Source organism: Giraffa tippelskirchi, chromosome 3 (genome assembly GCF_054371585.1).
Source record: "Giraffa tippelskirchi isolate mGirTip1 chromosome 3, T2T-mGirTip1v1.2.pri, whole genome shotgun sequence".
In the NCBI taxonomy this organism is placed as follows: Eukaryota; Metazoa; Chordata; class Mammalia; order Artiodactyla; family Giraffidae; genus Giraffa; species Giraffa tippelskirchi.
Window position 1 is genome coordinate 140,659,289 of NC_137277.1, and position 72,089 is coordinate 140,731,377.

At 36.6% G+C, this 72,089-nt stretch overlaps 2 long non-coding RNA genes and 1 other non-coding gene across 3 annotated transcripts; 2 read left to right on the forward strand and 1 right to left on the reverse strand.

Moving 5' to 3' along the window:
• Positions 1–2,202: 2,202 nt before the first annotated feature.
• LOC145540945 (uncharacterized) lies at positions 2,203–8,121 on the reverse strand. The gene is made up of 4 exons (XR_014078654.1): positions 7,047–8,121; positions 5,826–5,964; positions 4,036–4,143; positions 2,203–2,295 (listed from the first exon to the last, which is right to left on the reverse strand). It is a non-coding gene; the product is annotated as an uncharacterized LOC145540945 (long non-coding RNA).
• On the forward strand, positions 3,750–3,821 carry TRNAW-CCA (transfer RNA tryptophan (anticodon CCA)). The gene has a single exon. It is a non-coding gene; the product is annotated as a tRNA-Trp (tRNA).
• A 52-nt stretch (positions 8,122–8,173) lies between the features above and the next one.
• LOC145540944 (uncharacterized) lies at positions 8,174–38,297 on the forward strand. The gene is made up of 2 exons (XR_014078653.1): positions 8,174–8,809; positions 36,225–38,297. It is a non-coding gene; the product is annotated as an uncharacterized LOC145540944 (long non-coding RNA).
• The last annotated feature ends 33,792 nt before the right edge of the window (positions 38,298–72,089 follow it).

The following is a 72,089-nucleotide window of genomic DNA, read 5'->3' on the forward strand; positions in this document are numbered from 1 at the left end:
ATTGAATTAATAATGTTCAGTTACTTCTTGAAGTTTTAATGCTTCCATCTGTCTTTTCAGTTCAGTTCATTTGCTCAGTCCTGTCCAACTCTTGTGACCCCATGTTCCACAGCACATCAGGCCTCTCTGTCCATCACCAACTCCCAGAGTCCACCCAAACCCATGCCCATTGAGTCAGTGATGCCATCCAGCCATCTCATCCTCTATCGTCCCCTTCTCCTCCTGCCCCCAATCCCACCCAGCATTAGGGTCTTTTCCAATGAGTCAACTCTGCATGAGGTGGCCAAGTATTGGAGTTTCAGCTTCAACATCAGTCCTTCCAGTGAACACCCAGGACTGATCTCCTTTAGGATGGACTGGTTGGATCTCCTTGCAGTCCGACAGACTCTCAAGAGTCTTCTCCAACACCACAGTTCAAAAGCATCAATTCTTCAGCTCTCTGCTTTCTTTATGGTCCAACTCTCACATCCATACATGACCACTGGAAAAACCATAGCCTTGATTTGACAGACTTTTGTTGACAAAGTAATGTCTCTGCTTTTTAATATGCTGTCTAGGTTGGTCATAACTTTCCTTCCAAGGAGTAAGCATCTCTTAATTTCATGGCTGCAATCACCATCTTCAGTGATTCTGGAGTTCACTTAAAATAGTTAATATTCTCTTGTTTTTCTCTTATGTCAGTTAAGTCATTTGGGCTAGCCTCTAATGGGTATATGCATCCCTGATAATACAACTAACTATTTGAGTTAAGAGAGGATATGGGTATTGCATCTTTCTTTTAAACTGCTTAATGAAAGGCAGCCCCACTTTTGCCAGGTTAATTTTTGTTTATAAAATTCATTCTCAAGTTTTCCAAGATGGCACAAATAAGGAAATAAATACAATGTTTGTGACAAGCACTTAATTATTCTACTTCAGTAAAGAAAACAAAGCGAAACAAGTCAAATAACTTTTATCATGTATTCATTAGAATTACATATTCTCAAAATAGTCTGTGGATTGGCATCTATTTACAGAATAGAATGATTCTGTCTTCTGGATAAGATTTTCTTATGTTTTTCATATTTTGCTTTACTTGCTTACAGTTACCTGAACCATAGTGCTTACTTGAAAGCTAAGCCTATAAATACCAAATTAAAGAAGTGTTGTACAAAATTTATTTTTGAAACTGTACTTTAATAGAGAAACATGTTAAGGAAGTTAAATAAGAATAATTATAAAATTGAATCTCAACTATGTTTTGATTGCATCAGCACAAATAGAGGGATTATTGTGAAATGAATTAAGGAGTTTTTTCTTTTTTTTTTTTAAGGTGGTGAGAACTTCCAGCTGTAGGAGTGCACTATATGGGGATTTGGCAGTCTGTGTCAGATATCAAAGTGGAGGTTATATGGAAAGTTGCTGACCTGACATCTAAAATACAGACTTTATTGATTGTGAAGAGTGTGAGATGTCTGGCATATTACTCTTTACTATCAAGGGATTCATATTAACAGAGCTGTCATTTTAAGGATAATTACTGATTGAGACACACTGAAGAACAGTCTTGTAAAATATCTAGCCTTTTAAAGAGTTGGACATGACTGAACGACTGAATGGAACTGAGCCTTAAAGTGCACACAAAATATTTAATACACAGTAAGAAAAATAATGACAAAAGTTATACTTAGATCTTAAGCTAAACCAAAATTTTTTTGGTTAAACAGAGAATTCCAGCACCTATGGATGGTCAATTATATGAGTGAAATACATGTGTAGATTATTTTTTTCTTTCTTAAAGATTTTAGTGAACATTTTGTCTTCAAACTCAAAAAGCAAAAGTTTAAACCTAGACAAAATGGACAAATTCTTAAAAAGGTACAATTGCCCAAGACTGAATCAGAAAGAAACAGAAGAAAATATGAACAGACCAGTTATTGGTAATGAAATTGAATTAGTAATTTTAAAATATCAGCATAACAAAAGTCCAAGACCATAGTGCTTCACAGGTAAATTCTGAAACTATTCCAAATAATTGCAGAGGAAGGAACATTTCTGAACTCATTTTATGATGCCACCATTACCCTGATATCAAAACCAGAAAAAAAGATATGACAAAAAAGATTATAGGGCATTATCATGGATGAATATAGATACAAAAATCCTCAATACAATACTAGCAGAATGACTCCAACAATACATTGAAATGATGATACACCATGATCAAGTGGGACATATCCCAGGTATGCAAAGTTTATTGAATATATGCAAATCAATCAGTGTGATCCACCATATTAGCAAATTGAAGAAGAAAATCTGAAAGAAAGAAAATGAAAGTGTTAGTTGCTCAGTCATGTCTGACTCTTTGGAACTCCATGAACTGTAGCCCACCAGGCTCCTCTCTGTCCATGGATTTCCCAGGCAAGAATACTAGAGTGGGTAGCCATTCCCTTCTCCAAGGGATTTTCCTGGCCTTAGAATCAAACCTCGGTCTTCTGTGTTGCAGGCAGATTCTTTACCATCTGAGCCACCAAGGAAGCCATATGATCATCTCAATAGAAGCAGAAAAAGCTTTTGATAACATTGAATATTCTTTTGTGATTAAAAAATGCAAAGAATGGGTATAGGGAAAACCTACATCAACATAATAAAGGCCATCTATGACAACCCTACAGCTAATATTATACTCATTGGTGAAAAAGTGAAAGCATTCCCTCAATGATTAGCAACAAGACAAAGATGCCCACTCTCACCGCTTTTATTCCACAGAGTTTGGAAGTTATAGCCACAGCAATCAGATAAAAAGAAATAAAAGGACTCCAAATTGGAAAATAAAAATCAAAACTGTTGCTGTTTGTAGATAACATGATATTTATACATGGAAGATCCAAAATGGCACCAAAAACTACTAGATCTCATCAATGAATTTGATAAAATTACAGAATAGAAAATTAATATACAGAAGTCTATTTCACTAAAAGTGAAATATCAGAAAGGGAAATTTAGGAAATGACCCCAAACTATCACATCAAAGAGAATAAAATATTTAGGAATATTAGGAATAGTATTAGGAATAAACCTACCTAAGGGAGGAAAAAAAAATATACTCTGAAAACTATAAGATACTGATGTAAAAAATTGAAGACCACACAAATAAATGGAAAGTTATACTCTGTTCTTGATAGGAAGTCTCAATTTTGTTAAAATGACCATAATACCCAAGACAGTCTACAGACTCAAAGAAATCTCTATCAAATTACCAGTGGCATTTTTCACAGAACTAGAACAAAATATTTAAAAATGTGTATGGAAACACAAAAGACCTTGAATAGCTAAAAACAATCTTGAAAAAAAACAGAGCTGTAAATAGTATACTGCCTGATTCCAGACTATACTACAAAGCTACAATCATCAAAACATTATGATACCAGCCCCAAAACAGATTATATAGATCAGTGGATCTGGATATAAAACCCAGAAATAAACACACACTTTTGGTCGATTAATCTATATAGAGGAAGCAAGAATATGCACTAGAGAAAAGACATTCTCTTCAATAAGTGATACTCAGAAAACTAGACAGCTACATGTAAAAGAATGAAGTTAAAACATCCTCTAACACCATATACAAAAATAAACTCAAAATAGATTAAAGACATAAATGTAAGGCCAGATACTATAAAATTCCTAGAGGAAAACCTAGACAGAACACACTTTGACATAAGTCACAGCAATATTTTTTTTTGAATTCATCTCCTAAAGAATCGACTTCCCTGGTGGCTCAGAGGTTAAAGCGTCTGCCTCCAATGCAGGAGACCCAGGTTCGATCCCTGGGTCGGGAAGATCCCCTGGAGAAGGAAATGGCAACCCAATTCTTGCCTGGAGAATCCCATGGACGGAGGAGCCTGGTAGGCTACAATCCATTGGGTCGCAAAGAGTCGGACACGACTGAGCGACTTCACTCACTCACTCCTAAAGAATCTGCCTTCAATGCAATAAACCCAGGTTCAATCCCTGGGTCAAGAAGATACCCTGGAGAAGGAAATGGCAACTCACTTCAGTATTCTTGCCTCGTGAATTCCATGGACAGAGGAGCCTGGTGGGTTACAGTCCATTGTGTCACAAAAGTCAAGCATGGCTTAGCAACTAAATCACCACTACCACCTAGAGTAGTGAAATCAAAAGCAAAAACAAACAAATGGGACCTAATTAAACTTAAAAGCTTTTGAACAACAAAGGATACTACAAACAAAATTTTAAAAGACAACCTACAGAATGGGAGAAAATATTTGTAAACAATGTGATCAACAAGGATTTATTTCCAAAATACAGAAACAACTCATACAGCTCAATATAAAAACAAACAAAAAAGCAACCCTTTCAAAAAATGTATCGAACACCTAAATAGAGATTTACGTAAAGAAGACATACAGATGGCCAATAGGTAGATGAAAAGGTGCTCATCAGTACTAATCATTAGAGAAATGTAAATCAAAATTACAATGATTTAACACCTTTCACAGGTCAGAATGATGATAACGAAAAAATTTCTCCAAGTAATAAATGCTGGAGAGGGTATGCAGAAAAGGGAACTCTCCTATACTGTTGATGGGAATGTAAATTGGTGCAGCTAGTATGGAAAACAGTATGGAGTTTCCTTAAAAATCTAAAAATGGTTATCAAATGCTCCCACAAATCCACTCCAGGGCGTATATATGGAAAAGATGAAAACCCTAATTCAAAAAGATGTATGCACCCTATTGTTCATAGCAGCACTATTACAGTAGTCAAGACCTCGAAGCAATTGAACTGTCCATTAACAGATGAATGGATAAAATTTATATATATACACACATGTATACACACACATATTCCATTACATATGTATATATTTATATATATATGTGTGTGTATGTGTATACATATATATATATGTATATAATGAACATTGGCTATTAAAAAAAATGAAATAATGTCTTCTGCAGCAATATGATTGGACCTAGAGATTATCATACTAAGTGAAGTAAGCCAAATATCATATATCACTTATATATAAAATCTAATGAAAATGATACAAATTAACTTATTTACAAGACAGAAACAGACTCATAGCCTTAGAAAATGAACTTCTGGTTACCAAAGGGGAAAGGTGGGGAGGGTTAAATTAGGAATTTGTGATTAACATGGATGAAGATTAACAACAGGACCTACTGTGTGGCGCAGGGAACTATATTCAATATCTTGCAATAACTTATAAACTGCTAACTGCTAAGTCGCTTCAGTCGTGTCCGACTCTGTGCGGCCCCATAGACGGCAGCCCACCAGGCTCCCCCGTCCCTGGGATTCTCCAGGCAAGAATACTGGAGTGGGTTGCCATTTCCTTCTCCAATGCAGGAAAGTGAAAAGTGAAAGTGAAGTCGCTCAGTCATGTCCAACTCTGCTAAGAACTAAGTAGGTCATTGCTGCTGCTGCTGCTAAGTCGCTTCAGTCGCGTCCGACTCTGTGCGACCCCATAGTCGGCAGCCCACCAGGCTCCGCCATCCCTGGGATTCTCCAGGCAAGAATACTGGAGTGGATTGCCATTTCCTTCTCCAAATAACTTATAAAGGAATCTGAAAAAGTGTATTTGAACTGAATCACTTTGCTATACAACTGAAATGTTATAAATCCACTATTCTTTAAACAAAAATACAAGAAAAAGAACAACACACACACAAAAACCTGTTTAAATTACAATGCCATTTTTGAAGACACATTGCATACAGATAATTCTATTATGGTTATGCTTTCCTTCCAAACATTCCTTTGCTCTATAAAATTATTTTAAAAGCCATTCATAAGTGTACTTCCTTTTCCATGCAGGGAGTTGTGATCCATTTTGGGAACCACTCCATCCATTTGTAGAATAAGCATTACCATAGAAACTGGAAGCCATTGATAAAGTGGTGAAAAAGGGAGAAGAAAGACAGCTAAATCTCCATTTTTCTGTAAAGGGGAAATAAACTTAATATCTTAATCTGATAAACCAAGATTTGAAAATTTAAGTTTATTATTTAAATACATAGAGGCAAATATCAAATTTTTCAGCTAAAAGAAATGAAACTAGTTTCTTCTGGAAGAGAGAGGAATAGGAGATTGTTTTTTACAGTAATGATTATCATATATCTCATTAACCATGTTCTGTGCAATACACCTAAGGTAAACTTAAAATTAAAAAAAAAAAGAAGAATTAAAATAAAACTAAACATTGAATTAAATCTTAGTGACTGAACAAGAATCAAGGCAACATGTGTTTCCACACATGTTTATGAAGACTTTGAAAAATAAAACGAAATTTGAGAAGCTTTCAATAAGGTACCGCTTTTGGTTTTCTGTGATCTTTTAATTAATCTTTTTAGGTAACATTTTACACAAATTAATGTTTCTATTCTGGAAGAAAATTGACTTATTTCTATAATTAATTTATAAACTTATATTTATGTAATAGTGATCTTCAAAAATCATAGAAATATTTCATTGTAAATATTAGTTCATTTTCTTTTTACTTCAATATATGACATTGCACTAGTTTAAAATAATGGGCAATAAAGCTGTACTTCACAATGAATCAGTATATTAATTATGAGAAAAATCAAGCCAGCCAATGTTTCTTCTTCAGTTTCCTTGAAATTTCAATGAATGCAATTTTACTCTAAAATAGAGAACATTTTCAGATATCAGATAATGAATAAATATCCTAATTATGTGTGGTAAATACACTTGATTGAAATTTGAATGTCTACTTTTATCAGTTGCTCTCAAAATGCTTTATGCAATTGAATTGCATATTTCCCATGCAATTAATTACACATTTTTCTTTCTATTAATTTAAAAATAACATATGCAAATGATTAAGGATTATTTGAGGGAAAATATTATGTAAGAACAGACATCAAATATATGGAAAGTCAGCAGAAATATATGCTATAAGTCTGACCTCAGTGATACACATTTCTAAAATCCCTGCTCCTAAAACATTGCCTTTAAATTTCTAGGACTTAAAGGATATATATGCAGATGAAAGAAACTTTCCATTTTACTTGCAATTCATTGACGTTACTCACAGTAAGTAGGTACTAGTATAAAGACTAGAGATGTCTTCAAGAAAATTAGTGATACCAAGGGAATATTTAATGCAAAGATGGGCACAATAAAGGACAGAAATGGAATGGACCTAACAGAAGCAGAAGATATTAAAAAGAGATGGCAAAAATACACAGAAGAACTATACAAAAAAGATCGTCATGACCCAGATAACCATCATGGTATGATCATTCACCTAGAGCCAGACATCCTGGACAGGAAGCATCACTACAAACGAAGCTAGTGGAGGAGATGGAAATCCAGCTGAGCTATTTCAAATTCTAAAAGCTGATGCTGTGAAAAAATGCTGCACTCAATATACCAGCAAATTTGGAAAACTCAGCAGTGGCCACAGGACTGGAAAAGATCAGTTTTCATTCCAATCCCAAAAAAAGGCAATGCCAAAGAATGTTCACTGCAACACAATTGCACTCATCTCACATGCTAGCAAAGTAATCATCAAAATTATCCAAGGTAGGATTCAATAGTATGTGAACCAAGAACTTTCAGATGTTCAAGCTGGATTTAGAAAAAGCAGAGGAACCAGAGATCAAATTGCCAACATCTGTTGGATCATTGAAAAAGAAAGAGAATTCCAGGAAAACATATGCTTCTGCTTTATTGACTACACTAAAGTCTTTGACTGTGGGGATCACAACAAACTCTGGAAAATTCTTAAAGAGATAGGAATACCAGACCACATGACATTCTTCCAGGGAAATCTGTATACAGGTCAAGAAGCAACAGTTAGGACTGGGCATGGAGCAACGGACTGGTTCTGAACTGGGAAAGGAGTACTTAGGCTGTATATCGTTGCCCTGTTTATTTAATTTCTATGCAAAGTACATCATACAAAATGCCAGGCTGGATGAAGCACAAGCGGGAATCAAGATTACCAGGAGAAGTATCAATAACCTCAGATATGCAGATGATACCACCCTTAAGGCAGAAAGTGAAGAGGAACTAAAGAGCCTCGTAATAAAAGTGAAAGAGGAGAGTGAAAAAACAGGCTTAAAACTCAACATTCCAAAATCTAAGATGATGGCATCTGGTTCCATCACTTATGGCAAATAGATGAGGAAACAATGGAAACAGTGACAGACTTTCTTTTCTTTGGCTTCAAAATCACTGCAGATGATGACTACAGCCATGAAATTAAAAGATGCTTGCTCCTTTGAAAAAAAGCTATGACAAACCTAGACAGCGTATTAAAAAGCAGAGACATTACTTTGCTGACAAAGTCTGTCTAGTCAAAGCTATGGTTTTTCCAGCAGTCATGTATGGATATGAGATTTGGACTGTAAAGAAAGCTGAGTGCCAAAGAATTTATACTTTTGAACGTGGTGTTGGAGAAGGCTCTTGAGAATCCCTTGGACTGCAAGGAGATCGACCAGTCAATCCTAAAGGAAATCAGTCCTAAATAGTCATTGGAAGGACAGATACTGAAACTGAAGCTCCAATACTCTGGCAACCTGATTCAAAGAACTGACTCATTGGAAAAGACCCTGATGCTGGGAAAGATTGAAGGCAGGAGGAGAAGGGGACAACAGGGGATGAGATAGATGGCATTGTGAGTTTATGTAAGCTCTGTGAGTTAGTGATGGGCAGGGAGGTCTGGCCTCCTGTAGTCAATGGAGTCGCAAAGAGTCAGACACTTCTGAGCAACTGAACTGAACTGACCTGTAAAGCTGCTGCCAACGCTGAATTGGCAAGTACTAAATCATTGCCATTACAGGAAATGTAGTGTTAAATTCTAAGCCTCTGACCAAAGTATTTAGTCTGTTTACTTTGTTTCATTGTTTCATTTGTTGTTCGCTTTAATGATACCTTGTTTAAGATACATTATCGCTTCATTAATATTGAATTCATGGACAACAGCACAGTTACTCCTGCCTGAACAAATCTTACCTGACACATGTATTTTCTCTATGAGGCACATTGCAGATTTCTTAGCTAGTAGGAACACTAAACAGCACTTCAGCACTATGCGTGGGGGGCATTTTAAACAATGAAATTACCATCAGAAAACACAAAAATGTGAAAAATATTTCACTGAATGGACCATGAAAACTACACTTACTTACATTTTCAGAGTTGAAACAAGAAGGTAAATATTACCCTGTGCCACCTCAGCTAGAAACTTGAGACACAAGACACCCTTTTCCTGCTCTGCCCATGTCCGGGAATGCAAAGTGTGTACTGATTTGGGAGTTGCAAACACATTGTAGTGAGTAGGTGAATTTACAAGTACAGACTCCGTGAAAAGTGATTAACTGTGTTTTTATTCTTAAGTTGTCATCTGTATGCCAGTGACTACAAAACTGCTCAAACCTTGACTGAGTCCTTGGATCCAGATTGTAAATTACTTGAGAATTTCCATTTCAATGTGAATTTTAGAAATAATCCCAACTTTCCCCAAACTGAATTTTTCCTCTTAAAGAGCAAAATCTAATTTTCTATATTCTGAATAGTATTTTAAATTAAAAAAAAAAAATCACAATCAGCTTGAAGTTGTATTCACATTTTATGATTCTATCTTTAATATGAGCCTCTAAGATCTGGCTTCAATCTTTCAATTCTTTTTCCCTTACCCTTTAAATTCCAACCATTAGGATGCATTTAATTTCCTCAATATGCAATGTTATTTCTTGTCTCTGGGTCATTAAGCAACTTCTTTTCTCTGTGTTTGGAACACCTTTTACCCTCAACCTCTTTAATCTAGATAATTGCCATTCTGCCTTTAGGATTTGTTTTACATATCACTTCTTCAGACAGACTGTTCCTGACTTTAAGGTCTGTTTAGATCCCCCTTCTCATATACTAATCATTGACTTTGGCAATGCTTATTATATTTGTAATATTCAGCGGGTTTAATTTTCATTGTTACACACTCAGCTTGGAAAAATATAACTGATTGTATTCAGTTATATAAGATATATTCTGCTTTTCTGCTACAAACCTGATGTCACTCAACTTAATCCTGTCACTCTTCCAATAAGATCAGCTATTTTAAGATTATATGATACTAATTGTATTGATTAAATTTAGTGTGCTAAAGGAGAAGGCAATGGCACCCCACTCCAGTAGTCTTGCCTGGAAAATCCCATGGACAGAGGAGTCTGGTAGGCTGCAGTCCATGGGGTCGCGAAGAGTCAGACTTCACTTTCACTCTTCTCTTTCCTGCATTGGAGAAGGAAATGGAAACCCACTCCAGTGTTCTTGCCTGGAGAATCCCAGAGATGGGGAAGCCTGGTGGGCTGCCATCTATGGGGTCGCACAGAGTCGGACACGACTGAAGCGACTTAGCAGCAGCAGCAGCAGTGTGCTGAAAGAGACTGCAAAATATAGAGAAGCTTTACTCATTCGTAAATTATCTCTCAACAACAGAAGGCTAGACAGTTTAGATTTGTTTTGATGAGGTAATTCTGTGATCCAGTTCCCCTCTATCCTACAGCTAACATTTCTGATCAGATCATCCAGATCATTTGAAGCTGGGTTTCCTCTGTATTTACCTTTTAGCCTATCAGTTAAGTCACTCAGTCATGTTAAACTCTTTGCAACCCCATGAACCACAGCACACTAGGCCTCCTTGTCCATCACCAACTCCCGGAGTTTACCCAAACTCATGTCCATTGAGTCAGTGATGCCATCTAACCATCTCATCCTTTATCATCCCCTTCTCCTCCTGCCTTCAATCTTTCCTAGCAACAGGATCTTTCAGGTCTTTGCATCAGGTGGCCAAAATATTGGAGTTTCAGCTTCAACATCAGTCCTTACAATGAACACCCAGGACTGATCTCCTTTAGGATGGACTGGTTGGATCTCCTTGCAGTCCAAAGGACTCTCAAGAGTCTTCTCCATCACCACAGTTCAAAAGCATCAATTCTTCAGTGCTCAGCTTTGTTTACAGTCCAACACTCACATCCATACATGACCACTGGAAAAACCATAGCCTTGACTAGACAGACCTTTGTTGGCAAAGTAATGCATATGCTTTTTAATATGCTATCTAGGTTGGTCATAACTTTCCTTCCAAGGAGTAAGCGTCTTTTAATTTCATGGCTGCAATCACCATCTGCAGTGATTTTGGAGCCCAGAGAAATAAAGCCAGCCACTGTTTCCCCATCTATTTGCCATGAAGTAATGGGACCAGATGCCATGATCTTAGTTTTCTGAATGTTGAGCTTTAAGCCAACTTTTTCACTCTTCTCTTTCACCTTCATCAAGAAGCTCTTTAGTTCTTCACTTTCTGCCATAAGGGTGGTGTCATCTGCATATCTGAGGTTATTGATATTTCTCCCAGCAATCTTGATTCCAGCTTGTGCTTCCTCCAGCCCAGCTTTTCTCATGATGCACTCTGCATATAAATTAAATAAGCAGGGTGACAATATACAGCCTTCACGTACTCCTTTTCCTATTTGGAACCAGTCTGTTGTTCCACGTCCAGTTCTAACTGTTGCTTCCTGACCTGCATACATGTTTCTCAAGAGGCAGGTGGCAGGTCAGGTATTCCCATCTTTTTCAGAATTTTCCACAGTTCATTTGTGATCCACAGAGTCAAAGGCTTTGGCATAATCAATAAAGAAAAAATAGATGTTTTTCTGGAATTCTCTTGCTTTTTTGATGATCCAACTGATTTTGGCACTTTGATCTCTGGTTCTCTGCCTTTTCTAAAACCAGCTTGAACATCAGGAAGTTCACAGTTCACGTATTGCTGCCGCCTGGCTTGGAAAAATTTGAGCATTACTTTACCAGCTTGTGAAATGAGTGCAATTGTGCGGTAGTTTGAGCATTCTTTGGCATTGCCTTTCTTTGTGATTGGAACGAAAACTGACCTTTTCCAGTCCTGTGGCCACTGCTGAGTTTTCCAAATTTGCTGACATATTGGGTGCAGCACTTTCACAGCATCATCTTTTAGGATTTGAAATAGCTCAACTGGAATTCTATCACCTCCACTAGCTTTGTTCGTAGTGATACTTCCTAAGGCCCACTTATATATATGTGTGTGTGTGTGTGTGTGTGTGTGTGTACATATATATATATATATGTGTACATATATATATGTACGTATATATATATGTATAGTACACACATATATATATGTACGTATATATATATATGTATACATACATATATATATACGTTACACATCTAATAGGGAAATGGCTTATTTATATGGTAACTCTGTGTTTAATGGTCTGAAAAACTTCAAGACTATTCCAAAGTGTCTGTATTATTTCATATTCCCACAGAGCCTAATACTTAATGTCTGAATTATCAGTCTCTCCCATTGTAATTAGCACACTTATTTCTAGTCACATTTCCTTGTGATGTCTTTGGCTTTAGTATTGTGGCAATGGTGAGTTCAGAGAATGAGTTGGGAAGTGTTTTCTCAATTTTTGTTAAGAATATTTTGTAAAGATTTGGTATTAGTTCTTCTTCAAATGCTGGGTAGAAGTGCATCCTGTAAATAAAGCTGGTTCAAGTATTTTGTCTAGTCTGACAATATTTGCATTTGGTCAGACTATTTAACCCATTACTTTTAATGTTGTTGTTGATATAGTTGAATTCATGTATGCCATTTCACTTTTTAAATTTTCTATAGCTTTCATGATTTTTTTGTTCCTCTATTTCTTCTTTACTTTCACGTTAAGTAAATATATTCTAATATAGTAGTTTAATTTACTTAATGATTGTTTTCATTATATATGCTATATTCTAAGTACTGCTTTATGATTTACCATGTACATTTGAATTTATCTAAATCAGCTTCTGATTTATAATAGCTGAATTCTTGTGATATAAAATATTGCTTCTATATAACTCTATTCCCTTTTCCCCTTTTTTGGTATTATAACTGTACTTATTACATCTACTAATATTGTAAAACTAAGAATACATAATTACTACATTTTTATCTGTAGTCATTTCCTTGCTTCCATTCACCCTCTTTGTGCTATTGTTAATAAATATATTAAAAATAAATTATATTTCAATATTTTTATTCTTGGTTTTATATATGTATATAATTTTATGCAATTGCCTGATTTATATATATATATATATATACATATATATGTGTACATATATATGTATATATATATGTATAGATGTAACTTTATTCAGTTGTCTTAAATCAGTGAAGAGAAGGAAGAGGAAAAATATTAATTTCTCAGTCTTGTAAAATTATGTAATTACATTCACTGATTTTTCATTTTCCATGTGGATGAGAATTACCATCTGGTGTCACTTGCTTTCAGCCTGAAGAACTTCCTTTAGTATTTCTTGGAAGGGCAGGTTAGTTGCAACAGATCCTCAGTTTTGTTGTTGTTTGTTTATTTTTGCTTTTCTTAATCTAGAAAAGTTTTTCTTAGCTTTCACTTATGGCGATTTTGCTGGCTATAGAATTTTTATGTGACAGTTTTGTTCTTTGGGCACTTTATTATTCTAGCTTGTGCTTTCTGGAATTCATTGCTTCTACTGAGAAATCATTATTAATCCTGTTGTGGTTTTTTGTAAGTGATGAGTCATTTATCTCTTGCTGCTTTAGAATTTTTTTTTTAATTGAAGTATAGTTGATTTATTTACAATGTTGTTAGTTTTAGGTGTACAGCAAAGTAATATATCATATATATATATATGCACATGTATTTTATATAAACATACATGTATGTACATATATAGAATATGTGGTTATATAAACATAAAGGAATATGTACATACATATATATATATATGTGTGTGTGTGTATATATATATGTATAGGCTTCCTGGGTGACATTTGTGGTAAAGAACCTACCACCAATGCAGGAGATGTAGGAGACTTGGGTTTGATCCCTGAGTTGGGAAGATCCCCTGCAGGAGGAAATGGCAACCCACTCCAGTATTGTTGCCTGGAGAATCTTATGGACAGAGGAGCCTGGCAGGCCACAGTTCATAGGGTCACACAGAGTCAGACATGACTGAAGTGACTTAGCACACATGCATGTATATATATATATAGTGTATATATATAATATATAGTGTATATATATAATATATAGTGTATATATATAATATATAGTGTATATATATAATGTATAGTGTATATATATAATGTATAGTGTATATATATAATGTATAGTGTATATATATAATATATAGTGTATATATATAATATATAGTGTATATATATAATGTATATATACATTCATACACAAATAAATATATGCTTTTTCAGATTTTTTCCATATAAATTATTACAAATATTGACTATAATTCTCTGTGCTATACAGTAGGTCCTTGTTAGTTATCTATTTTACATAGTAGTATGTATATGCTAATCCCAAATTCCTAATTTATTCCTTCCCCCCAACTTTCCCCTTTGGTACCATAAGTGTTTTTTCTATGTCTATTTTTGTTTTGTGTATATAATTTCATTTTTATCATTTTTTTAGATTCCACATATAAGTGATATCATATATTTGTCTTTCTCTCTCTGGCTTACTTCACTTACTATAATGGTCCCTGGGTCCATCCATGTTGCTGAAAATGGCATTTTTTTCATTAATTTTTATGGCTAAATAATATTCCCTTATATTTATGAACCACATCTTCTTTATTCATTAATCTGTTGGCAGATATTCAAGTTGCTTCCATGTCTTGGTGATTGTAAATAATGCTGCAGTTTTAAGTGTGATGTATTTGTAAATTTATTTCTGTTTGTCTTATTTGTAATTCAGTTAGCTTCCAGGATTGTAGATTGTATTTCGTCAAATTAAGGTAGTTTTTTAGGCATTATTTTCTAACACTTTTTATGCTCCTTTCTCTCTTCTCTTTCTGTAGTACTCCCATTACATGTATTTTGGTGTGCTTACAAGTCTCTAACATTTTTCTTAAGCTCTATTTTATTTTTTTCATTTTTTTTAAGCTTACATGATCTCTAGCAATCTCTCTACAACTTAGCTTATTCGTTCTTCTGCCATTTTTAATCATTGAGCCACTCTAGTAAATTTTTTATTTCAATGGATAAACTTTATAACACCATAATTTCCATTTGGTTCTCGTTTATGCTCTCTGTTTATATTATGTTTTGTATGATATTGTCATTTTATCATCATTTTACTTTTTAAATCATGATTTCCTTTAGTTCTATAAACATGTTTATAATGGTTGCTTTAAAATCTTATAAATCAAACACCTGTTTCCCTTACAGGAATTTCTTTTTCTTCTTCTTTTTTTAAAATGTGCATTTATCCTGCTCCTTGCACCATATTTTCCTCTTTCTTTGCATGCCTTATAATTTTTTTTTGTGAGAAACTGGACATTTTAGAGGAGAAGGCAATGGCACCCCACTCCAGTACTCTTGCCTGGAGAATCCCAGGGACGGCGGAGCCCGGTGGGCTGCCGTCTATGGGGTCGGACAAAGTCGGACACGACTGAAGCGACTTAGCAGCAGCAGCAGCAGGACATTTTAGATAATGTTTTGTATCAACATTAGACATCCTGGAATGCAGAGTCAAGTAGGCCTTGAGAAGCATTACTACGAATAAACCTGGTAGAGGTAATGGAATTCCAGCTGAGCTATTTCAAATCCTAAACGCTGATGCTGTTAAACTGATGCACTCAATATGCTGGCAAATTTGGAAAAGTCAGCAGTGGTTACAGGAATGGAAAAAGTCAATTTCCATTCCAAGCCCGAAGAAGGACAATGCCAAAGAATGTTCAAACTACCACAAGATTGTCCTCATTTCACATGCTAGCAAGGTAATGCTCGAAGTCCTTCAAACTAGGCTTCAGTATATGAAGTTCTTCATGTATATGAACTGAGACCTTCCAGCTGCACAACCTGGATTTAGAAAAGACAGAGGAATCAGAGATCAAATTGCCAACATCCTAGATCATAGAAAAAGCAAGGGAATTCCAGAAAAAAAAATACCCACTTCTGCTTCACTGACTATGCTAAAGCCTTTGACTGTGTGGATCACAATAAACTGTGGAAAATTCTTAAAGAGATGGGAATACCAGAACAACTTACCTGCCTCCTGAGAAATCTGTATGCAGGCCAAGAAGCAACAGTGAGAACCGGTCATGGAACAACGAACTGATTCAAAATTGGGAAAGGAGTACATCAAGGCTATATGTTGTCACCTTGCTTATTTAACTTATATGCAGGGTACATCATGGGGCATGCCATACTGGATGAATCATAGTCTGGAATCAAAATTTCTGGGAAAAATATCAATAAACTCAGATATGCAGATGAAACCACACTAATGGCAGAAAGCAAGAGAGAACTTTGCTTCAAGGAAAAGGAAAGAGCCTCTTGATGAAGCTGAAAGAAGGGAGTGAAAAATCTGTCTTAAAACTCAACATTCAAAAAACAAAGATCATGGCATCCATCTCCATCACTTTTCAGCAAATAGATGGGGAAACAATGGAAACAGTGAAAGACTTTATTTTCTTGGACTCCAAAACCACTGTGGGTGTTGACTGCAGCCATGAAATTAAAAGACACTTGCTTCATGGAAGAAAAGCTATGACAAACTTATACAATGTATTAAAAAGCAGAGATATCACTTGCTGACAAAGGTCTATCTAGTCATAGCTATGTTTATTACTACTGGTGTTTCCAGTAGTAATTTATGGATGTGAGAGTTTGACCATAAAGAAGGCTGAGCACTGGAGAATTGATGCTTTTGAACTGTGGTGTTGGAAAAGACTCTTAAGAGTTGCTTGCACAGTGAGGAGATCAAACTATTCAATCCTAGAGGAAATTATCCCTGGATATTCATTGGAAGGACTGGTGCTGAAGCTGAAGCTTCAATACTTTGGCCACCTGTTGGGAAGAGCCAACTCTTTGGAAAAGACTCTGATGCTTGGAAAGGGTAAAGGAGGGAGGAGAAGGGGAAAACAGAGAGTAAAATGAATGGCATCGTCAAGACAATTGACGTGAGTTTGCGCAAACTCCGAGAGAAAGTTAAGGACAGGGAAACCTGGCATGCTGCAGTCCACGGTGTCACAAAGATTTGGACACAACTTAGTGACTGAACAACAATAAGAACTTTGGTTACTTGCTCTCTGATCCCTTTAGGCTTATTATCGTCATTTTTTTTTTTTTTTAATGTTTGAAACTGAAAGTCACTCAGTGGTGTCCAATTCTTTGTGACCCCATGGACTGTAGTCCATGTGATTCTCCAGGCCAGAATGCTGGATTGGGTAGCCTTTCCTTTCTCCAGGGAGTCTTCCCAACCCAGGGATCGAATCCAGGTCTCCCGCATTGCAGGTGGATTCTTTACCAGCTGAGCCACAAGGGAAGCCCAAATGAAAGTGAAAGTGTCTCAGTCCTGTCCGACTCTTTGCAACCCCATGGACTATACAGTCCACGGAGTTCTCCAGGCCAGAATACTGGAGTGGGTAGCTTTTTCCCTTCTCCAGCGGATCTTCCCAACCCAGGAATCAAACCAGGGTCTCCTGCATTGCAAGCAGATCCTTTACCAACTGAGCTATCAGGGAAGCCCTTTTTTATGTTTAGTGACTAATAAATTAGTGGAATATTTAGTGCTGTCTACCTCCTACCCCCCTCAATGTGTATACATACACAAAGACACACATAGTGTTCAGCCTTGAATGGTTTCACTCATGAAATACCAATCATTCAATGATGGCAGTGATTTAGGTAGAAATCTTGTATCTGACCATAAACAACTGTTAAATTGCACTAGCTGATTATTCTGTTGTTTTCAATAATTCCTTGGAGCATAAATTAATCCAATAAATTCTAAAAACTAATCAAATTCTGGATCCTTTAAAAGAATAGTTGAGATTACTTTTTTGTTTATTTGTTTGACTCTAAGAGGACTCTTTTCACCTGTCTTATTCCAAGTTTATAGAAATGTGTGTGAGATCCTCAGTTGTGACTGACTCTTTGTGAACCCATGGCCTGTATCCCACCAGGCTCCTCTGTCCATGGAATTCTCCAGGCACGAATAGTGGAGTGGGTAGACTTTCCCACTTTGGCCACCTGATGTGAAGAACTGACTCTCTGGAAAAGATCCTAATGCTGGGAAAGATTGAAGGCAGGAGGAAAAGGGAATGACAATGGGTGAGATGGTTGGATGGCATCACTAACTCGATGGACATGAGTTTGAGCAAACTCTGGGTTTTGGTGATGGACAGGAAAGCCTGATGTGCTGCAGTCCATGAGTTCACAAAAAGTTGGACATGACTGAGCAACTGAACTGAGCCATTCCCTTCTCCAGGATATCTTCCTGACCCAGAAGTCAAATCTGGGTTTCCTGCTTCCAGACTGTCTCCCTGCATTGCAGGTGGATTCTTTACTGTCTGAGCCACCAGGGTAGCCCCAGATTATAGGAATATCTAGAAACTAATTGGCCTTCAGTTTATTTTATTTTGGATCTCTTCTTAAATTTCTCTCACCACAACCTTAACGGTTCCTGAGAGTGACTTTGGTCTTAAACTTCTTCACTCTTTGTTGCAAGTGAATTCAGTTTCTTTGGGACAAGGTCAAGAGCTATCCGTTTTATGATCCATTTTGCCTTATCTATTACAGGGAAAATTTCTGAGACTGGGCTTTGGGGCTGACAATAAGGACAATACCAAGCCTCTTTGTGAATGGCACCTCTAGGCTAGGGGCTGAGCAGTTGTTGAGTGGGCAGCAGCTTGTAATCCTTTTGACTTCCCTGTCGTGGCATAAAATGGCAGTCTCAGAAGCTAGGAGAGCAGTGATTAGCAGAAGCTAGGAGAGCAGTATTCTCAACATGCCATACTCAAAGTAGACCCTCCATTTCACAAGAGGGGGTTAAGAATAAGAAGGAAATATATACCTCTCTACCCCACTTTCTTAAGCTTTGCTTTAGCAACAGAGAGCTTGGGACAAGATGAGAAATGCTGGAATATTCTTCTTTCCAGTTGAAAGCCTACCATATGGATTCTGAGGATGGGATCCTAGCTTTCTTGAGTTTAGCAACCCAAAGTAAAGTCTCTCCCATGTTGATCTAGAATGAGAAAGAGAAGGGAAATTATTGGTTCAAATAACAGACTCTCACCTTTCTAATTGATTTTTTGTAGACGTGTAGATATTTCTTAATTTGTTATTACCCCTTAGGATCATTTGCAGAAGCTTTAAAATACCTGTGTATAATTTTGTATCAGTTTCACTGGAAAAGAGTCCAGAGAAACTCCTCATACTCTCTTGCTGGAGGTAAATCTGTTGAGTTGAATTGATTGAAAGAGGAATCCTGTCTTAAGTGCCAAATTTTGACTTCTGTTGTCCCATCCAAAGCAATTATTCTGTCTCCTTTTCTTTGTTCCTTACATTAATTTCATTTTAGTATTTAAAATCTAAAGTCAAATGACCACATGCTTTTTCCACAAGTCATTCATATCATTTTTGTTTATAAGGAGCCATATTATACTGGCTCATTCTTTTTTTTTTTTTTCTTTATAAATTTATTCATTTTAGTTGGGGGCTAATTACTTTACAATATTGTAATAGTTTTTGCCATACATTGACATGAATCAGCCATGGGTTTACATGTGTTCCCCTTCCTGGACCCCCCTCCCACCTCCCTCCCTATCCCATCCCTCTGGGTCATCCCATTGCCCCAGCCCTGAGCATTTGTCTCATGCATTGAACCTGGAATGGTGTTCTGTTTCACATATGATAATATACATGTTTCAGTGATATTCTCCCAGAACATCCCACCCTCACCTTCTCCCTCAGAGTCCATAAAATTGTTCTATGCATCTGTGTCTCTTATTCTGTCTCGCATATAGGGTTATCGTTACCATCTTTCAAATTCCATATATATGCATTAGTATACTGTATTGTTGTTTTTCTTTCTGGCTTACTTCACTCTGTATAATGGGCTCCAGTTTCATCCATCTCAGTAGAACCGATTCAAATGTGTTTTTTTTAATGGCTGAGTAATATTCCATTGTGTATATGTACCACAGCTTCCTTATCCATTCGTCTGCTGATGGACATCTAGGTTGCTTCCATGTCCTGGCTATTGTAAACAGTGCTGCGATGAACGTTGGGGTACATGCGTCTCTTTCAATTCTGGTTTCCTCGGTGTATATGCCCAGCAGTGGGATTGCTGGGTCATACTGGCTCATTCTTAAATGGTAAAATGAGTTTAACTTCCTTCTTCATTGTTGTATGAAAACATGGAAACATGTTCAGACTTAAAAAAATAACTGGAAAAATGTGAAAATTATTTTCTCTCATAATTATTATGTTTGAAGGTTATATGATATATTAAATATGCATGACTTAAAACATGAGCAATGTCAGATGATGCACCGCAAGACACTCAAATTTTTAGAAACGTGAGATACCTCCTTAGATAAACGTGTGTCAGACACCAAACACAAAGACTATGATAAGCCCACCTATTTGAACACATGGAAATTGACTTATATGTTGCTGAAATATCACAAAAATTAAAACCTATGTCTCTATGTAGTACTATTAATTCATAGGAAGATTTTAAGAGTGACTTAGACTTATTGCAAAGGTGAAAATGAATAAAAAAAATTATAATAGCTCAAGTCAGTTTACATGCTGCTTTAGAAACACACATTAGTTTTATTTTATATCTTTCTAGAAGACAGATGGTTATTAGCTAAGCTTTAAAATGAAACTTGTATACTAACCAAGTACAAGCAAAATGCTCAATATTACATTGGCATAATTTAACAGCTGCAATTACTGGGCAAGGCAGTCTATGAAATTAATGATCTCTGCATGCAGAACTTCTAAACATATACTGTAATGATTGGGAGAGGTGTGCTAAGCTTAAATCCACAATAATATCTAATAGATTCTGTCCCCAAGTTACTAACTCAATCTCTGGTATAAAATGAGGGTATTATCATTTCAAGAGTTAAGAAAGTTACTAAGTACCTCATTTTCTACTAGTAGATTTTTAATTACAGAGAGAATTAAGCTTGTGAAATAATGGACATACTATTTTCTGCTTCAAAATACAATTATCATATAAACTGTTTAATTCTTAATTGTTGTTAAGCCAGGTAACTGTGGCACTGGTGTTGATTTTAGAAAGTTTTTTAATCAGAAACTGAAATTGGATGGATGTTTACAAGTTTTAGTTATATAAATTATTTTTTGAAAAGTAACTTTTATAGATAAGCACTGTTATAATTGCAAAATAATAAATTGCTATGAAAATAATACTAGTTGGCATTTATCAAGTTATGTATTTCAACTCAGTTTGAAATGGTTTACAATTTTTAATCCTTACCTCATATTTCTTACGCAGCTTGCTATAAAAACTGCTCTAGTTGAAAAAGATAATATCTCTATTTCCATTTTAGTAGATTACCTTAGTAGCGTAGAACTCAGCATCCAAGTAAGAGTCCTGCTTGTCATGCCTAATGAGTGCTGCCTGGAAGCTGATGGCAGAGTATTAGCATTTTTCAAATTTATATGATCAGCCTATCCTATCTAGACTCATTTGCAGTGATAAATAGATTAATAAGACTTCCCTGTACTTGTTTTCTTCTTTATACCTTTTAAAGCAAAATAGCTGAATCTTCTGAAGATTCGAAAGAATGATCTTATAAATTCTTTTGGTTCATTCTGAAATGACACCTCATTCTTAGCTCCCACCAGAAACTGTCAGCATCTTTAGAGTGAAAAACAGAATATAATTTCAAAATCAAATTAGACTTAGAGGAGGGAAAAAATAACTGGATAAGACAGCTTAAAGCAGCAGAGGAAGAACAGCTAAACCATAATAAAGTTTGAAGTGCATTATTCTAGATAATAAATCATTAAGCATAATTTTAAAGGAATAATTATTAGTAGGTGACATAATTACTATCAAGTGATTATAATGGTTATATATTATTATAAGTATAATTATTATTGGAAGAGGTGTAGAAGAGATCATCATGGGGTTAGTTCCCCACACTGACCCCAACAAATATTTATGTCCTAGGAAAAGAAAAATGTGTAATTAGAAAGTTAAAGAACAATATAATAGCAAAGCACAAAAGACTTATTGGGATAAGAGAATCAAGCAGAATGACACAATGGAATCCTTGAATGATGGGGTTAAGAAGGATTACACTGTGATCTCAAAGGTTTTGTGCTTTTGAAAGCCAGGGAAATAGGAATCTGCTCAGAGTTATGTTATCACCTAAGACATTTGCAACATTGACTTCATTGGCATTGAGATGTTTCTGTGATTTCGTGGGCTGAAGGCATTTATGAGTAGACTAGCGTACATTACACATGAACACAGATGAGATGCCCTGATATAATAAACAGTGATATTTTGGGATGACAAACAATTTTTGTTAGGTAACACTTAGGACATGCCTTTTTTGAGAATGAAATTTAGACAGTGATTTATGCCCATAATCTGATGAAGCATGAGGATAGGAGGTTTCAGTAATGTATTAAAAATGTAGTATCCAAAAGCATAATCTACTTGGAAGGGGAAAAATCATGGAAAACTAATTACAGTTCAGGCCTGGCAGTTACTTAAGTCAATTCTGCCTTCATTCCATTGGGCAGAGATGCATAACACAAACCCAAATAACCTCACAAGGAGAAAGCAAATGAACTCAGCCACATATCTCAGGATACACATTAACAAAAAAATGAAGTATCAATATTCAGCAAAAATGCGAATAGTTACTAAGCATATAAATATGTTAAAAATCAATGGATGTGTAATAAAACAAATTCAAGGAAAATATGTTGAAGAAGTTACTCTCATTCACTCTTAGTAGACATGTATGACATTCATTTCAACACAAACATTTTGAGGTTTTAATTCAAGAATTTAAAAAATCTTTTAACATAGTTACTTGATTTCAACAGCTCTTTATAAAATAATAAGAAATGTAGACAAATATTTAGGAGTAAATATGCCATTATAATGTCATCTGAAGCACTGATTAGGTTGAAATTTTAATAATGTTATCTCTAAATGTATGAGTTATGTTTCTTCTTATTTTTTTGTATTTGTTTATGTTTTGCAAATTCACTCATATTAGATTATGTTATTTTTACATATCTTTAAAGAAGGCACAAAAAACAATTTCATCAGTAAGGATTAAGTTCTGCTTTGAATAAAAGAAACACAAAATAAAAATGACATCCCAGAGCAGAAATTTTGTTCTCAGTTAATAGGAGATAAGTAGACAGGACTGACTGACATGGTAGCTCAGTTTCATGAGATTCTCAGGGGGCTAGCTTATTTCTATGACACCTTTCCACCATACATCTAATATAAACATCATCTTCATGGTGGGTAAGTCGGTAGGTGCCCAAAATGCTACTGGAGATCAGTGGAGAAATAACTCCAGAAAGAATGAAGAGATAGAGCCAAAGAAAAAACAACACCCAGTTGTGGATCACAGTGGTGATGGGAGTAAAGTCCGATGCTGTAAAGAGCAATATTGCATAGAAACCTGGAATGTAAGGTCCATGAATCAAGGCAAATTGGAAGTGGTCATACAAGAGATGGCAAGACTGAACATCAACATTCTAGGAATCAGTGAACTAAAATGGACAGGAATGGGTGAATTTAACTCAGATGACTACTACTGTGGGCAGGAATCCCTTAGAAGAAATGGAGTAGCCATCGTGGTCAACAAAAGAGTCCAAAATGTAGTACTTGGATGCAATCTCAAAATTGACAGAATGATCTCTGTACATTTCCAAGGCAAACCATTCAAAATCATGGTAATCCAAGTCTATGCCATGACCAGTAACACCGAAGCAGCTGAGGCTGAACAGTTCTATGAAGACCTACAAGACCTTTTAGAACTAAGAGCCAAAAAAGATGCCCTTTTCATTATAGGGGACTGGAATGCAAAACTAGGAAGTCAAGAAACACCTGGAGTAACAGGCAAATTTGGCTCAGGAGTACAGAATGAAACAGGGCAAAACCTAATAGGGTTCTGCCAAGAGAACTCTATTAGCAAACACCCTCTTCCAACAATACAAGAGAAGATTATACACATGGACATCACCAGATGGTCAACACCGAAATCAGATTGATTATATACTTTGCAGCCAAAAATGGAGAAGCTCTATACAGTCAGCAACAACAAGACCAGGAGCTGACTGTGGCTCATATCATGAATTCCTTATTGCCAAATTCAGACTTAAATTGAAGAAAGTGGGGGAAACCACTAGACCATTCAGGTATGACCTAAATCAAATCCCTTATGATTATATAGTGAAAGTGAGAAATGGATTTAAGGGACTAGATGTGATAGACAGAGTGCCTGATGAACTATGGATGAAGGTTTGTGACATTGTACAGGAGACAGGGATCAAGACCATCCCCAAGAAAAAGAAATGCAAAAAAGCAAAATAGCTGTCTGAGGAGGCCTTACAAATAGCTATGGAAAGAAGAGAACCAAAAAGCAAAGGAGAAAAGGAAAGATATATCCATCTGAAGGGAGAGTTCCAAAGAATATCAAGGAGAGATAAGAAAGCCTTTCTCAGTGATCAATGCAAAGAAATAGAGGAAAACAATAGAACAGGAAAGACTAGAGATCACTTCAAGAAAAATAGAGATACCAAGGGAACATTTCATGATAAGATGTGCTCAATAAAGGACAGAAATGGTATGGACCTAACAGAAGCAGAAGATATTAAGAAGAGGTGGCAAGAATATACAGAAGAACTATACAAAATAAAGCTTCATGACTCAGATAGTAACAATGGTGTGATCACTCACCTAGAGCCAGACAACCTGGAATGTGAAGTCAAGTGGGCCTCAGGAAATATCACTATTAACAAAGCTAGTGGAGGTGATAGGATTCCAGTTGAGCTATTTCAAATCCTAAAAGATACTGTGAAAGTGGTGCACTATATATGTCAGAAAATTTGGAAAACTCAGCAGTGGCCACAGGACTGGAAAGTAAGTTTTCATTCCAATCCCAAAGAAAGGCAATGCCAAAGAGTGCTCAAACTACTGCATGATTGCACTCATCTCACGTGCTAGTAAAGTAATGCTCAAAATTCTCCAAGTCAGGCTTCAACAATACATGAACTGTGAACTTCCAGATGTTCAAGCTGGTTTTAGAAAAAGCAGAGGAACCAGAGATCAAATTGCCAACATTTGCGGGATCATTGATAAAGCAAGAGAGTTCCAGAAAGACATCTATTTCTGCTTTATTGACTATGCCAAAGCCTTTGACTGTGAGGATCACAATGAACTGTGAAAAATTCTGAAAGAGATGGGAATACCAGACCACCTGACCTGCCTCTTGAGAAACCTGTATGCAGGTCAGGAAGCAACAGTTAGAACTGGACATGGAACAATAGACTGGTTCCAAACAGGAAAAAGAGTACATTAAGGCTGTATATTGTCACCCTCCTTATTTAACTTATATGCAGAGTACATCATGAGAAACGCTGGACTGAAGGAAGCAGAAGCTGGAATCAAGATTGCCGGGAGAAATATCAATAACCTCTGATATACAGATGACGCCACCATTATGGCAGAAAGTGAAGAAGAACTAAAGATCTCTTGATGAAAGTGAAAGAGGAGAGTGAAAAAGTTGGCTTAAAGCTCAACATTCAGAAAACTAAGATCATGGCATCTGATCCCATTACTTCATGGGAAATAGATGGGGAAACAGTGGAAACAGTAACTGACTTTATTTTTCTGGGCTCCAAAATCACTGCAGATGGTGATTGCAGCCATGAAATTAAAAGACGCTTGCTCCTTGGAAGGAAAGTTATGACCAACCTAGACAGCATATTAAAAAGCAGACACATTACTTTGTCAATAAAAGTCCATCTAGTCAAGGCTATGGTTTTTCCTGTAGTCATATAAGGATGCAAGAGTTGGACTATAAAGAAAGCTGAGCACAGAAGAATTGATACTTTTGAGCTGTGGTGTTGGAGAAGACTCTTGAGAGTGCCTTGGACTGCAAGGAGATCCAATGAATCCATCCTAAAGGGATCAGTCCTGGGTGTTCATTGGAAAGACTGATGTTGAAGCTGAAACTCCAATATTTTGGCCCTCAGATGCGAGGAACTTACTCATTTGAAAAGGCCCTGATGTTGGGAAAGATTGAAGGCAGGAGAAGTGGATGACAGAGGATGAGATGGTTAGATGGCATCATCGACTCAATGGACATGAGTTTGGGTAAACTTTGGGAGTTGGTGATGGACAGGGAGGCCTGGAGTGCTGCAGTTCATGGGAAGGCAAAGAGCCGAACATGACTGAGCGACTGAACTGAAGTGAACTGACTTGCTCTATTGCAGCAATCATACTAAATAAAACAGGAAATAGGTGATTTGCAAGACAGCAATTCAGAGTGTAATAAGCCTCATTATTTTTACTATGTATATATAAACAACTATCAAGATATCTGAGTTATTTAAATCACTCTGTTGATGAAGAATATAAATTTTAATCTTTAGACTAAAATGTTTTGAATCACAACCAGATTGTAGAATCTGTGAAAGAAAAAATTAAGATAAATGCTGAAAGACAGTTTTATAGTAAGAGATAAAAGAAGGTAAATTTTCAGTTTAAAATACAGACAGGACATTGTCAGAATATACATGAATTGGACATAAGAAAGAAAATATTGAAAATCTAGGAGCATTTAAATACTACCTAAGAACTTTACCATTAATTACATCCAATTTATTGAAATTGAACAGTAAGAAAATCTAAAAGTAGATTGTGTAGATGACCAGAAATAAGTCAAGATCTCATGAAATGACTGGTTTCTCATATGAAGTTATTATAATTGTAAATCTACAATGCAGTAGAGACAGAAAGAGCACCAGAGTGAGTGAGAGCAAGTCATCTTGTAGCTCACTATGAGATACATTTAAATAATCTAAGTAATTTCTCAGTCCATTTTGAGGAGGAAGTAAAATAATAAAACTGTCAAGTATCAGATTTAGTCCTTTGGTGGTAGTGATTTTGTTTTATTTTCTGTAATTAAACCTGTTTACTCATTTCCTGGGATTTTTCAGCAGGTATAAAAGTAGTTTAAGAAACTTAATTGTATTGAATATTTTTAGAAGGATGTGATTTTGTTGTTGCCATTCATTTGTTTTATTTGCATATTAAGATGGCCTTGTCTATTTTCCAATTAGTTTCCCCTGTTTTTAGATATCAATTGATCCTCACAGAAAAGTCTCAATGTATTTTATTATAGGTTTTATAAAAATGCTCTATCTAGCAGATAATTGCACATTCTAAGACACTTTTATAGGCTTTTATTTCATAGCCCATGAAGCTCAATATTTTGTGAATTTATAGTCCATGAAATAGAGATCTGGTATTGCAATAAGTTAAACCATTTAGATTTCAAATATGAGTGTTAATTCTGAGATTCATTGTGCTATAGGCCAATTGTCTAATGAGTTTGAGAGTAATTTTATTTTTTTATATTTAGGACTGACTCTATTACATAAACACATTTTTACTGACTACAAAGTCTGAGACTAAAGAAGTTGGATAAAATAAGGAATAGGTCCTCATCTGTAATTTCAGTCACTATGGAGACAGGCACATTCCTGTATCCTGAGATTCATGTGACCCATGGTAAGGTTTGAGAAAACCTTGATCTACTATTAAATATAAACCAATGTAAGATGTATCAAAAGTAAAGACAATAAAAATGCATCAGCTGAAGTCCATAAAATCATGAAGTATTCAATAGAGTGGCTCTTATTTTGGATGAAGCCTAAATCTCTCTTCTAACCTATATGAAAGGAATTAATACCTGTGGAAAATACACATTTAACATTGACACATGTGTTATAATACACTGCATGGCTGAAAGGACTGTGCTCCTATGTATGTTCCATGAAACATGGAACTAGTTTTGCTACAAATTAAAAAGAACTCTGTGAAAGAGAACTCTAGATTTTAAAAAGTGAAACATTTTATTAAGCAAATTAAATATTTTGTTCTAATTTTATTGAAGTATAGTTGATTTATAATGTCTTAATTTCTTCTGTCAAGTGGGCCTTAGAAAGAATCACTACGAACAAAGCTAGTGGAGGTGGTGGAATTCCAGTTTAGCTATTTCAAGTCCTGAAAGATGATGCTGTGAAAGTGCTGCACTCAATATGCCAGCAAATCTGGAAAACTCAGCAGTGGCCACAGGACTGGAAAAGGTCAGTTTTCATTCCAATCCCAAAGAAAGGCAATACCAAAGAGTGCTCAAACTGCTGCACAATTGCACTCCTCTCACAGGCTAGTAAAGTAATGCTCAAAATTCTCCAAGCCAAGCTTCAGCAATACGTGAACTGTGAACTTCCAGATGTTCAAGCTGGTTTTAGAAAAAGCAGAGGAACTAGAGATCAAATTGCCAACATCAGCTGGATCATTGAAAAAGCAAGAGAGTTCCAGAAAAACATCTATTTCTGCTTTATTGACTATGTCAAAGCCTTTGACTGTGTGGATCACAATAAACTGTGGAAAATTTTGAAAGAGATGGGAATACCAGATCATCTGACCTGTCTCTTGAGAAACCTGTATGCAGGTCAGGAAGCAACAGTTAGAACTGGACATGGAACAACAGACTGGTTCCAAATAGGAAAAGGAGTACGTCAAGGCTGTATATTGTCACCTTGCTTGTTTAACTTATATGCAGAGTACATCATGAGAAACGCTGGGCTGGAAGAAACACAAGCTGGAATCAAGATTGCCAGGAGAAATATCAATAACCTCAGACATGCAGATGACACCACCCTTATGGCAGAAAGTGAAGAAGAACTAAAGATCTCTTGATGAAAGTGAAAGGAGAGAGTGAAAAAGTTGGCTTAAAGCTCAACGTTCAGAAAACTAAGATCATGTCATCTGATCCCATTACTTCATGGGAAATAGATGGGGAAACAGTGGAAACAGTGTCAGACTTTATTTTTTGGGGCTCCAAAATCACTGCTGATGGTGACTGCAGCCATGAAATTAAAAGACGCTTACTCCTTGGAAGGAAGGTTATGACCTTAGACAGCATATTTAAAAGCAGAGACATTACTTTGCCAACAAAGGTCCGTCTAGTCAAAGCTATGGTTTTTCCAGTGGTCATGTATGGATGTGAGAGTTGGACAGTGAAGAAAGCTGAGCGCCGAAGAATTGATGCTTTTGAACAATCGTGTTGGAGAAGAATCTTGAGAGTCCCTTGTACTGCAAGGAGATCCAACCAGTCCATCCTAAAGGAGATCAGTCCTGGGTGTTCATTGGAAGAACTGATGTTGAAGCTGAAACTCCAGTACTTTGGCCACCTGATGCAAAGAGGTGACTCACTGGAAAAGACCCTAATGCTGGGAAGGATTGGGGGCAGGGATGACAGAGGATGAGATGGTTGGATGGCATCACTGAGTCGATGGACATGGGTTTGGGTAAACTCTGGGAGTTGGTGATGGACAGGGAGGCCTGGCCTGCTGCGGTTCACGGGGTCGCAAAGAGTCAGACACGACTGAGCAACTGACCTGAACTGAACTGATTTTCTTCTGTACATCCAAGTGACTCAGATATACATATATATGTCTTATACATATACATATATATGTATTATTTTTCATATTCTTTTCCATTATGGTTTGTCACAGAATATTGAATATATTTCCCTGTGCTATACAGTATGACCTTGTTGTTTATCCATCCTATGTATAATATTTTGCCTCTGCAAACTATTGAGGCAGCATATCTTTGAGATCTAAGTGTGCTATGTGCAGGGCAAAGCTCTAAGACAGTGACAGATGTTGCACTATCTCCCAAACCCATTTCACTATGGAACTCACTTTTCATGAGCTTCACCTAGTAGTAGCATTCCATAGAACACATTAAATTAAATGGTGACAATGATTCTATGAATTCATTCACTTTCTGGGTATTCAGACCAGGATCCTTCACAGATAAACATGATTCTCCTAGCCTTATATAATTTGGGTTTAAAGGAGTTATTTGGGCATAAACTGCATTGCTTCAGTTGCTTCAGTTGTGTCTGACACTTTGCAACCCTATGGATGGTAGCCTGCCAGGCTGCTCTGTCCATGGGATACTCCAGGCAAAAATACTGAGAGAGTTGCCATACCCTCCTCCAGGGGATCTTTTGAGCCCAGGAATCGAACCCTCTTCTCTTATATCTCCTGCATTGGCAAGCAGGTTCTTTACCACTAGTGCCACCTGGGAAGCCTTGAGGTTGTGAAATTCACTCAGTCGTGTCCAACTCTTCATGACCCCATGGAATATACAGTCCATGGAATTCTCCAGGCCAGAACACTGGAGTGGGTAGACTTTCCCTTCTCCAGGGGATCTTCCCAACCCAGTGATCGGACCCCGGTCTCCTGCATTGCAGGCAGATTCTTTACCAGCTGAACCACAAGGGAAACCCATAAGGGAAGGAAGCCTGGGTGCATATATTAAGAGAGGCGCTTTTTTTCCTTCTCTACTCTTTCTATTCCATGTCATGCTTCATATTTGATCAGTCTATTATTAAAAAGTGTTGTATTATGAACATATTGTTACATTAAAATTATACTGAGTGCTGAGAGGTAAATGAATTTATGGTCTGGCATCAGTTCTGAGACTTACTATATGATTCTACCACATTTCAGTACTTCTGACATCATCCATTTGAACCACTCTAATGTAGCCAGCAGAGCTAGGCTGGGCCTTGAGCACCCCTTGAGTAACTTCACATACATAGGCTCATTTAAAATTTCCAGTACCCCTAAGAAGTAAGTCCTCTAGATATCCTGTTTTGCAGTGAGAGAGTGAAATCACAGAAGTCACAGAGCAAAGAAATTGCAGTCTGGATTCAAATCCAGATTTCTGACTGGAGTTCTGACTCTTTATTTCCATATTTTCCGTTTGTAAAAAGTTCTAAAAACTAATCGAGTTAGAAAAGAATGAAGATTGAAGTTAGTGATCTAGATTTCATAAATAGTTTTTCCATTTGATAATTGTGTGACTACATACACATTACCTAACTTCTTGGCTTCATGTTATGTAATTATGTTAAATATACTTTTTTTATATGTCTATCTCAAAACAATAGAACATAGATTTTAAACTTCTTAAGGTAGGTTTTTTAGAAACAAATTCTTATTCAGAGTTACAGTTAATGAGAGATAAAAAAAATTATTTTGGATGAAAAGGGTATGGCAGGAAGCATTGAAAAAGAGATAAGGCCTCAGAATTCACTTCCTTCCTTCCTCCTGTTCAGTCTGAATAAAGGCTACCTTAATAACTACTTAGCATATCAATAGGGCTTAAAATAATTCTCTCTGAAATACTTTGTCATTTTAATATTTTCAGATATGTAAAATTACTTCATATAATCTAGTATTAAACTAATGAGTGCTACTGTATTGCTAAATTAGTGAGCCTATTCTGTTCCCCCACATTTCTTAAAATGCAGAAGCTTTCAAATATTATATCAATAATATCTAATGCCTATGAGAGAGGAAAAATATATTCATTTTTATTGCATTCTTAATATTTATAGCTTTCATCATGCACGAGAATCATCTTCAGAATTCTAAACTGCCTTAAGCACAGTTCCTTTTACATGTTTTCATATTTACTGAAATCTTGTAAATATATCAAATATGTTAATATAGCTGAGATCCAAAAGAACAGAGATTTATTCATTATAAATTTAATTTTCTTTGTTTCATTAGTACTAATATCCAAAACATTCCTGAAAGTAGATTTCTAATGTATTGCCAAAGTAGATTTAATCTAATTTTAAACATTTTAAACAAAAATTAAGAATTTCAGTTGGAAAATAAAATTAGTGGCTACCAGATCTCCTGTGTGTATTTGGGGAGAATGGGTGGGGCTCACAACTAGTTTTACTGTAATTGTTACTTAGAAAATAATGTAAACTTTATTTATATTAAGTTTTCAAATAAATAACATGCTTATCACTGAATATAAAAATAAGTGCATTTCAGAAAGAATAAAGACACTGGATATTAAAATTAGGGTATGGAATTGTTTAAATTACATGTATAATTTACATTACTCTTGAAGGCTTTCTTTGAGCTTTTTTAGTCTACATTTATTTCTCCCTCTGTCAATGCTTATGTATAAATAACTCTTATAGGAACTCATTTAGTGTATGAAATCTGTGAGATCATAATCATATGTAGTAACTTTAATCTAAAAGATATGGCCAACTTTACATTTTCCATTCTCAGAAACTAGTTCTTCTCTGTGGAAATGCTATGCCCTTCATTCTGGTACCTGCACTTTGATAATACAGAAACCATTATACACCAAAAGAATGTGTATATTTATTTTGTACATTATATAATTAAATATGTAATATTTATATATGGCAAAAACTTGTCCATAATACAGTTTATTCTCACACAGTATTATCTTAAAGAAAAGCTTGCTTTTAGTAATATGGATTGATTACTTAGTATAGTCTTTGGTTTGTCATGAATTTTGACATTAAATGAAAATGTGGATTAAAAAATTTTAAACAATCTGGGATCCCAAAGAGAATTTTTACTTCATCTTCCTCACCATCAACTCTTAGGGGCACAAAACTCTCAGGCCTCTGACTGCAGGGCTTCTGTTCAGTAGCAATTGATAGGATGATGTATAGATTTCTAATTCAGTACAAATTTGCTAATAAGAAGGGCAGTGGATTGTGAAAAAAAAATGGATCATAAATACATCTCATTAGGCCTTCACCTCTACTTCTAGAATTGCAAATACAAAAGAGGTCAAATTTTAGCACATGATATAAATACCCACCCAGACACGAACATGAACTTAAAGAGGCCTAATTACAAGGGGCTCAATTTGAAGAAAAGCAATGTGTAAGGATGGTACATAAATTAAGAGGACAAAAGCAATAAATGGCATATACTGTAAATCTCAATTTTTTTTCATGTGGCAAAATTATATAGGTTTCCAGGTCAAAGCAGTGGTTTGTAAAAATCTTGAAACCTCTTAGCTCTGTGGAAGCTCTACTTTTTGTCCACTGCCTTTTAAATTAATTCTGTGGATTAATAGCCAAAGTATGATGAGTTTTAGTTTTAAAATCAGTCCAGGTGTGATTATGATAAAAAACCTTCACTGATATATCTGGTTATGTGTAATCTCATATAATTTAGGAATTGTTTCCTATGAATCTGATAGTAAAACTCATAGCCTCTTCCTGGAAGGGACACAGTGTTTAATTAAAAACAGTATATTCAAAACTCTTCACATCTATTTAGAGATTTTTCCAAGGTATATGCCAAGGTAACTCTTGTTTTTGTTCAGTTGCTAAGTCATGTCCAACTCTTTGTGACCCCATGGACTGCAGCATGCTAGGCTTCTCTGTCTTTCACTATCTCCCAGAGTTTGTGCAAACTCATGTCCACTGTGTCAATGATACCATCCAACCATCTCATCATCTATCACACCCTTCTCCTCCTGTCTTCAATCTTTCCCAGCACAAATGTAAATGATCTGGCACTTTGCATCAGGTGTCCAAAGTATTGGAGCTTCAGCTTCAGCATCAGTCCTTCCAGTGAATATTCAGGGTTGATTTCCTTTAGGATTGACTGGTTTGATCTCCTTGCTGTCCAAGATACTCTCAAGAGTCTTCTCTAGCAACATAGCTCAAAATCATCAGTTCTTCAGCACTCAGCCTTCTAACCTAGTTTGTACTGAACCTTTCTTTGTATGCAGGATTTGTCTACAAATTCAATGCTTTTAATATATATAGGATTATTCACATTTCTCTTTTTTTCCTGTTAAACTTTGGTAGTTTGCCTCTTTCAAGGAACTTATCCGTTTTGTATAATCCATCAAATTTATTGGTTTAAAAGTGTCTTTAATATTTCCCTAATATATTTAAAAGGAGAAGGTGTGAGCACTCCTGGGAGGAGTGTACTGAACCTTGGTTCTGAAGCAAGAGAGTTCCAGAAAAACATATACTTCTACTTTATTGACTACGCCAAAGCCTTTGACTGTGTGGATCACAATAAACTGTGGAAAATTCTGAAAGAGATGGGACTACCAGACCACCTGACCTGCCTCTTGAGAAACCTCTGTGCAGGTCAGGAAGCAACAGTTAGAACTGGACATGAAACAACAGACTGGTTCCAAATCGGGAAAGGAGTGTCAAGGTTGTATATTGTTACCCTGCTTATTTAACTCATATGCAGAGTACATCCTGAGAAACGCTGGGCTGGATGAAGCACAAGCTGGAATCAAGATTGCCAGGAGAAATACCAATAACCTTAGAAATGTAGATGACACCACCCTTATGGCAGAAAGTCAAGAAGAACTAAAGAACCTCTTGATGAAAGTGAAAGAAGAGAGTGAAAAAGTTGGCTTAAAACATTGAGAAAACTAAGAACATGGCATCCAGTCCCATCACTTCATGGCAAATAGATGGGGAAACAGTGGAAACAGTGAGAGACTATTTTGGCGGGGGGAGCTCCAAAATCACTGCACATTTTGACTACAGCCATGAAATTAAAAGACACTTGCTCCTTGGAAGAAATACTATGACCAACCTAGACAGCATATTAAAAAGCAGAGACATTACTTTGACAACAAAGGTCCATCTAGTCAAGGCTATGGTTTTTCCAGTAGTCATGTATGGATGTGAGAGTTGGACTATAAAGAAAGCTGAGAGTGGAAGAATAGAGGCTTTTGAACTGTGGTGTTTGAGAAGAGTCTTGAGAGTCCCTTGGGCTGCAAGGAGATCTAACCAGTCAATCCTAGAGGAAATCAGTCCTGAATATTCATTGGAAGGACTGATGTTGAAGCTGAAACTCCAGCACTTAGGCCACCTAATGTGAGGAACTGACTCACTGGAAAAGACCCTGATGCTGGGAAAGATTGAAGGCAGGAGGAGAAGGGAACGATAGAGGATGAGATGATTGGGTGGCATCACTGACTCGATAGACAAGAATTTGAGTAAGCTTCAGGAGTTGGTGATGGACAGGGAGGCCTGGAGTGCTGCAGTCCATGGGGTCGCAAAGAGGTGGACACGACTGATCGACTGAACTGAACTGAATATGTTTAAAAACTCTATGGTAAGTTGATGACTTCTGTCCTTTATTTTTTTCTTAATGTGTTTAACTGATTTATCAAGTTAACAAACTTTTGGTTTTATATTTTAGTAGTCAGCCAGTGACCTGTCAGAAGATTTTCTTAAACGTGTTGCTATAGTACATATTCCAGGCATGGGATCTGTTGTGAGTAGACACCTTCAAATTTAAGAAGTTTTCGAAGAAGTCTTAGCTTTCACTTTCTGCTTTTGGAGGTCCTGATTGTCAGCTAAAAGTGAGGGTTTTGAGCCCTCTCTTTCCCAAGTCTTTCCTGGGCATACATGCAACCCTGTGTATAAATTCATCTTTCATATTTTCAATAATATGTTGAAGCTTTTCAAAATCTGCTATTTGTAATCTAGTTCGCTAGGTATTTCCTTCTAATTTTGAGCAGTCTCTTATTTGCTCCAACTGAAATGGTAGCCTTAGGCAGCTGTGATGTTATTGATTGAAGTAGATTGCTGTTGTTTAGAAAACACCATGGGAGTGAGATTATTCCAGGAGTCCTTGAAAAGCAATTAGTTGTTCTCTGGATATAGGAATATTAGCTTAGCTTCAAAAGAGGTCAACCATCACCATTGGCTATAAGGCTGTTGCCTTTTCATGGAGCTGAAGATATAGAGGAGAGGTGTACGTCTAAGTTAAAATAAACCTGAAGTTCTCACAGAGTTTACTAGTTTTCTTAGTAGTTTCCCTGCTTTTAGCTTGTTCTCTGCTAAGCCTTCAAGAATAATGTAAATTATACATGTAATTTAAAAAATTCCATACCATAATTTTAAGTAATATCCAGTGTCTTTACTCTTTCTGAAATGCATTAATTTACAGATTCTGAAATAGTTCATTTCGATAACTTTGCTGATAACTTTGTTGTTTTTACTAGGGAGCCAACTTAATAAGGTTCTATGAGTCCCACCTCTACAATCCCAAATTTATTGACATTTCTATTGTATGTTTTTGCTTTCTTTCCATATATGATCAAATAATATCTTTTTTCCCCCTTTATTTGGGGCTTGAGACTGTGTTAAGTGTTTTTGTTGTTTACTCACTACATCATTTCGGATTCTTTTGCAACCACAAGGACTGGAGCCAGCCAGGCTCCTTCATCCATGGGATTTTCCAGACAAGAATACTGGAGCAGGTTGCTATTTCTTACTCCAACCCAGCATTTACCCCATGTCTCCTGTGTCTCCTGTTTTGGTAATTGGAATCTTTATACAATAGTTTAAAAGGTAAGTTTCATATTATTGATAATTTTGTACTGTTTGATCCTGGTTTGTAAAAGAGATGTATGTTACTGGTTCTTGTCATTAAGATATTGATTAATCAGAAAGTTTCTTCACAATTTGCATTTGTGTATGTGTAATGTGTGTGAAAATTTATAAAAAAAATCCAATGGCAAGGATAGATAATGATGATAATAATAATAATTCACTGATAATTTCCAATGTTTGTCATGTGATGAATACTTCAACCTTTCCAATACCCTCAAGAGTTAAGTACAGTTGGTGTACCACTGAACAGCTAAATAAGTTTACTTCTAAAGAGGTTATATGACTTAAATGGCCAGGAACATTTGAATAAGAAACATATCTTGGACAGTGTTGTTAGATAAACTTAAAACTGAATTTAATGAAAACAATGTTAAACAAAGAGAGGAAAAGGGTAGGAAGGTAAGCAAGTTAAAAGATAGGAAATCCAAATAAAGTCTTTTTTTTTTTTGGCCTCAAAAAAAAAAAAGATATAGGATCAATAAATAAGAACAAATAGAAGAACTGAGTAAGCCTATTAAGAAAAGAGAAGGTTTAGGGAAATCATTCCTGACAAACATGTGATAAGATGCTGACAGAATAGGCAGCATTTGAAAAGAGAAGCAGATTTGGAATTAGCTTATCCATGTGAAGTTGACAGAATGTGGTCCACTGGAGAATGGCATGGCAAACCACTTCAGTATTCTTACCTTGAGAACCCCATAAACAGTATGAAAAGGTAAAAAAAAAGGACACTGAAAGAGGAACTCCCCATGTTGGTAGGTGCCCAATATGCTACTGGAGATCAGTGGAGAAATAACTCCAGCAAGAATGATGGGATGCAGCCAAAGCAAAAACAATACCCAGCTGTGGATGTGACTGATGATAGAAGCAAAGTCTGATGCTGTAAAGAGCAATACTGCATAGGAACCTGGAATGTTAGGTCTATGAATCAAGGTAAATTGGAAGTGGTCAAACAGAAGAGGGCAAGAGTGAACGTCGACATTCTAGGAATCAGCGAACTAAGATGGACTGGAATGGGTGAATTTAACTCAGATGACCATTATATCTACTACTGTGGGCAAGAATCCCTTAGAAGAAATGGAGTAGCCATCATGGTCAACAAAAGAGTCCAAAATGCAGTACTTGGATGCAATCTCAAAAACGACAGAATGATCTTTGTTCGTTTCCAAGGCAAGCCATTCAATATCATGGTAATCCAAGAATATGCCCCTACTAGTAACACTGAAGAAGCTGAATTTGAACGGTTCTATGAAGACCTACAAGACCTTCTAGAACTAACACCCAAAAACGATGTCCTTTCCATTATAGGGGACTAGAAGGCAAAACTAGGAAGTCAAGAAACACCTGGAATAACAGGTAAATTTGGCCTTGGAGTACAGAATGAAGCAGGGCAAAACCTAATAGGGTTCTGCCAGGAGAACCCGATTAGCAAACACCCTCTTCCAACAACACAAGAGAAGACTCTACACATGGACATCACCAGATGGTCAACACCAAAATCAGATTGACTATATTCTTTGCAACCAAAGATGGAGAAGCTCTATACAGTCAGCAACAACAAGACCTGGAGTGGACTGTGGCTCAGATCATGAACTCCTTATTGCCAAATTCAGACGTAAATTGAAGAAAGTGGGGGAAAACCAATAGACTATTCAGGTATGACCTAAATCAAATCCCTTATGATTATACAGTGGAAGTGACAAATAGATTTAAGGGACTAGATTTGATAGACAGAGTGCCTGATGAACTATGGACAGAGGTTTGTGACATTGTACAGGAGACAGGGATCAAGACCATTCCCATTGGAAAGAAATGCAAAAAAGCAAAATGGCTGTCTAAGGAGGCCTTACAAATAGCTCTGAAAAGAAGAGAAGCAAAAAGCAAAGGAGAAAAGGAAAGATATTCCCATCTGAATGCAGAGTTCCAAAGAATAGCAAGGAGAGATAACAAAGCCTTCCTCACTGATCAATGCAAAGAAATAGAGGAAAACAGAATGGGAAAGACTAGAGATCTCTTCAAGAAAATTAGAGATACCAAGGGAATATTTCATGCAAAGATGGGCTCGATAAAGGACAGAAATGGTATTAACCTAACAGAAGCAGAAGATATTAAGAAGAGGTGGCAAGAATACACAGAAGAACTGTACAAAAAAGATCTTCATGATCCAGATAATCACGATGGTGTGATCACTCACCTAGAGTCAGACATCCTGGAATGGGAAGTCAAGTGGGCCTTAGAAAGCATCAAAATGAACAAAGCTAGTGGAGGTGATGGAATTCCAGTTGAGCTATTTCAAATCCTCAAAGATGATGCTGTGAAAGTGCTGCACTCGATATGGCAGCAAATCTGGAAAACTCAGCAGCGGCCACAGGACTGGAAAAGGACAGCTTTCATTGCAATCCCAAAGAAAGGCAATGCCAAAAAATGCTCGAACTACCACACAATTGCACTCATCTCACACGCTAGTAAAGTAATGCTCAAAATTCCCCAAACCAGGCTTCAGCAATACGTGAACTGTGGATTTCCAGATGTTCAAGCTGGTTTTAGAAAAGGCAGAGGAACCAGAGATCAAATTGCCAACATCCGCTGGATCATCGAAAAAGCAAGAGAGTTCCAGAAAAACACCTATTTCTGCTTTATTGACTATGCCAAAGCCTTTGACTGTGTGTATCACAATAAACTGTGGAAAATTCTGAAAGCGATGGGAATACCAGACCATCTGACCTGTCTCTTGAGAAACCTGTATGCAGCTCAGGAAGCAACAGTTAGAAATGGACATGGAACAACATACTTGTTCCAAATAAGAAAAGGAGTACATCAAGGCTGTATATTGTCACCCTGCTTATTTAACTTCTATGCAGAGTACATCATGATAAACGCTGGGCTGGAGGAAGCAGAAGCTGGAATCAAGATTACTGGGAGAAATATAAGTAACCTCTGATATACAGATGACACCACCATTATGGCAGAAAGTGAAGAAGAACTGAAGATCTCTTGATGAAAGTGAAAGAGGAGAGTGAAAAAGTTGGCTTAAAGCTCAACATTCAGAAAACTAAGATCATGGCGTCTGGTTCCATCACTTCATGGTGAATAGATGGGGAAACAGTGGAAACAGTGTCAGACTTTATTTTTGGGGGCTCCAAAATCACTGCTGATGGTGATTGCAGCCATGAAATTAAAAGACGGTTACTCCTTGGAAAGAAATTTAAGACCAACTTAGATAGCATATTTAAAAACAGAGACATTACTTTGCCAACAAAGGTCCATCTAGTCAAGGCTATGGTTTTTCCAGTAGTCATGTATGGATGTGAGAGGACGGTGAAGAAAGCTGAGCGCCGAAAAATTGATGCTTTTGAACTGTGGTGTTGGAGAAGTCTCTTGAGAGTCCCTTGGACTGTAAGAAGATCCAACCAGTCCATCCTAAAGGAGATCAGTCCTGGATGTTCATTGGAAGGATTGATGTTGAAGCTGAAACTCTAATACTTTTGCCACCTCATACAAAGAGTTTACTCAGTAGGAAAGACCCTGATGCTGGGAAGGATTGGGGGCATGAGTAGAAGGGGACGACAGAGGATGAGATGGCTGGATGGCATCACCAACTCGATGGACATGGGTTTTGGTAGACTCAGGGAGTTGGTGATGGACAGGGAGGCCTGGCGTGCTGCGGTTCGTGGGGTCGCAAAGAGTTGGACACGACTGAGTGACTGAACTGAACTGAACTGAACTGAACTGAACTGTGATGTTGGACATTTAGAAATGTAGATCGCATCTTAAATTTGCTACTTGTAATGTTATAGATTCTGAATTCTAATATCAAAACCATGGATTAAGTGCAATTTCACTTTCAGTTGTAATTAATTTCATTTATCTTCAACTTTACCCACTTTGTTTTACACTATTAATTATAATATCATAAAAACAAACAAAGCTAATCAATGACCTATAATTCATAACACAAAAAATCACTTACTAGCTAGATAAGATAGTAAGTAATGATCACTTAAGAATACAATTAAATATTAATTTAAAATTATTCTCAAATCAAATGCCATATACATGAGAAAATTAATAATAAGTAATTTAAACAATTAATTATGGGACTGAAAATAAGCTCAGTGGTTGCCTGAAAGTATTGCAGTCTATTTTATTAATACTTCATATAGGTTTTACTTTGGTCAAGACACTCATAAAATATCCTAATCAAAACTTGAATGACCATATTATATGCATTTGTTAACTAAATGTGCATTTTTAAAAGTAAGAGATAAAAATAATTTGTACATTTTAACAATAATTTCTAGTGAACAGACTCGAGAAAATAATTAGCTATCAGATACCATTGTACTAAATATTGGGGGTAATTATAATCAATTTTGACTGTATTTTGAACACATCACATAATCATTGTTTTGCTTGTATAAATACAAGGTCAAAAAAGTTCTAAACAAAATAATAAATAAAACTTACTAACTAAAATTAAAAATTTTGTGACTTAATTGATAGAAAAGTAAGACATATTGTTTTCTCTTTGAATGCTTGACAGATTGTCACCATAGTAACTAATAGATACATCAGGAGAAAATCATTGAAGTATATGTTCTTGCAGGTGACTTCTAATCTCGCATCTTTCAGCTGCCTTCACACTTATGGGAACCAAAACAAATATTAGTGAAAAAAACGAAGTTTCACTTGAAAAGCATTGCCTTCCAAGTAGCATTGGCTTGCTAAATTTGCACATAACCAAAGTGGTAAATATGTATTTAGCCTTTAATCTGTAATATCAGTTCCTGCCTGTTTAATTTCAGTGGAACAATATTCCCTAGTTATTACATTTTCTCTTATGTGAAAGTAGTTATTTCTAACTACTCATATGAAAGTTCTTATATGAAAATCTTTCTTTCTAACACATAGAGGTTTATCTGGTGTTCATGTATGTGTGTGTATGTGTGTATGTGTTTGTAGGTTTCTAGAAGTAAGTGCAAAAGACTGTCAGTTGAGACATCATCGTAACTGATGGACAAAAAATAAAATATTTCAATAAAGAACACTTTTTAATTTCCTCTCTAATACTATTAATTGCTGTCATTTTTACTTATACTTAAGGCAACAAATTAAATTCTAAAGACTATGGATATTTAGATAACTTTTATATATGTAGGTACAAATTGCTAAATTTAGTAAAGCCCATCGTCATCCAGAGCATCCTCACATCTCTTACCATGCTGAAGGATGTGCTCGACTACGAGCATCTGTTTTCTTCTGAAGCTCATCATTTATCCCCCTCATAAGCTAAAAAAAGTACCTTTTTGATTTGCATTCTTATAGTTTAGCTTATAGAATCTTGGGCTTCACTGGTGGCTCAGACGGTAAAGAATCTGCCTGCAATACAGGCAACCTGGGTGTGATCCCTGGGTTGGGAAGATCCCTTAGAGGAGGGCATGGCAACCCACTCCAATATTCTTGCCTGGAGAATCCCCATGGACAGAGGATCCTGGCGGGCTACAGTCCATGGGGTTGCGAAAAGTCAGACATGGCTGAGTGACTAAGCACACACAACACATAGTCGTTTATTGTACATTTAAATTGTCTTTGCTTTTGTTTGTCTATAATTTTTTAAGCTTCAATATGATATTTTTCATGGGCTTTCCTGTTAGCCCAGTCAGTAAAGAATCTGCCTGCACTGCAACAAGACGCCAGTTCGATTCCTGGGTCGGGAAGATTCACTGGAGAAGGGATAGGCTACCCACTCCAGTATTCTTTGGCTTCCCTATCACAAATTACAAGCATACTTTTTCTTATTCTAGGTTCCCCCAGGTTAAAAATTTAAATGTATTCTGCTACTTTTCTTTCATTTTATCTTCATTTCTTTGAATTTTGATCTCTCTTAATTTCTCATCCTAAATATTTTGTATCTTTATTTTTATATTTACTTTCTTTGGAGAATATGAACTGTATCATGCATTCTTCTCCATAGTAAGTTAATATTTTGCCTGGAACCTTGACTTTTTTTCATGAAATATTCCATTGACTTTGTAATTATAGCAGCATAATATCACTGAAGATGACTAGCGTGACTTTCAGATCTCTTTTATCTCACTATCTGGGTTCTAACAGATAGTGTAAAGTTGATCAGCCTATATATAAAGTTTGAATTACTTTTTATCTGAATGCATTCCATTGCTTTCACTTAAGTAGAAGCTCATTGGCCAATGCATATCTATTTTTATTCTTTCATTTCTTCTGGGCAACCTACACCTTACCAGTTTTGAGGAATAAATGGTTGATTTTCTGTTCTCCCTCCATAATTTACTCCCTAGAGGACTGTTGTCATTGTCACAGCAATAATCAGTTTTCAGAGTCTATTTAAGGGTTTCATAAGTGCAGGTGAAGAACTGGCCTGCCTTTTCTATTTTTATGAATGAAGGTGCACTCAAACACTGGCTAGAACACCTAAACGAGATATATTTTACCCATCAGTGTCCCAAATCCTGTCCCCTTTCTCAAGTGTTCACTATATGTATATTAAAGTTTAACTGATTGTCACAAATATGGACGTGACACAGAGGTTCTTACTATTGATTTGTTCAAATCAGTCCCTTTTGTCAAATTACTATATATCAGTATAATTTAGCATTTATTATGAATTCCATGCAGCTATCAGCCTATGTTACTCTGAGTACATATTTCCATGGTATACATTCTACCTTTCAGTATGCAAAGCACATAAGTGTACAGTCTGCAGGGGCTCTGCATGGTGACATAGGTATTTTTCAGCATTAAATGTAAGGAATACAATGCGTTCTTATCACCTCAAATATCCTGACAAATAGTGAAAAATAAAATCAATTATGTATACTAGCCTATCTTAGTGGAAATCTACTCCATGAAACATTAGTTATTAAGCTGTTAATAACCTCTATCTTAAAAACTTATTAATCAAAATTTCCTATTCATATAATTTAAAAAAAGATTTTATACTCCTCTAGCTTTCTTGAAGATTGAGACTGTTTATTAATATAGGAAAATTCTCTTTAGTCTGAAATAATTTCTCAAAATGTTTAATTAGAATTGTAATATTATTAATAAAATATTATTAAAATCTGTTTGCCACATAATACCTAGTTACTCATGATAGCACAATCTTGAGAAATGGCCTGAGAAGTATTACAATTAATAGTGCTCATTAAAAAAAAAAAATCATTACATAGCTAAGCTCAGTACCTTTCATGATACTCACAGGTATATGATAGTGATCAAGAAATATTTTTGAGGGGCTAATGAATGCTTGGCATTTTCTAGATCTATATCTACCTATTTATCTCTATATTTTACTATTTTTACAACTTATTAGGCACACCAAACCATATATCACATATACAGAATGAAAAACTGAGTTAATTGTTTTCATGATTAAAGTATCTCATGAGATATCCACCAGTAACAATTTTAGTGTGCACCTTCTCTTAGTTTGCATTATGTTGAAATGTTTCTTAATTCACCATTTCACTTTGAGTATATGGACTCTGTTTAAGCATATAATATGTTGTACTTATTATACTTTTTATTTGTTATTAAATACTATTTAAGTGCTTGTTTCATAAATAATATAAGGGACAGTGCACATGCTGATTACTCTATCTTAGTGAATTTCTTAAAGTTTTAGAAAGTACGTATGCTACAATTTGCATTTTGGTTTCAGCAAAGCAGAAAAGGCAAAAGACGTAGTTTAATACAATATTTAACAAGACTATGGTTTATTACAGAAGCAGAGGAACTGATCTCTGATACTAAATTCTCTGAGGAATACTAAAAGTAAGAGAAGCACATTAATATTAAAGCCATTTATACAATTTTCAAACAGCTGCAAAAGGTCTAAATACCTTTATCTTTCTTTGCTGAACGAGTGGGATAGTAAATTGGTGACCTTCATTATTAACAACACAGAGATTCCTTCTTCTAGACCCTACTTAATATACCAAAAAGTCATGAACTTATACTAACCAGGTCCAAACTTTTTGTAAGTAAATTAATCACAGTTTAAAAATAGTGAAGTTAATATGAAATATTTTATTTAAAATAGTTTTTAATGTAGAAGACAATTTTAGAAATAGAATTAAATGGAAGAGGAAATCATTCAAAATGCTTTTTTTTTTTCCTATCTTTTTAAAGCACCTTTTTAGAACTTTATATATATAACAGGACTTCCCAGGTGACGCTAGTGGTAAAGAATCTGCCTATCAAAGCAAGTGACACAAGAGATGGGGTTCAATCCGTGAGCAGGGAAGATCCCCTGGAGTAGGAAGTGGCAACCTGCTCCAGTATTTTTGCATGGAAAAATTCCAGGGACAGAAGAGCCTCATGGGCTACAGTCCATAGTGTTGCAAATAGTGGGACATGACTGAGTGACTGAACACACACATACAATAATATTTATTGACATATTTATATATATTGATGTTACAAGTTATATTTTAGAGGTATCTTAAAGCAGTGCTAAATCGCTTCAATTGTGCCTGACTCTGTGATCCTATGGATTGTAGCCCTCCAGGCTCTTCTGTCCATGGGATTTTCCAGGCAATAATACTGGAGTGGGTTGCCATTTCCTTCTCCAATCTTTAAGCAGTGGAATAGATCAACTTAAAGTAGGAAATATACTCAAGAGATTTAAAGTCCTCTTTTCTCTTACAACAGCAATATATGTAAACTATTTTATAAACACATTTTGGTCATTTTCAACTTGCAGTGAAATGTTTTGATGGGACATTTAAGTCAATTTAATTGAATTTTTGATGTAGCATTTGACTCATATAACCAAGGCACATATTCATAGAATGATGTAATTGTCTGGAAGTATTCCTTTGATTAAGAATTTAGGCTCTGGCAGGACATATTAATGAGATATGCTTAAGCATGATTGATTCATCCACTGATTATGCTTGTCCTCAGGTTCAGTGTGTGTGTGTGTGTGTGTACACTTATGTGTACATTGTGTCCAACACAAAAATATCTAATTTTTAATATGAATAGAATGTACAGCTAATTTAGTAAATCTTGTGTCTTCATAGGGCTTCCCAGGTGGCGCTAGTGATAAAGTATTCGTCTGCTAATACAGAGACTTAAAAGACGTGGGTTAGATCCCTGGATTGGAAAGATCCTTTGAACATACTCCAGTATTCTTGCCTGAAAAATCCCATAGACAGAGGAGCCTGGAGGGCTATGGTCCATAACATCACAGAAGCAGAAATGACTGAAGTATGACTTAGTACATATGTGTTTTCATAACTTATAGACCAAAGGGAATATTTTATTTTTAATTTTAAAACATCCTCTAAAGAAGCTTGTCATTTAACCTGAGACTCAATTTAACTATGATACATTTGTCAATTAAGGATGTAAAACATAAAGTATGTTACCATATTCAGTAAAATTTTAAAGGATTTTTGAGAGAGAAGTCAGTTTGTACCAAGACAGTTCACAAAATATCCAAAGGAAGTTATCTGAAAAAAATTAACCTCACTTTTTGTTCTTGTTTTTTTTTTTTAAAGAAAGCAGCTGATATGTGTTCTGAGAGTTTGGGGAGCAAAAGTAGCAGCCTGGTTATAGCATTATGCATTTGAGTGAAGAAAATGCAATCAGAGTATTTCCACAAATCAAATGCAAGGTTAATCAAGTTGAGTTGTTAAATATCATGTATTTCTAATCATAAACCTCATTTTTCTTTGTGGTACTCTCAAAGGGAAACTGTTTCTGGTGATTTTAAGCCATTGATTCAACTGTCCTCTCCACTGAAATGATCTACATGGACCATTCTCCTTAGAGAGCAATGATCCAAAACTGTCCTCCCTAAATTTATCCTGTCCCTATCAAAAGAACATATCTGCTCATCTCCAATTCTCCTATGGCCCAATTACTTTCATCTCCCAACGCATACTAATAGCTCAGTGCATTAAGCCCAATAGCATAGTTTTGTTAAACGGTAATAATATAATAAATAATAATCTTCTAGAAACACACTACTTTAAATCAAAATAATTAACAGAAATGTGAACATTGTTGGCAATTTGAGAATTAGTGGGAATAAAGAGGCCCTGTAAAGTCATTTTCTAGGTTCCAAACCTACCCTTGAATACTCAGGTTAATGACTTTCTTGTAATTTTTATTATTATTAATTTTTAATAATACTGTAATCTATAGTCATCAACCATTAAGACGTCTTTTGATCAGAACACTCTTCTGAATGTTTAAGTGGATAGTCTTTGAAAACACTTTTTAAAGAATTTTGTTAGATTAATTTAGATTTATCTTTGAGACTTAAACTCCAGATATCCACAGCAATTCTCAGTGCTCAATAGTATTTAATCCAACTGTTAATTCTGATTTCATAGTTTATAAAATTGAGTAGAAATTATTTTTATTAATGGACAGAATAATGAGATTATATTAATTACTCAAATGTCAAATTCTCAGAATTGTGAAAAATATCAAAATGTGTATTGATATTGTCATTGTCAGTGTTTACTTCTGAATTTGGGTGAGTTTTTTTTTCCTCTAGTAACATTGTAACTACTTTGCCAAGTCTCTTAACGTCTTTTATTCCCAGGGAGGTGGAAACCACAAGACTATATTTGCCATATTTTGGCAGCATATTCAGGAAAAAAAATGTAATTACTTTCAAAGCTAATTTATTTTTGTTTTATAACTAAGAAAATTCAAATAATATTTCATTTAGGATATACACTAAAGACAGAGGAAAATGTCCTTAGTTTATCATAATTATTCTGCATAAATTTTAGTTTTCCTGAAGAAATCCAGTGAGATGTGGTACTTTGCTCAAAATAGCTGAATAGGTGAATCACAGTTTTCAGGATATTGTCCCAAGATGCAGATGTTTTCTAACTTCATCCACTCCTCAAGTGCTGTCATTAACACTTTTGCTAATCATGTGCTGTAAATTACAAGCATGTTCCATCTAGTTAATTTTTTTGAATAGGTATTTTAATTTAAAGAAGTGATTTTTACATGATTTTTAACTTTACTTCAGCTCCCTGGGACCATTCTCCATTGCCTGTGTGTGGCTATTTTCCCTGAAAATAAATAAAACATAGCTGTGAATATCAATAAATAAGTAAGATACAGTAAGTGGTGATAGATAAATAGATATATAAATTATTTGCTAAAATATTTTAAAACATTATTAGAAAGAACATTATTCACCATCCTAATTATTTTCTGTGCTCAATCACTCAGTCATGTCCAACTCTGTGACTGTATGAACTGTATAGCCTACCAGGCTCCTCTGTCCATGGAATTTTCCAGGTAAGAATACTGGAGTGGGTTGCTATATTTTCTACCTCAGATTATTTGACCAGCTCAGTTTTTATTGATCTCAAAGCTTGATAGTGTCATTGAGTGCAAAGCATATTTGTACAATAAATACATAGGGTTGTTTCCATTAGTTAACAAAATTCTCCAGCATGCACATGGTTACTATTGTAATAGGACAGCATTACTCACCTGCATAGGTTCATTTGATGTAGAATGTTTCTGAGAGTTTCTTAATAAGATGTGTATATATTCATGTCAGTTCCTCTAGATTCTGCCTAAGGGCAAAGAACTGAAAAGTTAATTTATTCTCCTTAAAAATAAGAAAAGGACAACTATAATCAGGCAGTGAACTAATTGGTACTCCCAAATGACAATGTAGCACATGATTTTTATTTCAACTTTATGAAGAAGTCTTGATTATCAAATAGAGCACAAATAAATTATAATTTTAAATCATAGGCATATAATTATAATTTTGAAAAAATGCATATTTTTACATTTGAATTTTATTTTCCTGAAATTGGAGTAATGGGGAAAGTCAAACTGAAAGATATACTTAAAATAATAAATCTTTCCAGTTCTCAGAACAATTGAACAAAAATCATGCTATATAGTCTTAAAAGGAGGGGTGTTGACAAAAAAAATGACTTATAATTACCCTATGAAATTCTATTAGTAAAATTCTGGAGAAGACAATTAGTAGTTTACTTTAAAAGTCTCTATACTTATATATCACTAGTGATATTTTATAAAATAAAGTGCAGGAGTCAAATCTTGGTGGATAAACACATTTTTAATTCAGTATTATCTGTTGTCTCCTGATACTGCCACTTAATTTCTGTAGGTATGTGGCGTTTTATAATAATATTATTCTTTGCTTATGAAATTCTGGCATACCTTTGCAACTTCTTGACCTAATTAAATAAGATATTAGTAATAATTAGATCTACTTAGTTTGACTATAATTTCAAACTAAGTCTTACATTGCTTGTATTTAAAGTTAGAAAAGTGATTGTTAACTTAAATTGTCCCTTTGTTGTGTTGTCTTAAAACATTTCATGTGGAACCAAGGGGTATTTATACTGCATTTATGGGCTGTCATTTTCTTATGTTTTTCACTGATCTTTCTCTGTTAATCCTCAAAAATTATTCATTAGAGAAAGCAAGGTTAATTGTGTAACTGGAAGTCTAGAATTTATGAGTGATAGCAGTGGTAGAGTAGTAGAAGGAAAAAAAGTTTATTATTTCTGTACTGCAAAAGCTATGGTATTTTATAAATTCAAAATAGCTTAATAATTGAGTTAAATATGCTGTTTTTTCCTGATATTTAATATTATCCTATTAACTGAAATAACTGAAGAATACATGTAACAGTAATTAGCTTCTGACATAGAATAGAACTTGGTTATTCAATTTTTTCATGGCTTTAAATTTCTGTTTCATTTAAATATTTCTTTTATAATTTACTTCACCACAGTTGATAATTAAGATTAGAAAACAACTTTAAGGACTTATTTCTGATCTCAGTTCTTTTATATCTGCATAAAATGATGCAAAATCCTGTTTTATAATCAGTTATGCAAGTTAAAGTGATGACATAGCATTTTATATAAGTAGATTAAAAAGTCATGATAATGCTAGGGTTAATAATAACCTGTTGAGGATAAAAATTCAAATTATGAAAATCAGTTGCATCTGTATGCAGTATGAACAAACTATCAGGAAAAGAAATTAAAAACAATAGCCTATCCAAAAACAAAACAAACAAAAAAACCTTAGGAATTAGTTTAACCAATAAGGTGAAAGAAACTGAAGAAAACACAAATAAATGGAAAGAGATCACATGCCCATGGGTTGTAAGTAGTAATACTGTGAAAATATCCATACTACTCAAAGACATTAGTAGATTCAATGAAATTCCTACCAAAATCCTAGTGATATTTTTCAAATAAATATCAATGTGTATATATTAATATCAAACTCCTACTTTATCTTTCCCATTAGCCCCTGGCTATCTCTTTTGGTAACCATAAGTTTGTTTTCTATGTCTGTGAGTCTATTTCTAGTTTGGAAATAAATTCATTTGTATCATTTATTCTTTCGATTCCACATATAAATGATATCATATAATATTGGATTTTCTCTGTCTGATTTACTTCATTTAGTATAATAATCTATATTTCTATTAATGTTGCTGCAAATAAAACAATTTCTTTCTTTTCATGACTAATATTCTATTGTGTGTATGTATGTATGTATCTATATCTATCTATCTATCTATCTATCTATCTATCTATCTATACACACCAAATTTTCTTTATCCATTCATCTGTGATGGACATGTAGGTTACTTCTATGTCTTGTGAATAGTGCTGATATGAATATTAATGTGAGAAAAAAACATGATAAGAAAGGATGGAGGTGTTCAGTTCAGTTGCTCGGGTGTGTCCTATTCTTTGTGACCCCATGGACTGCAGCACACCAGCCTTCGCTGTCCATCACCAACTCCCGGAGCTCGCTGCAACCTATGTTCATTGAGTTGGTGATGCCATCCAACTATCTCATCCTCTGTTGTCCCCTTCTCCTGCTTTCAGTCTTTCCCAGCACCAGGGTATTTTCAAATGTGTCAGCTCCTCACATCAGGTGGCCAAAATATTGGGAGTTTCAGCTTCAACATCAGTCTTCCAAATGAATATTCAGGGCTGATTTCCTCTAGGATGAACTGGTTGGATCTCCTTGCAGTCCAAGGAACTCTCAAGAGTCTTCTCCAACACCACAGTTCAAAAGCATCAATTCTTCAGTGTTCAGCTTTCTTTATGGTCCAAATCTCACATCCATACATGACCACTGGAAAATCCATAGCTTTGACTAGACAGACCTTTGTCAGCAAAGTAATGCCTGTTTTTTAATATGCTGTCTACGTTGGTCAGCAACCTCAGAGTGTAAAGCGTCTGCCCGCAATGCGGTAGACCTGGGTTCGATCCCTGGATTGGGAAGATACCCTGGAGAAGGAAATGGCAACCCACTCCAGTATTCTTGCCTGGAGAATCCTATGGACAGAGGAGCCTGGTAGGCTACAGTCCATGGGGTCGCAAAGAGTCGGACACGACTGAGTGACTTCACTTTCACTTTCACTGCTAGGTTAGTCATAGCTTTTCTACTGAGGAGCAAGCATCTTTTAATTTCAAGGCTGCAGTCACGATCTGCAGTGAATGGAGACCAAGAAAATAAAGTCAGCCACTGTTTCCACTGTTTCCCTATCTATTTGCCATAAAGTGATGGGACCAGAAGCCATGGAGGTTTTGCTGCTGCTGCTGCTAAGTCGCTTCAGTCGTGTCCGACTCTGTGCGACCCCATTGACGCCAGCCCACCAGGCTCCGCCATCCCTGGGATTCTCCAGGCAAGAATACTGGAGTGGGTTGCCATTTCCTTCTCCAGTGCATGAAAAGGAAAAGTGAAAGTGAAGTCACTCAGTTGTGTCCGACTCTTAGCGACCCCATGGGCTGTAGCCTACCCGGCTCCCCCGTCTATGGGATTTTCCAGGCAAGAGTACTGGAGTGGGGTGCCACTGCCCTCTCTGTGTTAACTTATCTTGTTGTAGAAATCATTTTGAAATATACACATTGCACACTTTAAACTTACATATGATAATGTCAATATCACCTCAATAAAGCTGAGGGGGGAAATAAATCCAAAACAAATCTTAAACCCCAGGAGACCCACCACTGGGGTTATTCCTTGGTTCTTGAGTTCCATAGCCATTCTGCCTTCCTCTCTCCACCTTTTACATTCTTTTTTTGTTTGTTTTACATACCATATTCAGGAGTTTTATTTTATTTAGTGGGGTAACTAGAAAAAAGCATGTTTATTCCATCTTCCCAGGAGAAGAACTCTACCTTCTTGTTTAATAATGTGCTTTCAATGGAAAATATCTTCATGCAAATAAGTATACCTCACTATATCATTTAAAAAATAGATCTGCTTATGTAAGACAGACAGGATACAATGATTGACACCCTTTTGAGTGTAATTTTAAAATATGTATAAAAGTCTTGAAAATATCATACAGTTAAGTTATAGATGTCTGTCAGCCAGATCTGAGCATCTCAATTTTGCTCTTTGATTTGATTATCAATATAAGCTCCCTTTAGAGGTGAAAATTGTCCTGGGAAGGAAGGTGAAAAATTAGTGAGCAGAAAAATGAAGTAAAGTGTTTAAATTACAAGGCTGTGACTCAAAGTTTAGATCATCTGATTTTAAGCCGGGTCTTTTTAATTTAGATGGGGTAAAGGAAAAACACATGAAGCAATGCACAATTAAAAAATTTTTAAGGAAATTAAAGTATAGAATAAGAAGGTAGCAATCCACATCCAAAATATAATCCAGAATACTTGCAGAAAAATAATTAACATGAATAAATGCACTTTGATTATGCAAAAAATAATGCATGATTTCTTCAGAATCGATCATTAACTGGAATTTCCAAAATATAGTAACTTATATAAATGGTTGGAAGTCAGTGATTTGGTAACAATTTGTTTTCCTCATTACTGTCTGCTCCTCAGGATGGGAGCTTCATATTTATAAAGGGTATTTCTCATTTTGTCTTCCTCAAATGTGTCTTTTGATAAATATCTTTATTTAAACATGTACTTGCAGATAATGGTGGGAAGCATATTACTCCATCCCCTGGCTACATGAACAATTAACAGCAATGCCAATCACAGTGTTACATTCCCTTCAACACAGCTCTTGTTCCAAGGATAAGTTCACAATTGAAGCCAGCTAATCAGAGTAGTTTCTTTGTGGTTACAGGCAAATCATGTAGCCACAAAGAAGTGAGACTGAAGATGTCTAGGGCCAAGTGCTCAATCTTGGGAGAAATTACTCAGAGAGTATTATGCTGACAATTTTGAGAATATGAAAGCAAAGGACTGATAGCATTTGTGTCATTACTTCTGTTTATCTTGAAGGCCAGTCCCATCTGCTTCACAAATTGTCCATTTTCAGTGTTTTAATTATTTCTTTCATATGAACACAAGGAATCCTGATTGACTGCACAGTTCTCAAGTATCTCCAATATGGGGAAATATGTATATATTAGATGATATTTCCTTCTTTTGAACAGTATTTTTGGTGCATTTTTGTTTGTCAGGAATATTTTGATTTGACAACTTGAAGAATCTCAACTTTAAAGGAATCTCTCTTGTCCTTCAAATGTATTTCTCCCAGTCAACTTCAGTAACCCAACTTACCTGCTCAGGGACTTCATGTTTTAGAAGTGCAAAAGTTGATAACATGCTTTGATTATATTCCCTATGATTATGGAATATATCTATTATGTGCTTCATGTCACCAATTACTACTTTAAGCAGATACATTAGAATAGAATTTGCATATTGCTGTGTTGTGTGCTTAGTCTCTCAGTCATGTCTGACTCTTTGCGACCCCATGGACTGTAGCCCGCTAGGCTCCGATGTCCTTGGGGATTCTCCAGGCAAGAATTCTGGAGTGGGTTGTCATGCCCTCCTCCAGGGAATCTTCCCAACCCAGTGATTGAACCCAGGTTTCCTGCATTGCAGGCAGATTCTTTACCACCTAAGCCATGTTGACGCCCTTAAGCAGATACATTAGAATAGAATTTATATGTTAATTCATATTAAATATTACTAATAATTTTACTACTAATAAATATTGCTAATTTGGCCTGATGTCTTTATCATCCCTGTCAAAATATCAAAATTTCTCTCTCTACATCTCTCCCTGAATCTCTCTTGTAATTACTATTGTGGTGGCCATGGTCCTTGGGATTTAAACATTCAGTTTGAAGGAAATCTGAAAATGTTACACCGTAATGTTAAAAGATGGCAGTTTAAGATGACCTCTCAGTGAAATTTGTACTTTAAGAACAGAGTCAAAACCTAAACCGTAAGTACTAAATACTAAAGGTGAGATTTTTGACACCATTGTAAACTGGATGGATAAGATATTTTAAGCACTCGGAACTACAAAGAAAACTATTTGTTCCCTCTGCCCAAGGAAAAAACAAGTTTAAAGTTTTAGTATACATCTTAGATGAAGTTTAAACAAATTCCTGGAGTCTTAGAGTTAAAAAAATCTCCAAAGACTATATAATCCTACACATTTACTATAGAGATAAAAATCTGACAAGCAGAGAGGATATTAACAAAGCCACATATGGATTCTGAATTCTGGCTTGGTACTTTCTCTTTGTATGGTACTCCGATGTTTGGAGTAATATAAATAGACTTGGACTGAGATTGTATGGCAAGGGGCTATATTTTTTAGACACCTTCATGGGGACTTAAATCCTAATGTTCTTCATATATGTGTGTTTGTGAAGTTACTATCCATCTGTTCTGCACTCAGCAGTAGCATGTAGCTTAAGTATAAATTGTTTGTAATTGTATCAGCATTATCATCTGTTTTCATTTTAAGATGGATAGTGATTTCATTTTTATTTTTCAGATATCTAAGTCAGCAATTCACATTTGAATATCTGCCAATATGTCTGTTTTATTTGGCAAAACATACAAAAGTCTTCTTACTTTCCAGATGGTTTTGTTTATAGTTTATTTTGAAGCCTAAATTATTATATATTAGTTTTAGATATGCAGCATAGTGATTCAAAAATTTTAAACTATTCTCCATTTATAGTTATTATAAAATATTGGCTATATTCTCTGTTCTATATAATATATCCTTTTAGCTCATTTGTTTTGTAAATAGTAGTTTGTACGGGTCCTCCTCCTTCCTTCTCTCAACTGGTAACCACTAGTTTGTTCTCTATATCTGTTATTATTATTTTTTGTATTCAATAGTTTATCTGAGATTTTAGATTCCACACATTATAACTTATACTCTGTAACTTTTAGCTTATTAGGTCCCTCTATTTTGCATTTGTTTTCTTTGCCATAGGAAACAGATTCCCCCAAATATTGTTATGATTTATATCAAAGAATGTTCTGCCTAAGTTTTCTTCTAATAGTTTTATGGTATTTAATCCATTTTGAGTTTATTTTGATATATGGTGAGAGAAAATGTTCTAATTTCATTATTTTACGTGGAGCTGTCCAGTTTTCCTGCTACCACTTTTTGAAGAGACTGCCCTTTTCTTTCCCATTGTATTTTCTAGCTCCCCTGGTCATATATTAGGTGATCATAAGTGTATGGGTTTATCTCTGAGCTCTATATTCTGTTCCATTGTTCTATGTGTTTATTTTTGTTCCATTACCATACTGTTTTGATGACTGCAGCCTAATAGAGTAGCCTGAAAATAGGGAGTATGATACATCCAGCTCTGTTCTTAAGATTATTTTGGTTCTTTAGGGTCTTTTGTGTTTCCATGGGCTTCGCTGGTGTCTCAGAAGATAAAGAATCAGCCTGCAATACAGGAGACCCAAGTTCATCCCTGGGTTGGAAAGATCCCCTGGAGAATGGAATGGCTACCCACTCCAGGATTCCAATAATCTTACCTGGAAAATTCCATGGACAGGGGAGCATGCTGGGCTACAATCCATGGGTTCCCAAACAGCTGGACCTGACTGAACAACTAATACTTCAGGCTTCCCAGGTGGCACTAGTGGTAAAGAACCTGCCTGTTAATGCAGAAGACATGAGAGATGCAGATTTGATCCTTGAGTTGGAAAGATCCCCTAGAGGGAGGGCATGACAAACCCACTCCAGTATTCTTGGCTGGATAATCCCATGCAGAGAGGAGCCTGGCAGGCTATAGTCCATAGGGTCACAAAGAGTTGAACATGACTGAAGGGACTTAACATGCAGGTATGCATGTGTTCCCATATTAATTTTAAAATTATTTCTATTATTCTTTGAAAAATGTTGGTATTTGATGGGGATTGCAGTGAATCTGTAATTGCCTCAGGTATTGTGGTTATTTTAACCATATTAATTCTTCCAGTCCATGAACAAAGTATATCTTTCCATCTGTTTATGTCATCTAAAATTTCTTTCTTCAGTGTTCTACAGTTTTTGAAGTTAAACTATTTTACTTCCTATGTAGCTTTGTTGTTGTTTGGTCATTAAGTTGTGTCGAACTCTTTGTTATCCCATGGACTGTAACACACCAGGCTCCCCTGTTCTTCACTATCTCCTAGAGATTGTTCAATCTCATGTCCATTGAGTAGATGATGCTATCAGACCATCTCATCCTCTGTCGTTCCCTTCCCCTGCCTTCAATTTTTCCCAGCATCAGGACCTTTTCCAATGAGTTGGCTGTTCACATCGGGTGGCCAAAGTTCTGGAGCTTCAGCTTCAGCAGCAGTATTACCAATGAATATTCAGTGTTGATTTCTTTCAGGATTGACTGGTTTGATTTCCTTGCCGTCCAAGGGACTCTCAAAAATCTTTTCCAGCACCACAATTCAAAACCGTCAATTCTTTGGTGCTCAGTCTTCTTTATGGTCCAACTCTCACATCCATACATGATTACTGGAAAAGCTATAGCTTTGACTACAGGGACATTTGTTGGCAAAATGATGTCTCTGCTTTTTAATATGATGTCTAGGTTTGTCATAGCTTTCCTTCCAAGGAGCACATCTCTTTTAATTTTATGGCTGCAGTCATAGTACCTAGTGATTTTGGAACCCAAGAAAATAAAATCTGTCAGTTTCCATGTTTTCCTCTTCTATTTGTCATGAAATGATGGGACCGGATGCTATGATCTTAGTTTTTTTGAATGTTGAGTTTTAAACCAGCTTTTTCACTCTCCTCTTTCACCAAGAGACTCTTTAGTTCCTCTTTGCTTTCTGCCATTAGAATGGTATCATCTGCGTACGTATCTGACATTGTTGACATTTCTCCTGGAAATCTTGATTCTAGCTTGTGATTCATCCAGTCAGACATTTTGCATGATGCACTCTCCTTGGAAGTTAAATAAGCAGAGTGAGGAGGGGGCTAAGATGGCGGAGGAATAGGACCGGGAGACCACTCTCTCTTCCACAAATTTAGCGAAAGAACATCTGAACGCTGAGCAAACTTCACAAAACTACTTCTGAAGGCTGGCAGAGGACGTCAGGCATCCAGAAAGACAGTGCATTATCTTCGAAAGCAGGTAGGAGAAATTATAAAAGATAAAAAGAGAGACAAAAGAGTTAGGGACGGAGACCCGTCCTGGGGAGGGAGTCGAAAAAGAGGAGAAATTTCCAAGCACCAGGAAACCCTCTCACTGGCGGGTTTGGGGGAAGATTTCGAATCTCGGAGGGCAACATAACTGGGAGAAAAAATAAATAAAACCCACAGATTACGTGCCTAAAGGCAACTCCCAGCAAAGAACCCCAGACGCTCGCATCCGCCACCAGCAAGTGGGGGCTGAACGGAGAGGAGCGGGCGGCACTGCTTAGGGTAAGGACTGGGCATGAACGCTCTGAGGGCAATCTGAGGGAGCTAACGTGAGATAGTAACCTAAACTGTGGGACAGCCAGAGAGAGAGAGAACTATCCCGCGAAAAGCCCAAATCTAAGGCACTGCCGGCCTGCTCACAGAACAAAGGACTGAGCGATACCAGAGGAGAGCTAGCCGGCTGCGGACCGCCCCATCTCCCGCCGGACACAGCAGGCAGGCGGGGCCAGCCAGAGCCGGAAAGGGGCAAACTCGGCCCCAGAGAGGGCACCCCCTACCAAACTGCAAACAGGCTCCCAGTTTCTAAGCAAAGACTGCCTGAGATCCCGGAGGGTCGACAGCCGCCAGGAGGGTCGCAGCCAGAGACCAGCTCCCCAGAACCGACACAAAGCACACCGGAGCCGGACGCGCCCGTAAACGTAAACCGAGGCTGGGATCAGGGAGATGATAAGCTGCACCGCCCCAACAGGGGAGAGTGCGCTCGCCAAACTCCTGGCCGCCTGAGCTGCTCCGACCGGGAACGGCACAAACCGCAGGCGCAACCAAGTCTGCGCCTTTGTGGAGTACCCGGGAACCTGAACCTGAGCGGCTTAGACCTGGGAAGTACACGCATCTCTGGGCCCACTCCCTGGCCGAGTAACCTGAAGCCTGAGCAGGGTAGACGGGGAAAGCACACACGCCATGAGCGGGGGAGAACCCAGTGCGGCCAAGACACTGCGAGCTCTCCACACACACGCCAGTGATATAAGTTTACAGTGTTCCTCCCTCCCCACAGCACGACTGAACAAGCGAACCTAAAGAGACCGCCTCCGCCCCTTTGTGGCAGGGCGGAAATTAGATACTGAAGAGACCGCCAAACAAGCCAAATATAGAGGGAAGCACGCTGGAAGTGACAGGCCAACAGATTAAAATCCCTGTAGTTAACACCGACTGCATCGAAAGGGGCCTATAGATCTTGAAAAGTATAAGCAGGAACAAGGATCTATCTGAAACTGAACAGACCCCACACTGCTCACAACAGCTCCAGAGAAAGTCCAGGATATATATTTTTACTATTATCATTTATTTTTTATTTTTTTTTAAATTTAAAAAAAAATTTTTTTCTTTCTTTTTTCTTTAAGTCCTCTATTACACCTTTAATGTTCATTTTCATAACCCACTATTACCTTGCAAAAAAAAAAACACCCTATTTTTAAAGCAAACTGCATACATATATCTTATACCTTTTGTGTTTTCTTTTTTTTACTGTTTTTTTTCCTGTTTTACTTTTTTTACTGTTTTACTGTTTTTTTCTTTTCACACTGTTTTCTTTTTTTATATTGTATGTTTTATAAGAGTCTAACCTCTACTCTAGATTTTTAATCTTTGTTTTACATATTTGCTATCAATTTTGTACATTTAAGAACCCAATCTTTAGTACCCATTTTTACTCAGGAGTGTGATTACTGCGTTGATTACTCTCTCCCCCTATTGACGCTCTTTCTTCTCCCCCACGGAACCTCTATCTCCCACCCTCCTCCTTCTCTTCTCAACCCAATTCTGTGAATCTCTGAGGGTGTTCTGGGTACCGGAGAACACTTCGGGAACAGAATACTGCCCAGATCTCTCTGTCCCCTCTTGATTCCTCCCTTTCTATTCATGATCACCTCTATTACCTTCCTCCCCCCTCTCTATGTATCTCTGTGAACCGCTCTGAGGGTTCCAGACTGTGGAGAGCACAGAGGGAAGTGCTTACTGGCTAGACTGCTCTCTCCACGTTTGAGTCCCCTTCTTCTCCTCCTGGTCACCTCAACCCCTCCTCCCCCACTTCACCTTTCCATGTAACTCAGTGAACCTTGCTGGGTATCCCTTACTGTGGAGAATCTTTTCACCATTAACCTAAAAGTTTTATTATTGATGCTGTATGGATGGAGAAGTCTTGAGGCTACCACAAGAATAAGACTGAAAGCCAGGGGAAACATTATTTAATAAGAGATCATCCAATAGCCTCCACATATACACTGAAACCAAGGTCCAAAACATTAATTAATAAGAGATCATCCAATAGCCTCCACATATACACTGAAACCAAGGTCCACCCAAGAGCCAATAAGTTCCAGAGCAAGACATACCACGCAAATTCTCCAGCAATGCAGGAACATAGCCCTCAGCATCAATATATAGGCTGCCCAGAGGCACACCAAATCCATAGACATCTCAAAACTCAATACGGGACACTCCATTGCACTCTAGAGAGAAGAAATCCAGCTCCACCCACCAGAACACCGACACAAGCTCCCCCAATCAGGAAACCTTGACAAGCCACCTGTCCAACCCCAACCACAGTGAGGAACCTCCACAATAAAGAGGAACTTCAAACTACCAGAATACAGAAAGGCCACACCTAACACAGCAATCTAAACAAGATGAAAAGGCAGAGAAATACCCAGCAGGTAAAGGAACAGGGTAAATGCCCTCCAAATCAAACAAAAGAGAAAGAGATAGGGAATTTACCTGATAAAGAATTACCAATAATGATAGTGAAAATGATCCAAAATCTTGAAAGCAAAATGGAGTTACACATAAATAGCCTGGAGACAAGGATTGAGAAGATGCAAGAAATGTTTATCAAGGACCTAGAAGAAATAAAAAGGAGTCAATATATAATGAATAATGAAATAAAGGAGATAAAAAACACTCTGGAGGGAACCAACAGTAGAATAACGGAGGCAGAAGATAGGATAAGTGAGGTAGAAGATAGAATGGTGGAAATAAATGAAGCAGAGAGGAAAAAAGAAAAAAGAATCAAAAGAAATGAGGAAAACCTCAGGGACCTCTGGGACAATATGAAACGCCCCAACATTCGAATCATAGGAGTCCCAGAAGAAGAAGATAAAAGGAAAGGCCATGAAAAAATACTCGAGGAGATAATAGTTGAAAATTTCCCTAAAATGAGGAAGGAAATAGTCACAGAAGTCCAAGAAACCCAGAGAGTCCCAAACAGGATAAACCCAAGGCGAAACACCCCAAGACACATATTAATCAAATTAACAAAGATCAAACACAAAGAACAAATATTAAAAGCAGCAAGGGAAAAACAACAAATAACACACAAGGGGATCCCCATAAGGATAACAGCTGATCTTTCAATAGAAACTCTTCAGGCTAGAAGGGAATGGCAGGACATACTTAAAGTAATGAAAGAGAATAATCTACAACCCAGATTACTGTACCCAGCAAGGATCTCATTCAGATATGAAGGAGAATTCAAAAGCTTTACAGACAAGCAAGAGCTGAGGGAATTCAGCACCACCAAACCAGCTCTCCAACAAATGCTAAAGGATCTTCTCTAAGCAGGAAACACAGAAAGGATGTTTAAACACGAACTCAAAACAACAAAGTAAATGGCAACGGGATCATACTTATCAATAATTACCTTAAATGTAAATGGGTTGAATGCCCCAACCAAAAGACAAAGGCTGGCTGAATGGATACAAAAACAAGACCCCTATATATGCTGTCTACAAGAGACCCACCTCAAAACTAGGGACACATACAGACTGAAAGTGAAGGGATGGAAAAACATATTTCATGCAAACGGAGACCAAAAGAAAGCAGGAGTCGCAATACTCATTTCAGATAAAATAGACTTTAAAATAAAGGCTGTGAAAAGGGACAAAGAAGGACACTACATAATGATCAAAGGGTCAATCCAAGAAGAAGATGTAACAATTATAAATATATATGCACCCAACATAGGAGCACCACAATATGTAAGGCAAATACTAACAAGTATGAAAGGGGAAATTAACAATAACACAATAATAGTGGGAGACTTTAATACTCCACTCACACATATGGATAGATCAACTAAACAGAAAATTAACAAGGAAACACAAACTTTAAATGATACAATAGACAAATTAGATTGAATTGATATTTACAGGACTTTCCACCCCAAAACAATCAATTTCACCTTTTTCTCAAGTGCACATGGAACTTTCTCCAGGATAGATCACATCCTGGGCCATAAATCTAGCCTTGGTAAATTCAAAAAAATTGAAATCATCCCAGCCATCTTCTCTGACCACAATGCAGTAAGATTAGACCTCAATTACAGGAAAAAAACTATTAAAAATTCCAACATATGGAGGCTAAACAACACGCTTCTGAATAACCAACAACCAATAAATCACAGAAGAAATCAAAAAAGAAATCAAATTATGCATTGAAACAAATGAAAATGAAAACACGACAACCCAAAACCTATGGGACACTGTAAAAGCAATGCTAAGGGGAAGGTTCATAGCAATACAGGCTTACCTCAAAAAACAAGAAAAAAATCAAATAAATAACCTAACTCTACACCTAAAGCAACTAGAGAAGGAAGAAATGAAGAACCGGGGTCAGTAGAAGGAAAGAAATCTTAAAAATTAGGGCAGAAATAAATGCTAAAGAAACAAAAGAGACCATAGCAAAAATCAACAAAACTAAAAGCTGGTTTTTCGAGGAGATAAACAAAATTGACAAGCCATTAGCCAGACTCATCAAGAAACAAAGGGAGAAGAATTAGATCAACAAAATTAGAAATGAAAATGGAGAGATCACAACAGACTACACAGAAATACAAAGGATCATAAGAGACTACTACCAACAGCTATATGCCAGTAAAATGGACAAATTGGAAGAAATGGACAAATTCTTAGAAAAGTATAACCTTCCAAAACTGAACCAGGAAGAAATAGAAGATCTTAACAGACCCATCACAAGCACAGAAATCGAAACTGTAATCAGAAATCTCCCAGCAAACAAAAGCCCAGGACCAGACGGCTTCACAGCGGAATTCTACCAAAAATTTAGAGAAGAGCTAACACCTATCCTACTCAAACTCTTCCAGAAAATTGCAGAAGATGGTAAACTTCCAAACTCATTCTATGAGCCCACCATCACCTTAATTCCAAAAACAGACAAAGATGCCACAAAAAAAGAAAACTACAGGCCAATATCACTGATGAACATAGATGCAAAAATCCTTAATAAAATTCTAGCAAACAGAATCCAACATCATATTAAAGAGATCATACATCATGACCAAGTGGGCTTTATCCCAGGAATGCAAGGTTTCTTTAACATCCGCAAATCAATCAATGTAATACACCACATTAACAAATTGAAAGATAAAAACCATATGATTATCTCAATAGATGCAGAAAAAGCCTTTGACAAAATTCAACATCCATTTATGATAAAAACCCTCCAGAAAGCAGGAATAGAAGGAACATACCTCAACATAGTAAAAGCTATATATGACAAACCCACAGCAAACATTATCCTCAATGGTGAAAAATTGAAAGCATTTCCCCTAAAGTCAGGAACAAGGCAAGGATGCCGACTTTCACCACTGCTATTCAACATAGTTTTGGAAGTTTTGGCCACAGCAATCAGAGCGGAAAAAGAAATAAAAGGAATCCAGATAGGAAAAGAAGAAGTAAAACTCTCACTGTTTGCAGATGACATGATCCTCTACATAGAAAACCCTAAAGATTCTACCAGAAAATTACTAGAGCTAATCAATGAATATAGTAAAGTTGCAGGATATAAAATTAACACACAGAAATCCCTTGCATTCCTATACTCCAATAATGAGAAAACAGAAAGAGAAATTAAGGAAACAATACCATTCACCATTGCAACAAAAAGAATAAAATACTTAGGAATATATCTACCTAAAGAAACAAAAGACTTATATATAGAAAACTATAAAACACTGATGAAAGAAATCAAAGAGGACACAAACAGATGGAGAAATATACCGTGTTCATAGATCGGAAGAATTAATATAGTGAAAATGAGTATACTACCCAAAGCAATCTATAGATTCAATGCAATCCCTATCAAGCTACCAATGGTATTTTTCACAGAATTAGAACAAATCATTTCACAATTTGTATGGAAATATAAGAAACCTCGAATAGCGAAAGCAATCTTGAGAAAGGAGAATGGAACTGGAGGAATCAACCTGCCTGACTTCAGGCAAAGCCACAGTCATCAAGACAGTATGGTACTGGCACAAAGATAGAAATATAGATCAATGGAACAAAATAGAAAGCCCAGAGATAAACCCACGCACCTATGGACACCTTATCTTCGACAAAGGAGGCAAGAATATACAATGGAGAAAAGACAATCTCTTTAACAAGTGGTGCTGGGAAAACTGGTCAACCACTTGTAAAAGAATGAAACTAGAACACTTCCTAACACCATACACAAAAATAAACTCAAAATGGATTAAAGATCTAAACGTAAGACCAGAAACTATAAAACTCCTTGAGGAAAACATAGGCAAAACACTCTCCGACATAAATCACAGCAGGATCCTCCATGACCCACCTCCCAGAATATTGGAAATAAGGGCAAAAATAAACAAATGGGACCTAATTAAAATTAAAAGCTTTTGCACAACAAAGGAAACTATAAGCAAGGTGAAAAGACAGCCTTCAGAATGGGAGAAAATAATACCAAATGAAGCAACAGACAAACAATTAATCTCAAAAATATACAAGCAACTCCTGCAGCTCAATTCCAGAAAAATAAACGACCCAATCAAAAAATGGGCCAAAGAATTAAACAGACATTTCTCCAAAGAAGACATAGAGATGGCTAACAAACACATGAAAAGATGCTCAACATCACTCATTATTAGAGAAATGCAAATCAAAACCACAATGAGGTACCATTTCACACCAGTCAGAATGGCTGCTATCCAAAAGTCTACAAGCAATAAATGCTGGAGAGGGTGTGGAGAAAAGGGAACCCTCTTACACTGTTGGTGGGAATGCAAACTAGTACAGCCACTATGGAGAGCAGTGTGGAGATTCCTTAAAAAACTGGGAATAGAACTGCCATATGACCCAGCAATCCCACTGCTGGGCATACACACTGAGGAAACCAGAATTGAAAGAGACGCCTGTACCCCAATGTTCATCGCAGCACTGTTTACAATAGCCAGGACATGGAAGCAACCTAGATGTCCATCAGCAGACGAATGGATAAGGAAGCTGTGGTACATATACACAATGGAATATTACTCAGCCATTAAAAAAAATACATTTGAATCGGTTCTATTGAGATGGATGAAACTGGAGCCCATAATACAGAGTGAAGTAAGCCAGAAAGAAAAACACCAATACAGTATACTAATGCATATATATGGAATTTGAAAAACGGCAATGATAACCCTATATGCGAGACAGAATGAGAGACACAAATGCATAGAACAGTCTTATGGACTCTGAGGGAGAAGGTGAGGATGGGACGTTCTGGGAGAATAGCATTGAAACATGTATATTATCATATGTGAAACAGAGCACCATTCCAGGTTCAATGCATGAGACAAATGCTCAGGGCTGGGGCAATGGGATGACCCAGAGGGATGGGATGGGGAGGGAGGTGGGAGGGGGGTCCAAGAGGGGGAACGCATGTAAACCCATGGCTGATTCATGTCAATGTATGGCAAAAACTACTACAATAGTGTAAAGTAATTAGCCCCCAACTAAAATAAATAAATTTATTAAAAAAAAAAAAAAGCAGAGTGACTATGTATAGCCTTGCCATACCCCTTTCCCAGTTTTGAACCAGTCTTGTTTCATGTCTAGTTCTAACTAGAAAGTCAAAGGCTTCTTGACTTTCATACAAGTTTCTCAGGAGGTAAGTAGGTGGTCTTGTATTTCCATCTCTTTAAGAATTTTCCACAGTATGTATTGTGATCCACACAGTCAAAGGCTTTAGCATGGTCAGTGAAGCAGAAGTAGTTTTTCTGGAGTTCCCTTGCTTTTTCCCTAGGTATTTTAGTCTTTTTATATGATGGTAAATGGAATTGTTTCCTTAATTTCTGTTTCATATAGATTTTTGTTAGGGTGCAGAAATACAGTGAAATTCTGTATATTAATTTTGTATTCTGCAACTTTACCAAACTCATTGATGAACTCTAGAAGTTTTCTGGTGGCATCGTTAGGATTTTCTATGTACAGTATAATGTCATATACAAACAATGACAGCTTTACTTTCTCCCTTACAGTTTGGGTTTCTTTTCTTTTTCTTTTCTGATTGCTGCATCAAGGAATCCAATGGTTTATTGAGTAAAAGCAGCAGGAGTGGGCACCCTTGTTGTTTCTGACTTTAGAGGAAATGCTTTCACCTATGCACCTTTGACTATAAGTTGGCCATGCACAAGGAGGAGAAGAGATGATGTAGGTGAAAAGTAGCATATACCCCTAATGCATTTATCCAGTAATATGCATATTCAGTTCATTTTACCAAATTTGTCTAACTGTCCTTAGATACTATGCTCTTTGTTAGGCATTATAGAATACAGTGTAAAAAGAAAGTCATAGCACTTACTGTGAAGTAATTAACCTTTAGCAAGTAATGACTAAATAAAAGCAAAATGAAAAGTAGATTTAAACAAGTCCTAAAATTAGGATTGGAGAAAGGATTAAACCAATAGTTATAAATTACTTGCTATATGTCAAATGACATTGTATCTTAGGGGAATAAAGTAGAGAACAAATTTTAACTGATGGTGTGAGACTGGGAATGGTGAGTCATAGAAAAGATAATATAGAGGAGACATCTGAGAGGGTATATAAATGATATGAACAGAAGTATGACAATTGTGAAATCTGTGATATACTCCAAATAGTAAATTATTTACTTCAAACAAAATGTTCTTATAAGGAAGAGGTTCCAGATAAAGTTAGGCAGATAGATGCAAATCATACCAAGAAAGGTGAGTACCAGAGAAGATCTTTAATTAGCACTGTATGAAATGAGATCTACCATAAGTTTTTGAGAAGGGTTGAGATTTAGAAAATGCACTGCAGAACTCCTGGAAGAATAGAATAGGTTAAGAAAGAAAGGAGTAATATTATAACGCATTTGAAGCTGCACTTTAAGGAAGATTTTAGTGGGAACGACAGTAAGTAAAAGGAAACAACAGAAAACATGGATTCTTGATTTTTTTTTTGAAAATATACGTATATTTCTGTCTTTTACAAAATAAAATGCTGGCTGGTTATTTCTTTTTGGTTCTAGAAGGACAATGAAAATGGATATTCTGGCAGCTGTCTATTCTACATTAAATGCATATGTTGCATGGTCTTTGGCAATCAGCCCAATATCATCGTGTCAGGAAGAAATAAATTATATGTCAGAAATGAGTCTCAGGTTATGCTATTGGAAATTATCACATGGCCTTTCCCCTCACTCTATAAGACTTGTTTTCCCAATGGAATAATTTAAGAACACCCTGTACAACAGCAATTTATTGAAAAAAGTGATTGCTTCATGATCCATGATACTATGCTCCACCTGGGACTGACTGGCTCTTAAATGCACAGCTGCCTATGTGGCTGCCTTAGCAAAACTACTACTCACTGTCCCCTATGCTTCTTGACTGTCTTCAGAAAGGAACTCAGTATGAAATCAAAGGTCTTTTCAACATTCCCAATTTAGACAAACTGAAGATTTATAGTTTGGTGCCAAAATGCCATTGACCTGTTTTGTCCTAAGATTTTTTACTACAAGAACCACTTTACTACTTAAAACAATGATATTAATGCAAATAATAGGTGGATTAACAATATTTAAGAATTTATTAACATTTTAATATTTCTGGTCCCTAAAAATACTCCCTGGTAGGAAGATTTTGCCTTCTCCCTATCTCTTTCTTAATCCTTAACTGACTGAAATTTTTTTCTTTACTTTGCCTCCAAGTATTTAAATGGCATAGTGCATCCTGGCCACTATGATTCACCTTTCTTTCTTGCCTCTAGTAGCCCTCTGGCTTGATATTTCTTTCCAAGTAATTTTCTCCAACTTCCCAGCCTCTGTGACTAAGTAATCATTCTTGTATTTTCTATGGATTCAGTTAACTGTTAAAAGAGAATAAAACTGAGTAAATAATGTATGATTCAGTTCAGTTCAGCCTCTCAGCCACGTCTGACTCTTTGTGACCGCATGGACTACAACATGCAAGGCATCTCTGTCAGTCGCCAACTCCTGGAGTTTACACAAACTCATGTCCATTGAGTCAGTGATGCCATCCAACCATCTCACCTCTGTCGTCCCCTTGTCTTCCAGTCTTCAATCTTTCCCAGCATCAGAGTCTTTTAAAATGAATCAGTTATTCGCATCAGGTGGCCAAAATATTGCCATTTCAGCTTCAGCATCAGTCTTTCCAATGAATATTCAGGACTGATTTCCTTTAAGATAGACTGGTTGGATCTCCTTGAAGCCCAGGGACTCTCAAGAATCTTCTCCAACACCACAGTTCAAAAGCATCAATTCTTCAGGGCTCAGCTTTCTTTATAGTCCAACTCTCACATCCGTACATGACTACTGGAAAAACCATAGCTTTGACTAGACGGATATTTGTTGGCAAAGTAATGTCTCTGCTTTTTAATATGCTGCCTAGGTTGGTCATAGCTTTTCTTCGAAGGAGCAAGCATCTTTTAATTTCCTGACTGCAGTCAACATCTGTGATTTTGGAGCCCCAGAAAATAAAGTCTCTCACTGTTTCCACTGTTTTCCCATTTATTTGCCATGAAGTGATGGGACCAGATGCCATGATCTTAGTTTTCTGAATGTTGAGTTTTAAGCCAAATTTTTCACTCTCCTCTTCCACTTTCATCAAGAGATCTTTAGTTCTTCTTTGCTTTCTGCCATAAGGGTGGTGTCATCTGTGTATCTGAGATTATTGATATTTCTCCCGGCAATCTTGATTCCAGCTTGTGCTTCATCCAGCCCAGCATTTCTCATGATATACTCTGCATATAAGTTAAATAAGCAGGGTGACAATATACAGCTTTCACGTACTCCTTTTCCTATTTGGAACCAGTCTGTTGTTCCATGTCCAGTTCTAACTGTTGCTTCCTGACCTGCGTACAGATTTCTCAAGGGGCAAGTCAGGTGGTCTGGTATTCCCATCTGTTGCAGAATTTTTCACAATTTATTGTGATCCACACAGTCAAAGGCTTTGACATAGTCAATAAAGCAGAAGTAGATTTTGGGGGAGACTCTCTTGCTGGATCATCCGCTGATAATCCAGCGGATGTTGGCAATTTGATCTCTGATTCCTCTACCTTTTCTAAATCCAGCTTGAACATCTGGAATTTCATGGTTAACATACTGTTGAAGTCTGGCTTGGAGAATTTTGATCATTACTTTACTAGCATGTGAGATGAGTGCAACTGTGTGGTAGTTTGAGCATTCTTTGGCATTGCCTTTCTCTGGGATTGCAATGAAAACTGACCTTTTCCAGTCCTGTGGCCACTGCTGAGTTTTCCAGATTTGCTGGCATATTGAGTGCAGCACTTTCACAGCATCACCTTATAGGATTTGAAATAGCTCAACTGGAATTCCATCACCTCCACTAGCTTTGTTTGTATTGATGCTTCCTAAGTCCCACTTGACTTCACATTCCAGGATGTCTGGCTCTAGGTGAGTGATCACACCATTGTGATTATCTTGAAGATAATCATGAAGATCTTTTTTTTACAGTTCTTCTGTGTATTCTTGCCACTTCTTCTTAATATCTTCTGCTTCTGTTAGGTCCATATCATTTCTGTCCTTTATTGTGCCCATCTTTTCATGAAATGTTCCCTTGGTATCTCTAATTTTCTTGAAGAGATCTGTAGATTTTCCCATTCTATTGTTTTCCTCTTTTTCTTCACATTGATTATTGAGGAAGGCTTTCTTATCTCTCCTTGTTATTCTTCACAACTCTACATTCAAATGGGTATATCTTTCCTGTTCTTTGCCTTTTTCTTGTCTTCTTTTCACAGGTATTTGTAAGGCCTCCTCAGACAACCATTTTGCCTTTTGCATTTCTTTTTCTTGGGATGATCTTGATCACTCCCTCCTGTACAATGTCAGGAACTTCAGTCCACAGTTCTTCAGGCACTCTATCAGATCTAATCCCTTGAATCTATTTGCTACTTCCATTGTATAATCATAAGGGCTTTGGTTTAGGTCATAACTGAATGGTGTGTGCCACAGTCAGCTCCTGGTCTTGTTTTTGCTGACTGTATAGAACTTTTCCATCTTTGGCTGCAAAGAATATAATCAATCTGGTTTCGGTATTGACCATCTGGTGATGTCCACATGTTGTTGGAAGAAGGTGTTTGCTATGTCCAGTGTGTTCTCCTGGCAAACTGTATTAATCTTTGCTCTGCTTCATTCTGTTCTCCAAGGCCAAATTTGCCTGTTACTCCAGGTATCTCTTGACTTCTTCCTTTTGACTTCCAGTCCCCTATAATGAAAAAGACATCTTCTTTGGGTGTTAGTTCTAGAAGGTCTTGTAGGTCTTCAGAGAACCGTTCAACTTCAGCTTCTTCAGCATTACTGGCCAGAACATATACTTGCATTACTGTGATACTGAACAGTTTACTTTGAAAATGAACAGAGATCATTCTGTTGTTTTTGAGATTGCATCCAAGTACTGCATTTGGGACCCTTTGTTGAATATGATGGCTTCTCCATTTCTTCTAAGGGATTCTTGCCCACAGTAGTAGATATAATGGTCATCTGAGTTAAATTCACCCATTCCAGTCTATTTTAGTTCAATGATTCCTAAAATGTCGATGTTCACTCTTGCCGTCTCCTGTGTGACCGCTTCCAATTTGCCTTGATTCATGGACCTTACATTCCAGGTTCCTATGTAATATTGCTCTTTACAGCATTGGACTTTACTTCCATCACCAGTGTGATCCACAACTGGGTGCTGTTTTTTCTTTGGCTCTGTCTCTTCATTCTTTCTGGAGTTATTTCTCCACTTATCTCCAGTAGCGTTTTGGGCACCTACCGACCTATGGAATTCATGTTTCAGTGTCCCATTTTATTGCCTTTTCATACTTTTCATGGCGTTCTCAAGGCAAGAATACTGAAGTGGTTTGCCATTCCCTTCTCCAGTGGACCACGTTTTGTCAGAACTCTCCACCATGACCCATCTGTCTTGGGTTGGCTCTACTAGGCATGGCTCATAGTTTCATTGAGTTAGACAAGGCTGTGGTCCATGTGATCAGATTTGTTAGTTTCCTGTGATTGTGGTTTTCAGTCTCTCTGCCCTCTGATGAAGAAGGGCAAGAAGCTTATGGAAGCTTCCTGATGGGAGAGACTGAATGAGGAGGGATTTGGTTCTGATGGGAGGGGCCATGTTCAGTAAATCTTTAATCAAATTTTCTGTTGATGGGTTCGGCTGTGTTCCCTCCCTGCTATTTACCTGGGCCAAACTATGGTGTAGGCAATGAAGATAATGGTGACTTCCTTCAAAAGATCCCTTGCAGCACTACTGCACTCAGTGCCCCCAGCCCTGCAATGGGCCACCGCTGACCCATGCCTCTGCCAGAGATTCCTGGACACTTATGGGCAAGTCTGGGTCAGTGTCTTGTGGGGTCACTGCTCTTTTCTCCTGGTTCCTGGTGCACACAAGGTTCTGTATGTGCCCACCAAGAGTTTGTTTCCTAGTCCTCTATAAGTTCTGGCAGCTCTATGGTGGGGTTAATGGTGACCTCCTCAAAGAGGGCTTATGCCATACCCCGGTCTGCTGCACCCAGAGCCCCTGCCCCTGCATCAGTTTACTGCTCACCCGTATCTCCACAGGAGACACTCAAACACAGTTCTGTCTCAGTCTTTGTGGGATCTCTAGGTCCTGGCATGCACAAGGTTTGTTTGAGCCCTCTGAGCGTTTCTGGCTGGCATGGGGATTTAATATACAATTAAGCATGCATCATCCTTAAACCTAAGAAGAATACAATTTGAATCAAATTCAGTTTTGATAAAGTTTTAGGACAAAGTAAGGACTTACGAAGTGGTGGTGATATTTTGGAGCCAGAAGCAGAAAATATGTGACTACAAACACCTTTTAGATTTTGACAAACCACTGACTCAGTGAAGCTAAGCAAACATAAAAAGCAGGATTGTACATGACTAGTCCTTATGCTAACTTGGTGTTTTCCAAACTTTTTTTTTTTTCATTATCATTCTCTAAGAAAAAGTTTTATATTTTAACCTCATCAACCCCCTAAGAAGATTTAATACTACATACACACACACACACACACACACACACACACACATATGTATATACCTGATGTATACTGTATGAATACCTGTGCTTATATATAAATGAGTCAGATTATTTTTACTCCTAAAATCAATTTTTGTCCCCATGATGGTGATGTCTCCCCTAATCAGAATTCATGCTGTATTGTAGTTTTAGGATATGATATGATATAAACTCATATCTCCAAATCTAGAGATGAGACAGAGTCAGAGAGCTGTGATAAAGCATGTATTATGTGGGAAAGATAACTGTTACTCAGTAAGAGAGTAGTACTTATAGGTAGTAAGTTAGTAGTTAGGTAGTAGTACTTACAGGTTAGGTTTCCCTCATAGCTCAGATGGTAAAGAATCTGCCTGCAGTGCAGGAGACCTGGGTTTGATCCCTGGGTCGGGAAGATCCCCTGGAGAAGGAAATGACAACCCACTCCAGTATCCTTGCCTGGAAAATCCCGTGGACAGAGGAGCCTGGTGGGCTGCAGTCCATGAGGTCGCAAAGAGTTGGGCACAACTGAGCAACTAACAAACAAACAAAACTTACAGGTAGTACTGTAAGAACTGTCAGGCCATGGTGTTGACCTTATAAATTATAGGAAGACAATTTTAAAAAATCAACAAGACTAACACCAGTATAAATCCAACTGGACTATGGGACACATGAGTAATCTTTTATCAAAAATCTCTGTAGAGTGTTATTTTCTTTTAATAAAGGAAAATCCTAAAGTGTCTCGGGTATACTAATCAAATTATTTCAGCAAGTAGAAAACAATAATCTATGAGATTAAGTTCACAATTTATGAACAAGAAAATATTTAATTTATTACTTTGGCCTATTTGCACAGGGGATATATGGAAATCAGATCCTAGCA